General features: G+C 43.3%; 4 protein-coding genes across 5 annotated transcripts; 2 read left to right on the forward strand and 2 right to left on the reverse strand.

The window, feature by feature from the left end:
* The first annotated feature begins 1,300 nt into the window (after positions 1-1,300).
* chrm5a (cholinergic receptor, muscarinic 5a) lies at positions 1,301-10,356 on the forward strand. The gene is made up of 2 exons (XM_068721811.1): positions 1,301-1,668; positions 7,923-10,356. Exon 2 carries the CDS (start codon positions 7,994-7,996, stop codon positions 9,572-9,574), a length of 1,581 nt encoding a protein of 526 aa, XP_068577912.1. The 5' UTR covers positions 1,301-1,668; positions 7,923-7,993; the 3' UTR covers positions 9,575-10,356.
* A 91-nt stretch (positions 10,357-10,447) lies between these two features.
* Positions 10,448-12,770, reverse strand: zgc:194887 (uncharacterized protein LOC571819 homolog). The gene is made up of 3 exons (XM_068721812.1): positions 12,562-12,770; positions 12,318-12,473; positions 10,448-11,709 (listed from the first exon to the last, which is right to left on the reverse strand). Exons 2-3 carry the CDS (start codon positions 12,460-12,462, stop codon positions 11,015-11,017), a joined length of 840 nt encoding a protein of 279 aa, XP_068577913.1. The 5' UTR covers positions 12,463-12,473; positions 12,562-12,770; the 3' UTR covers positions 10,448-11,014.
* A 351-nt stretch (positions 12,771-13,121) lies between these two features.
* Positions 13,122-16,187, reverse strand: LOC137880290 (KATNB1-like protein 1). Its single transcript, XM_068721582.1, has 10 exons — positions 15,963-16,187; positions 15,207-15,319; positions 15,071-15,108; positions 14,715-14,991; positions 14,491-14,606; positions 14,355-14,405; positions 14,180-14,269; positions 13,930-14,034; positions 13,662-13,755; positions 13,122-13,583 (listed from the first exon to the last, which is right to left on the reverse strand). The coding sequence occupies exons 2-10, from the start codon at positions 15,312-15,314 to the stop codon at positions 13,551-13,553; spliced, it is 912 nt and encodes a 303-aa protein (XP_068577683.1). The 5' UTR covers positions 15,315-15,319; positions 15,963-16,187; the 3' UTR covers positions 13,122-13,550.
* Positions 15,573-30,895, forward strand: acp7 (acid phosphatase 7, tartrate resistant (putative)). 2 transcript variants are annotated; one of them, XM_068721580.1, is made up of 15 exons: positions 15,573-15,633; positions 16,383-16,515; positions 16,648-16,788; positions 17,500-17,700; positions 17,786-17,968; positions 18,993-19,018; positions 20,023-20,120; positions 24,528-24,590; positions 25,378-25,492; positions 25,660-25,773; positions 26,509-26,575; positions 26,959-27,026; positions 27,118-27,189; positions 27,612-27,749; positions 27,843-30,895. In XM_068721580.1, exons 3-15 carry the CDS (start codon positions 16,680-16,682, stop codon positions 27,906-27,908), a joined length of 1,320 nt encoding a protein of 439 aa, XP_068577681.1. In that variant the 5' UTR covers positions 15,573-15,633; positions 16,383-16,515; positions 16,648-16,679; the 3' UTR covers positions 27,909-30,895. The 2 variants fall into 2 exon arrangements, with proteins under 2 accessions (XP_068577681.1, XP_068577682.1); XM_068721581.1 differs by having other exon boundaries at positions 16,383-16,488.
* The last annotated feature ends 40,031 nt before the right edge of the window (positions 30,896-70,926 follow it).

Below are 70,926 nucleotides of genomic sequence, written 5' to 3' on the forward strand. Positions count from 1 at the left end.
TTATTGTCGTTTATTGTGAAGCACTTTTGTGACGTTTCATCCCAAATGGTGCTATAAAAACACATTTTACTTACTTTTTTTATGTACTTATTGTAATCCAGGTAGTTTGCAAGCAAATGCATTTTATTTCAATGAATTGGACCAGCGGTTCCCAACCTTTTTGGCGTGTGAAAACAATAAACAATGTGTTTTCTTATTTAATGAATCATCTCATGACCGTGTTGGGAACCACGTTATTAGACTGAACAATATATCAGCCTTACTGTATAGCCAGAGCTTAGAAATTGAGAAAACTTGATAATTCTCTGCAATTATTGTAATGTATTGGGAGCAACTGGATTTATTAATATTATTGCATCTCTCTGGTGATTTGATGGGAGCTCATGGAACGGATCAGCAACCCGTCATCTGGATTAATACATATGAGGACTTTTTTTTATCAATCCAGGTCAGTCGCCGAACGCCAAGCGAATAATTCCCCAATCAGCACAATGACATGCATGCCGTATGCACACATGCACACACACACACACACACACACACACACACACACCGACACACGCATGCAAAGGTCCCAATGAAAAACATCTGTCACTTCAGTAGTCTGCTTATCTCGCCCAGCCATGTCAGCGCTCTCCCTTGAGAGCACAAAGGCAGCGGTGGTGTTTTATGCTCCGCAGATGAGTTTGCTGATAACCACAATGCTGTTCACACACTGCCTCTTCTTGTTTTCCTGTAAAGCACACACAAAAGACATGCCATTGGATGTAATTAATGCTCTATGTGGTAAAACCACACAAAAGCAAGTCTTGGCTTCACTGCTCTGACTGAACACCACCCTGTCACCACCTCCACACTGCCCCCACACCTTCCAAAACAGACCCCTAGAAGTCACCCAGCCAACCCCCCCCCCCCCCCCCCCCACCCCCACCCCCTCCTTCCCCTGTGGTCTGAGCTGCATGCTCACTGTCCCGAAACATGATGAACCATTCAGCCCTATGGGAATTTCTCCTCCCAGCCAGCTAAAGTCAGCTACATCTGTGTCTGTCAGCCAGAGTAGATGCAGCAGCAGCAGCAGCAGCAGCAGCAGCAGCAGCAGAGACTTGGCTCAGGCGTCATGCAGCCTCTCAGTGACATTCTGCTTCGATTTGGCTGAGAGGCAGCTCATCCGGCTCAGCTCACGCTGGGAGGAAAAGTTCTCTCCTGTCCTCTTTCTTTTTCGGCTCCTGAGCCGATCGTACTAATTTATGAATGACTGAGGAAGGATGCTCTGCAACTTGAGAATACTTTTCTCGTCTGGACCCACGGCGGCCGTGTTGGATGGCCCGAGGGGGAACATGATGCTGCACTCTGCGCCTCTTGAGCGGGGATGACCGAAGCCTCCCGGCATACACACCCTCATCCCGCTCTTCGTCCTCTTTCTCCTCTGCCTCGGCGCGCTCACACTTTTTCCCTCGGACCCCTCTGGCGTGCGATGGGTTAAGCAAGCAGGATTTTCCCATCCACCTCAATCCTCTCTCCAACTGTGTTGTGAACCTGCTCCTCAGCGCCACACTTGACCCGAAGGCTTCCCAGGCAAAACAAAGGAATTAACCATGAACTTTGCTCTCGCCAGGAGACACGGTGTGCTCTTAAACAGGAGACTGTGAGATCTGAGGAAAGTTAACCGTGAGTATGTTCATCTTTTCATCCTCCCTCTTTACATCAGTGACTTGTTTCACAGCCTCCAGATCAATCACGAGTGATTGAATATGTACTTTTTGATGAATGCACAAAGGCATGACCTGGTTTTAAAGGGGCTGCAGCGTCATGCGTGCACAAGTGCATGTCTGAGAGGTCTCAGCATGTATTTTTAATGTAGCCTTTTACCGTAATGAAAGCAACGGAGGACGTGCTGCTGGAAAGCAGTGCTTCCCTTCTTCTGGAAGACTTGGTGTACAGAAAAGTGCCGTACATTAGATTGCATGTGTAGTTTTTTAGTCACATATCTGGTACGTTTTAAAGCCCACTAGTTGTTTATGAATACCTTGAGGAAATATGTGTTTCCATTGGCTGTGAGTCGGTAAATATCTTGCCTCTTCACATAGCAGCATATCTATTTTATACACACATCCATCTTCAACATATGTCTATGTCTCAGTAGTGCACCCAATTTAAAGGCACAACGCTTTTTTCTCTGTCACCCCTCTACTTCTATCTTCACACTCGTCTTTGAAATAACTGAAAATCATATCCTCATTTCAACTGTGTACAATTTAAAATTCCTGTTTTTGAAACTGCTTTTTTTTTGTATTTCTTTTCCACCCCAAACATAAACAATCAATCAATATTTTCCTCAAAAGCTGAATCCCAAGGCTCTCGCCGCCTTTCCCCCTTTTTCTCTTTGATTAAGTGGAAACGACAAAACACGAAAGGATTAAGCGGTGAAGCGTGATTTTAACGAGTCCATCCAGTCCCCACAGATCTTAGGAGGCGCTGCAACAAATGTACAAAGGTGCTTAAAGTAGTCACCATGAAATAAGTAATGCTTTGGTGGGTTATGGGGAAATCGTGACTAGATTGTAGACCCCTACTTGACTGTTTTTGTGCAGCAATTTCACCTTAAATGTGAAATTGTGTGCATGCGTTTTTGAACAATCTTATGCGTTTACCCTCAAAGTGCCAAACTTCTACCATTGAACTGAAAATGAATATTTAAACAGCATGAAGGTGATTCAAACTATCACCGTTGTTTTTGCAGAAACATCTGACATCAGCATAGAGAAATTTAGGTGTGTTACAAGTTGGGAAATATCATCAACCGAGAGGCTCAAACAGCGACTCTCATGTTTAGAAATGTCTTCACACAAGAACTCAAATGAGTCTATTGCCAGATCGTTATCCAAATGATGGGGCATTAATGAAATGTTGTTGTCGCTCATAAAAAATAACTCCTCGATACATTAAGCGTTTGCGTTTTATTCCCTTACGTACCTGCCAAAACCACTGGGGCGTCCATACGCAGATCATAATATTCATTTAATGACCATCATTTCTCTTCGGAGGAGAGATGTAGCCTAAATCATGTTTTTTTTTTTTCTTGTTTTAAACTAACAGAGGGAAAAACATGTATGCGTTGAATAAACAAAAAAGGCAGAAAAGCGCATTCTTACTTTTATTTGCCGTAAACACTGGCCCACTGATAAATAATTCAGGTTGCATGTGCAGGAGCCAGATCTTGCATTGAACATTTATAATCCTCTTTCATTCTCCTTCATTGCCCGACACAGAATAATTCAAGCATTTCTTATGTCCTCATCCAGGACGCCACATATGCAGGAATCTTAACCATGGGTCAGTGGGCTGACTACAAGATGCACCAACTATTGTGCCAAAAAGCTCTGGGCTGATTTGCATATCATACATACTCGCCACGTAGACACACTTGGTGCCCTTCGCCTCCTTTGCTTTGAGTTGCCTCTCTTTTGCTCTCTCCTTCTTCTTCTATTGGCTTCTCTCATCTTCTTTCCCTTTCTTCTTCCCTTTCTTCCACAAAAGCCACTCACACACACACACACACACACACACACACACACACACACACACGCACACATTGCTTTCGTGTTTCTGCTGTGCTGCAACCAAAGCAGAGTGTAGATAGAAAAAGGTTACGCATGACTGGGAGGCCTGGTGGGGGCCAGTGTGTGGAGCAACTGCACAGGAGCACTCATGGCCAGGTGCCAGAGGACCTGCAGGAAGCCACCCCTCATCATGTCCGCCTCTGCACTCGGTACGGAGGCCCAGGGCAAACTTTTCTGTTGTTGTCTGTCCTTACCTACAGACCACAGGCTCTGCTAATCACTGAATCAATGACCATTACTTATGCTCTCACAATATTTGAGGTGTTAGTCTAATACTAGGACTAGGATTAGGATGTATCTGTAATGAGGAGGTTTTTGTTTTCTTGGCAAGACTATCTATTTGGCACTGATTTATACTAATGGGTATCATTTCTTCATTCCCATAACCAAGTCACAATGCAGGCGGTATGCTACCAGATATTCTGCATTATTCTCCTTTGTTTTCAATAATAGCCTTTTTGCCCAGACAGCATCACAAAGCTCTCTCCTGCCTTTTTTGATACCGAGCTGCATCCATGAAAAGTTCGTAAAGAGGCCACGGCAGACCATATTCACTATTTATAGCGATGCGGAGTCCATGTTTACCACACACTCTGAGCTCTGAGTGTACCATTAAGATGCTTCCTGCTTCGATTTAGAAGCTATTAGCGAGCTTGACTTGCTCTACCTGTTGAGGTCAAGAGGTAAAACAAGTCTAATATGTGTGTGTGTGTGTGTGTGTGTGTGTGTGTGTGTGTAGGCTTAGCAACACAACAGTCCTCATTTATCAAATATATGCCTGTCATCACTAATTAATTATTTTTGTGCCATCAAACATAATCACTGATGGTTCAGTCTGTTTACTTTTTGTTCTGAAAAAGGAAACAAATTAAAAACCCTACACTCTTTTTATGCCAGCTGGTGTATTTTGGTTCAATTCCTGCTACACTGACTTGGGTCCCTACAGTATAAAATGAGTCATAGATCTCTACAAAATAGGAATAGAGTGCTGCGGGGATGACACATTTTTAAAGGCCAACCCAGGACGTTAGCATCTCACTGGTTCCCTCAACAGAAAGCCAATGGGATGTTTCCATTGGATTTAGGATTACTTCAGAAACTCTGTAGCAAACACAAGTTTATATTTTGGAAGTGTGCATGCGGCAGAATAAGCTAACGCTCTACAAATGAACTAAACCACAGTCGCAAGAGCGCAAGTATACACAGGGGCTGACTAGTCGCGTGATTGTTTTGTAGTCTCATTAGCCACTCGGTACCAATCCCCCTTTTTCAGACATAAAAGCTGTAAATCTTCATCTACTGACGTATTTTATATTGTTGAAAAAAAAACGTTAAACGCTCTTAAAGCTTGTTTTAACCACAGACCTTATCTGACTTTGAGGTGAGGGAAACAGAAGTGCTAAAACACGAATTGATTTTTGGAACTCATTCCTGCAGCACTTTATCACATTGTCAATAAGACTGGCGGGTCTGTGAGGCTGTTCTTGATGTTCAAGCTACATGCTAACGACAGTGCTAACGCGGTCACGACAATACTGCTAAGGTTGTTATGTTTAGCCGTATTGTTCACCATCATGGTTGTGTGTTGTTGTGCGAGCTAATTGCTAAGAAAAAGTTAGAAACCAATGTGCCATTAAGACCTCACTATGAGGTAAATAATAAGAACATGAGGTAAACGCTAAGAACAAAGCAACGGTTTGTTCATAGCAGAGAATTCTGTAAACGCATTCATGACACCTCCTGCACTAGACAGTGTAATGATGCGGGGATTTGAGTGATGTGATGTGAAATGCCATTCTCCAACAAGATAAGGGAAAATCCAAGTCCTGCAGGAGGACCCCCTCAGTGACTGGAATGTTATTTGTGTGGGCCTCAGGCTGCTGCTGGCACTCCTGCTAACCTGGCGCTGTCAAACGAATGCCAATGAGTGAGGAAATTATTTCTCAATTACCGGGTAGTGACTTCGTCCAAAGCATTGCATTGTGGGTTAAATTGCGAATACATTTTAGGAGGAGCTCAGCATTAGGGAGAGCTGTTAGGAGAGATCTTCTTAACGAGACACTAGAAGAACGGAGCAGAAGAATTAAGAATCCGGTTTATTTCCATTTGGTGTTCACATTCAAAGAAAATGACTTTGGTGTATTGGTGCATAACAATAAACGTAGTAAGAGAAAATTTAAAAAAAGGCGAGAAACATAGATAAAGAATTAAAAAAGAATAATTCCCGATGCAACGAGAAACTGCAGGATGAGGGCGTGTAAAGCTGTTTCTCTGTCCACATGTGTGCCAGCGCACAGACACACATTTGCCAGCTCTGGCTGATGGCCAGGAGGTTCAATTGCCACAAAGCCACATGGAGGGTTCTCTCTGTAGAGATGATCTTCCCCAAACTTCACTGTCGCTCCACACTGAGAGCATTAAATGGTCTCTGCCTGCCTGACGGTGGTTTAGACCACTGCTGATGTACCGATTCTTGAGATGACAAGGTCTTGGAAGGTAATGCACAGGGCACATACGCTGCTGGGCTGTAACACGGCACGGAAATACCCTAATTCTAAGCAGAGAGAAAGATATGGCGGAAAACCAATGGCGTATTGCCCATGTATTTCCTAAGAGAGGAGTGAGGGAGTGAGAACTTGTCTCAACGGATAGTGTGGATCAGAGACCTGGCCTCATGCTCAAACACTGTATAGTTGGAATGGACACAACAGTTTTTCCCCACAGAATATAATCATTCACATACACAAATGTACTCAAACCCAGGGGATTTGATGCTGCTTCAATACATTTGATAAAAGCTCTCAAGGCAAGAGCAAGGCCACATGGCACCCTCATGCATTTGTAGATCATGAAAGGCAAGACATCAAAGAATAGAAATTTCCCCTGGGTTCGTTCCGAACACATGTCCAGGTTGGCATTGGTAGCCCCTCAGCCACGATCGATTGGTGCGTCCAGCAGCCTGTGATGAAATGTGCATGCACGCCACCTCTCTAACCCGAGAGTGAGGGAAACGTTTGTGCTTCCATGTGTGGAGGGTGTTTGCTGCTCTCTACTGGTGCAGAGTGTGTAGTCTCTTTGATAGTGTGGACACGTGTGTTGACTAGTTGGTGACTAGTGAGTCCAAACCTTATCAAGAAAAGACCAGACAATATGACTGTATATGTACTTAGTTGGACGTAAGCTTCTATGGTTGGCTTTGGAGACAAAAAGACATTTAGGTGTTCAAGCAATGTTCTAAAGAGGGAAATGACCACACATGGGCAACTCTGCCACAGTAACAGAACATGTTTCTAGTTCTAAAGAGTAAAGTGCTGCAGAGAAGGAAGTGTATTGCAGGATGAGGGAATTGCACAGGCTCTCCTCAAAGAAACATATTTGCATTTTTGATTATTTTAGTGTCATAACTCACAAACAAATTAGTATACACTGCAGAAATAGTCATTTGTTGCATGGCTGACGAATTAGCTGGCAGTGAGTTTGAAATGTAGGCAGATTTGTATTTCACTAACCTCAAAGTTGGGCACAGACAGCATCTTCTGCATTAATTTCATGGCTCAATGCACAGTATTGACTCCATTAGAGTGCACCCAGGTTGGTTTTCACACTTAAATCCAAGTCGCATTTCTTGTCTTTATTTCGTCTTACAGTATGGACAGTAGGAACATTATGTTGACACATTTGACTGACAGAAGGAACAAATATGTTCCTCATTATTTCAGTTGATTGACTATACAATACATATTCATTTCATGCTGGGAAGTAAACCGAAAAAAAAGAACTGAAATCACGACCATCATTTGTTTGTTGAAGGATTTTTTTTGTTTTAAAATAAACCAGAATTATCTGCCACATTTTCATCAAGAAATGTCCGTCTTAGTAAGCTATAAATTGAGTTTATGCTCTAGTAAGATCACAGCAAAGATTAAGAGCAGGGAATACAATTATGTAATGACCTGGATTTTTGAAATGTGCCACAGATGTTTGCAGAGATTGCCTAAAACAGGCCATATGCGTGTACTTGCATGAACTTGATTTAATTGTGTGAGCTGCGTGATGCACAACAGCTTAATGACACTTTTCCAGGAGTCGCAACTAAAACATAACAGAGAAAACAATGCCGATACCAAATGGATGTTTTATGTATTTCTTCTGTTAAGGATGTATAAAAAAAAACAAGTAGTGTCAAGCAAAGTGTAAATATGTGACGCTCAACATGCTGAGTTGATCTCATCTAGTGGCTTCGAATAAACTAACTTTATTTTTAAGGGATAAGGAATAACATTTTGCTTCTTTTCTCACCAGGAGATCTTTCTGAAAAATGACAAATCCAAACACTCTCGTCATGGCTGGATTTGAATAAACACAAGGAGACCATGGAGGGAGACGGTGTCCTGAACTCCACTGTAAATACCAGCACAATGGATATCCACCTGGTCACCCACAGCCTGTGGGAGGTGATCACCATTGCGACCGTGTCGGCCATAGTCAGCCTCATCACCATCGTGGGGAATGTTCTGGTGATGCTCTCCTTCAAGGTCAACAGCCAGCTGAAGACAGTGAATAATTACTACCTACTGAGTCTGGCGGCCGCTGACCTCATCATAGGTGTCTTCTCCATGAATCTGTATACCTCGTATATACTGATGGGCTACTGGGCCTTAGGGAACCTCGCCTGTGACCTGTGGTTGGCGCTTGACTATGTCGCCAGTAACGCCTCGGTCATGAACCTGTTGGTGATCAGTTTTGACAGGTATTTTTCCATCACCAGGCCTCTGACCTACAGGGCCAAGCGGACTCCCAAACGGGCCGGGATCATGATCGGTTTGGCCTGGCTGGTGTCACTTATTCTGTGGGCCCCACCTATTCTCTGCTGGCAATACTTTGTAGGAAAACGGACTGTCCCTGAGAGGCAATGCCAGATCCAGTTTTTCTCTGAGCCTGTGATAACCTTTGGGACAGCCATTGCTGCTTTCTACATCCCCGTATCAGTCATGACCATCCTATACTGTCGAATCTACAAGGAGACAGAGAAGAGAACCAAAGATCTGGCGGAGCTGCAGGGGATTAGCTACCCCACTGACCCTGGGGTCCCTCAGCCTCAAAAGACCATTATCAGATCCTGTTTCAGCTGTAAATTGAGGTCGGCTTCACATGACAGGAATCAAGCCTCTTGGTCCTCCTCCAGCAGAAGCAATGCGGCCAAATCAGCAGCCGCCACCAACGACGAGTGGTCCAAAGCCGGTCAGCTGACCACCTTCAACAGTTATGCCTCGTCCGACGATGAGGACAGGCCTGTGTCTCCAGGGGGCTTCCAGCCCTCCTTCAGGAACCAGGCTTGTGAGACCATCAAGGGTGGAGTGGGCAGTGAGAGCGAGCAGCTCAGCAGCTACGAAGAGGATAGCTTCTTCCAGACGCCACCCAAAAGCAACTCCCAGAAGAGCAGCAAGTGTGTGTCCTACAAGTTCAAGCCTGTGGCCAAAGACGCTCACGTAGAGCACCACAGCAAAAACGGAGACACCAAAATGGCGACGTCGACGTTCTCCTCCGCCGAGTCCATGAGCGCCCCGTCCACCTCCTCGACGTCTAAGCCCATAGACGCCACTCTGAAGAACCAGATCACCAAGAGGAAGAGGATGGTGCTGATCAAGGAGAGGAAGGCAGCTCAGACTCTCAGCGCTATCTTGCTGGCGTTCATCCTAACATGGACGCCTTACAACATCATGGTGCTTATTTCCACCTTCTGCTCAGACTGCATTCCCCTCTCACTCTGGCATCTGGGCTACTGGCTGTGCTACGTCAACAGCACCGTCAATCCCATGTGCTACGCCCTTTGTAACAAGACTTTCCAAAAGACCTTCCGTATGCTCTTACTTTGCCAGTGGAAGAAGAAGAGGATTGAGGAGAAGCTATACTGGTATGGACAAAACCCCGTGGTTAGCTCCAAACTGACATGAACTGTTATTTTTTTTTGTATGGCTGTAAATTATATGTTTGTGCTAATAATCTTGGCTTTATGAACTTGAATTCTACACAGTATTAAAAGTAAGAATATAATATCCAGGAGCTGGTTCAATTTATAGTTTAAGTTGCTCAGTAATCAGTAGGTCTGCCACAGTATATGTTCATTACTGCTCCAACATTGGAAATGGAAAAAATATTATAAAATTGTCCATAATAATACAAAAATAAAACATAATCAGCAACACTGTAAATAGATTCTAAAATATTAAAAATACCAGTAATTTCCCCTCAAATGGACGCTCTTATGCAGAATATTCTATATTGTACTGTATTCGTATCAAGATGCTCAGTTTGATATCTTGAGCATGATAGAATTGCTCCAATCTAATCATTTAGACCATCTATTGATTTTAAGAAATGCCGGTATCCTCCCCTGAACTGATGCTCTTGCACCCAAAATGTCATAACACATTGTGTTCGTATTGAGGATGCACATTTTGGAATTCCTATTTTATTTTAAAGGGCTAATAATACATGTCGTCCTGATGTCAGAACCTGCTCGCTAAGTCAAGATTGTAACTTGATGATAATCAAAGCCTTTTCACATGTGCCATTGCAATTTGTCAGATGAGGGAATTTAGCTTCAGCGTCGTTGTTTTCACATTTCATCGTCTGCGTTTTCTGTCCTGCAAAATCTCTGCGGAAAATATTGAGTAACGATCCCATAAATTAAATTACAAATATTACTGAACGCTTCTGGTCCAGCCCACAACCCTTACAAAATAAAAGACTTATTTTACTCAAACTACATGACAAACTTCCTAAACAATGTCAGTCGTTTACAAACATTGTGGAGGATTCAAGAGTACACCTTGTTTATTATAACTTTATTAGTTTTCATCCTCAGGATATTTTCCTTTTCCATGAGAATTGAAATACAGTATTTTTTTTTTCTCTGAATATCTGTAGTTAAATCAATATGCCATCATATCTTCATTGTATTTCTGGCAAACGTGTAATGTACTGTGACAAATAAAATGCTGTTTGTGAAATGTTCTTTTGTGTCAGCATTGGATGGGAGCTATTTTACATGCGTCATAAGCTATAATGTCATGAAACACTTTTTTTTTTTGTAACTGTGATAATAAAGAAATCTGCACTTGCAATTTGGGGAATGATGAGTGGCTTTGCTTCATGTATTAACATGGTGATCGATGGAGACAAAGCTAGAGCTAAAACCCGACTGCATTTTATACTGTGTTCCAAGTTCGTGATTCATTTTCTTGTTCTCAGTATTTTGTGATCATGTCCATGCATTTCTGAATAAAACGTGGTGAATTGAGTGATGCAGCTTTCTGTGGTGTTTGTTGCAAAGAAAACTAAACGTTTGGCCGTCAGCAGTTGCCAAACCCAGTGTCACAAATCCTGTGTCCTTATAGCTCATCCTTCTTGCAGTTTTCACTTTGAATCAGTTTGACTGCGTCCGTAGGTCTAACCATCATCCATGCGTACTTGCACAGTCGCTCCTTGTTGCAGTCCTTCTGCCAGTAGATGACATTCCTGCGATTGAGGTTGGCGCCAGCACAGGCGTCGTACCACCAACCTCCTCCCGGCACCCCCTGAAACTCCAGCTTGGCACAATTTTGGAAGTAGTTGTCATTGTCTCTGTCTTTAGTGGTGAATCTCTGGTTGTCGTGCAGGTAGTTCTCTGTGTCCAGGGTCAGAGCATCTACAGCTGTGCCCTGGAACAACCCCAGCCTCAGCCTGTATGCTGACGATTCGTCCTCCACCAGGAACGGATCATACTCCCCCGTCTTCGTGACGGCGTCTCGGTCCACTAGTTTCACTCCCAGCTTGAAGCGCCCAGGGCCGCGGGTGAGTTGATGAAGGTACTCGTTCCCGAGCCAGTGATCACCGGTTACGGCCCCGAAGCCGTCTTTGTATTCAGCCCAGGTACGATCGAAATTCACGCTGCTGTTGACGGTGATGTGCTGCACCACGGTCCAGCCTCCCTCCTGCATGGCACAGTAGGCCACGATGGGGGAGTCCCCTGGTTTGATCAGGTACACGCCGTCAAGGGCCTGACCCGAAGACGTCATCAGCATTTCATGGCAGTCCCTGGGCAGCGCTGTTGGGTAAATAAACATATGAGGCAGAACTGTGGAGGAAATATGTACAGATTTCTCTGCATTCTCTGCAAGAAAACGAATAACCAAAGGTCCAACTATTGATTTGTTACCACACCGTGTAGAACATCAAACTTTGGCGCTCGCAGTGGTAGTGTCCTTGTGGTAAACAGCAATGCCAGGAATTAGTCATTACATTAATGGCAACAGCGCACCAACACTATTTCTCAATGTCTCCCAGGTAAACATGTTAAACCTTGATCAATTGCGAAACTATTACAGCTGCTTGTCTGACAAACTGTGTTACTAAGATACACTAATCACCTCACGGGAGGAACTGTAACGCGTATCATCAATGAGTTACTGAGCAGTTTTGGTCTACGGGCTGGAATTTGACCCACAGGAGAATCCACACTGATAATCTGAGATAAAGGTAATGCAAAATTTAAAAGCAATCACAGGATTGTTTCACACACAATTGAACCACAATTGCCAGCTAGAGTTTCAAGGATTCTGCACAAGTTATGGGCAAACGGAGTATTGAGATCAAACAAGCAAAGCCAGCAAAAAGAAAAGTCAAAATGAAAGTGAAAGTCACACTTAAACATACCTCTCATCCCGCAGTTCAGGACCAAGTTGTGCTCATCTGGGGGAAGGAGATTCAGGTTCTCAGCTTGGAGATGCTCCATGTCAACTCCAGTCACACTGAGCAGCAGCAGGGCCACCGCTAGCAGCCAGCGTATCACACACTTCATCCTTCACTTTCCTTTGTCGTCAAGACAACAGCAGTGTTTAGTTCATGATACAATGCTGAATTCAGTGAACATAAGGAACAACACAAAAAGCACTGTTACCTTCAGTGAAGACCCCTGTATGAGGCTGCAGTGTACAGATATGTAGTTCTCTGTACCCAGGTCCTCTCCCACGCTCCGGCTGTAGTCGTCTATACACTTACTGAATGAAAAGCACCAGAATGCAAACAGGGCTGTCTACTGCTGAGAGTACACTGAATTGCAGGTCCGTTCACACAGCCTTCTCCTGCCCAGTCACAGCTGGACTTCAGCCTCAGGTTCACATCTCAATAACAGACACCAACCAGCCACTTATCTGTGTCAAGTGAGATAAACCCTCATGTAAGCAGAGCTTTGTAAACCCATATCTGATACTTACCTAAATCACGTCAAGACTGAATGAGGCTAAAGTCCAGATGAGACTGAATTGTACGGATTCAACTGAAATGTGTTGCTGCTGATCTGGGAGTGTATTTAACCGTACTTTAATTTGAGGTGAAGCCCAGTGTTGTGTTAAAAGTACAGCATGTACAGTTTGGAATCGGCGCTGTCTTCTCCCACAGAAGAAGGTGATGACAACCTTTGTTTTGATAGCAACAAATATATAAATACCAACCGCAAACTTTAACGATGGAAATACAAACTTTATTCATCACCAGTGGTGCGGTCAAAGATAATAGCCACACATTAATCTAAGTTTATGGGCTACAACTGAAAGTGCACAATGACAAAACTCTTCTTTATGGTCATAATTACAACATCCTAGTAAATAGTTAAATGAAAAGACAATCAAAGTCAGAGTTACCACACGATTACATTTATATTGCACGTTCTCAGTATTTCAACTGTTCAAGTTCATCTGCCAGCCCCCCCCCCCAAAAAAAATACATGATGATCTACAGATATCCCCTCAGGACAGGTACAGTACAATCTAAATCCCACTCATCTGTGGAAACAACAGCAGCTCCAATCTAAGGATTTCACTAAAGATTCAATACACTTTTGGGAAGCTGCCACCAGAGAAAGACCCGTTATCTGGCTCCTTGTTGCTGTCAGGTAAGTTGAGACAGGAAGGAGTCAATGACCTATAGGGAGAAGAATGAGAACATGAAAAAAACAACAATGGCGGTGGTAATGATTGTATTCATACATGCAGCACTGACCTTTGCCATGTCTCCAGCAGGTCCGGGAACAGATTTTAGTAAAGGTTCCTGATGCCATAACTCCGCTAACTGCTGATTAAAGGCCTGGAAATTTCTGTAACAAAGTTGAAAAAACACTTTAGCACAATGGCTGTGTGATCTACACATTGGGCCAAATACTACCAAGTATTAAGCCATGCTGTATGCATTCATATTTGGACAACTTCAACTAAATGTATGCAGAATATATCTGTCTGAAGTATCACACAGCTCATACGACAACACTTACTTATCCATCGGAAGTTTAGTTGATCCACTATAGCCACTTGTTTTTAGGTCCTCCCACCAGTTTTTCAAAACTGAATGTATCCACTTCAAACCAACTATAAGATACCTGTGAGAATAAAAGGCAATACTCGTTTATTAGTATTTTTTTGTAAGTATCCTTCCACATACTGTCTGTTCCTCTATGCGCACAATGCATTTCAATTCAACTGCACTGCAAAAACGAAACACTACACTTCAGGAGGAATACTCACTCTTCATATGGATTGGTGAGGACCTTCTTAACTAAAGGAAAGAGGTCAACACAACAGCCAATGGTGACCCTGGGAGAGTCCCCATCAATGCTGCAGAGAAAAGTTAATGATATTAACACTTTCTCCGCTTGTCGACAGTGCCTGCTCAGACGTTTGCAAATTTCAAATCGCTCACCTTTTGCTAATCAGCGGGAGAAAGTCAACAAACACACCGATGTCTTGTATTCTGTACAAAAACAGTGAAGTGCTTTTGAAATTCTAGCGAAAAATACTGTGCGTCACATTTCTGAAACAGAGTGCACCGAACGTACCTCAGAAAGTAGGTCAACAGCTCTCCAACATTTCTCTGCCACAATGTTTGAGACACTTTCAGTCTCAGATGTCTTCCAAAGAGCACATCGTTCATTGTGCTATGATCCATTGTCAGCTGAGACACATTGTTTGGTTCAGATTATCAGTTATTCATAAAAAAAACAAAAAAAAAACACAACACAAGAAACAGAAATATAGTCTGAGCTGTGGTAGTGTTTCTGACCTCAGTGAGTGAACAGTAGTCGGCTTGTTCAGAACCAGTTTGCCCAGTCTCTGGGTTGTCATTGACTTTTAGTGGGAACTCCCAAGGGTCCATGTCAAATGCCTCCTGTTGCGCGTCCTGCGTGCTCTTCATCTCATTCTCCTTGTTTGCAGCATCGTACAGTTTCCCAATCCCGAGCTGCTTCCTTCGAGTCACCGTCAGATGATGGGTCTTCCTCTTACAGGACACCACCCGCTTCACTCTACCTGGGTTGTTGCCAGAGCGACTTACTGGATACCTGGGCAAGGTGAAATGTTCAAACGTTCATTTGAAAACCAACCCACATTATGGCACTTGCTGTAAATGCAATGACCTACCTCTTCATGTTGAAATCCTCATTTTTATTGTAATCCGTCTGCATATGATGGTGACAAATAACACAATGATAAGCAGCAAAAAGAGGTCCAGCGTACATAAATACATCTGTGTATTATAATGCGTCTTCCAGCTCACATCATTTGTGTCTCTCCCGCGAGGATAGGTCACTCTGTACTGGGCTGCATCCTGTTGTAAGTCATGTTCAAGATTTTGGTACTCTCCATCCTCACTGTTGGAGTCCATTATATCTACAGAACAATACGCCTTAGTCAGTTTTAATACATTTTTAGACTTAATTAAATATCTACAAGCACACACAGACTTTGTGGTCAAGCCAACCTAATAAGATAATCACAATATGGTTTATGTCTCTAAACCATTATTCACAGCAATTACATTGCTTTTTTTTTTTTGTCTTTAGTTTTAAAGACAGTTTTCATCCTCCAGCTTTCCAGGCTAAAACGTATCAAAACACAATTTCCCACAAGCCACTTGGGCACGGTGTACTTCTGTGCAATGACGTAGTCAGGAACTGCTCACGAGCCAACAGCAGACTTGTGTTGTGAGTGTTTAAAGTTAGCAATTTAACATTCAGCGTGAGGCTTACTTATTCGGGTCAGGCTGTGTTTGAGACGCATTCAGTATATTTAAACTCTACGTGTAGTTCATAGACAAAATAAAAAAGGCGTTTTATTGCGCGTAACGTTTTACGTATAGCGCTGTACTTACCGACACTGAAGGGTGTACTCGCGTGCTAACATTTAACATTAAGTTAGGTAACGTTCAATAGAAAAGCAACCAGTGGTCTATGAACCTTCACAGCAAAAATACAACTGCGTTACAACACGTGAAACAATGTACCCTGAACGCTGTAACGTGAACGTCACTCACCTTGTTTTCCATTCCTATGCAAAGACAATATAGTTAAACCTTCCCTTTGATTCTTTTAGGCTACTGCCAACTAGTTAACATCCGATTTCAACTACTAATACCGCTCTGTATGAGAGAATAAAGCACCCTATTCATTATGCGGTCTGTGCAGTGTGCACCCTCTAGCGACTATTGAGATATGAACGGTGCTAAATGTCAGTGTTTTGGCTCAAACGAGCATCTTTTCGTCGGCCATGACTCCGGCAGTGCCTTCACCCCGATCAGTGAGGCAGAGGAGCGGTTTGCCTTTTGCACTTTATTGATCGAAGTCGAGCTGTGGCTTGTGAGATAATCTCCGCTGTACTTGAGCTCACTACCCTGAATGCACAATGAAAAACATCAGCTCTTTCTAAGCTGTTTGCGCTGACTCTGCTGTTGCAGTTCTGCAATCTCATCATTCGGGTTGACTGATGCAGAGGTCATCCATCATCATCATCATCATCATCGTCGTCATCATCAGAGACCGAAACATGGCCTGTGTGTGAGTGTGAGTGTGAACTGGAGCTGAGGTCAGGTATGATGACTTTGTAAAACAGCTTTTAACATCATGTGATTACAGTCACAAGAGTGTTTTATTTCCTGGGTGTGTGTGTGTGTGTGTGTGTGTGTGTGTGTGTGTGTGTGTGTGTGTTGCTTCTTTCATCAGGTTGTTGTTCCCGCAGGCCAGCGTTAGTTAAAATGCTGTCCGTTCGTACTGCCTGTGCCTTGCTAAGCCTCGCGCCCCTGTTGGTGCTCGGCGTTCCTCCCATTTGGACCCAGCCTGAGCAAGCGCACCTCTCTTATCCAGGTAAGTGTTTGAACTGTTATCCTCAACCTTGTGTGTGTGTTTTCATTTAGGGAATCCATTTTTCCGCTTAGCAGCACAAAACCGGTATCCAAGTCAAATGAATTGCAGATTTACAGATGTTTTTTACAAATCACTCAATAATATAATGACTGAATGCGCCGGTACATTTGGGCAGCTGGACGTTTTTGTTACTGTTCTGCAGCTCTGCAGCAAGTTCACTGAAGTTCACTTTCAGTGATCTTGAAAGTCTATATGTCTCATGCAATACAGTCAATGTAAAGGCTGAAGGCCTATGGGTTTATTTAATGCGACAGCTGCATATCCTGCTGAAGTGCCCTGTTGCTCTACCTGCGCACTCAATGTAAGTCATGTAGGTTAAAGGCTCCAGGTAATTGCCTTAGCTGCCGTACATGTATAGTAGCTGATGTTGCCCTTGGTTCACACAGAGTCCATGCAGCATGCGTGTTCTTTCGTTCATTCCTCATGAAGGTGAAACGTGGTAGTCATTAAACGCGTTGATGTCTTGATGAAATGAATGCCTCTGATGGTTACATATCGCGCCAGCGGCAAGATCAGAAGCGCAACTGTTGTGCAAAGTCAGGTTTTTCATAAGCACCTCTTGGCTTTTGTAGATGCATCGGGTAAGTGAATCCAGTTGTCCCGTCGGATCACTCTGCGTCACGATTCCAACAGTTGGGCTTTTCTTCACAGGAGCGCCAGGTTCCATGGTGGTGACCTGGACCACCTTCAATGAGACAGAGAGCCGGGTGGAGTACGGTCTTCTGGGGGGTCGGCTCTTTGAGATGAGCGGCAAAGGGGACGCCACGCTGTTTGTGGACTCGGGCGAGGAGAAGAGAAAGCTGTACATCCACAGGGTCACTCTCACAGACCTCAAACCTGCCGCTACTTATGGTGGGCGGAGCTTTGATATTCCTCACTTTCTCTCACAACATAACTCATGTTATAGAAGGTTTTTCCTCCACCGGTGTAATTTCAGTCTACCACTGTGGGAGCGATGAGGGTTGGAGCGATGTGTTCTCCTTCACCGCTCTGAACGACAGCACCGGCTTCAGTCCCAGATTCGCTCTGTACGGTGACCTGGGCAATGAGAACCCTCAGTCTCTGGCTCGACTGCAAAAGGAGACGCAGCTCGGCATGTACGATGTCGTCCTGCACATCGGTAAGCTCTGCGCCGATAAACAACACTGCAGCACTGTGCACTGTTAAAGCAGCAGGGAGGCATTGTTTTATCAGCTGTTGTCTCAGGCGTCAGTAATCCACAGATACCTGGCACAGCTTGCGACAGATTACGCTAACGCAAATCAAATATATGTATTATTATGTTAATATTGATTGGATGCCGGGTCACTTGCTCGCTCCATCACTCGAGGGGAGCAGAATCTAAACAGATAATGGGTCTGGGTTGTGCCAAAATTAGTTTGATCTAAACATCGGACTGAATCTCCGGCGTTCTAGCTTGGATAATAAAAGATAATGAAAGAACGTCAGCATTTCTGTTGGCTTTTCAAATGAAACGTCCCGTTCAACACTGTTTTACAGCCGCTTTACAAGTTTACAGAGAATATAACTCTTTGATTGCCTCGTAAAGCGTAATCAGACTTCTGTTTGAGGCTGACCATAGTCCACTAGTTGTAATATTCAAGGTCCAGCTTGACATTTTTGGGAAACGTTAGACGAGAAAATCGATACCACCGTCACGGCTGCACACGAAATATAAAGTTAGAGCCAACGGCTGATTAGCTTAATTTAGCGTGAAGAAAAACAAACTGCCCACCACCATCTCTAAAGGTCACCAACTGATTAGATAAACCACAAAATGTCTTTTATCCATTTCAGATTCGACAAACACAACATAATGTGTTAAATAATGAGCTTTAAGGGTTCTGGTTCGCAGATTCATTTACCTCCGGACAGAACCAGGCTAGCTGTTTCCATTCTGAATGCTAAGCTAATTGAACTAGCTTCATATTTAGCGTACATACATGAGAGTGGAACTCTCTGCAAGGAAGCTATTAAGCGTATTTCCTTAAATGTTGAACTATTCCTTTAAATGCATTATGGTATGATAAAGATGGAATCTCATTTTGGCACAGTGCACAGATATATGTAGCTATTGTTGTTACTGGGGGAGAGTAATCGTCTTACAACACTCTTTCATTCATTGATTTGTTTATGTTTTACAGGTGACTTTGCCTACGATATGCATGAGGTATTTCACCCTTCTTGTCCTTTCAATATCATAAACTTTGATCACAATTGTGCCCGGTAAAAGTAAAATGTCTTTCATCGATAGCGTATATATTCTTAAAGCCGCTCTTCTATTCCTCTAATTCCACAACGACAGACGAGATAAGCCACTTTACCTTTTCTCCGCTAACCCCCCGCCCCCCCCCCCCCCCGTCTCAAGACTCACCACTGTTTATTATAAGTGGATATGAAGGCCCTCCGCTGTGGTTGAGACACGCAGCTTATGATTAGCATTACTCTGAAATGCCTTAAGCCTGCGGTGAAAGACGAGAGTCAGGGTCATGTCGCCCAAGTATTTCTTAAATAAAATAAGCGTCATTCAAAAGCCAGGATCTTAAGTCTCAATAACATATTTGCTCATCTGAAAACCTCCCAACTGTCATCTGTGATATTTAGCACAACCTTATCTTGGAAACCTATATAATTTTTCGAAAATGAGTTCTTGCATTATTCATGCATTTTTCTTTTAAAATAGGGAAAAATGTTTTAAATGCAATCAACAGACTACTGCACACATTAATAACCATAATTCTTCCAAGCTGTGTTTATTAGCTGGTAAATCCTGCGGCTTCACTGATATTATAAATAGAGGAACGGAGAGAAAGAGAGAGAGAGAAGTCTGAAAGGTCATGAATGTTTGTGGCAGGTGACAGCCATCATCGCAGCCATCGACCGCAATGTGTTTTTTTAAAAGCTGCATTGCCAGCGTGAGCGTATCGAAGATGCTCCATCCAGAGAAGGACGAGCTACCTAGCTACCTAGCTAACTAGCAGAGCCACACTCTATGGCCCCGCCCACGTGCGCTGTCCCCATAACCTTCTGTTCCTACAGCTTCTGTTCCCACAGGCTGTACATTCCTGCAGCTGTCTGGAAAGTAGTGCAAATCAAAGTAATCTGAAATGGACATTGTTGTCAAACAGGAAAATCTTTGGCGTCCTGTTTAACAGCTGAATGTCACCGTTTCAGGACAATGCCAGGATCGGAGATGAGTTCATGAGGCAGATTCAGTCCATAGCCGCCTACGTTCCCTACATGACCTGTCCAGGCAACCACGAATCTACATAGTAGGTGGAAGCTAATCTCAAAATGTCTATATATGTATTATGGGAACTCATGTTTAGTGAATTGTTTCCTCAAGGGCCAGTGTGTTGGATTCATCTAGTGGTGTGGTTTGCAGCCTATTGAAGCCCTCCTCCTCCTCCTCCTCCTCCTCCTCCTCCTCCTCCTCCTCCTCCTCCTCCTCCTCACCTCTCCCGTTCCAAGACTGCAGTAACGTGAGCCGGCAACCGCAAAAACCGCGGTAACGCCGTTCGCCTCGCTCAAGAGGCCGTCCTTTACGATAACGACACAGCTTTAGGAAGTCACGGCTAGTGGTGCCGCAGCTTTTGCGCTCTGTGGCTCACTTTACTGCAGATTCACGAGGGTGTTGGTAGGACTACGGCGGCCTTCAGGTTTTGTTCTGGGCTACGATAGAAACATGGCGGACTCTGAAGACGACACGCTCCCTATGAGAAAATAAAGGGCTCAGGAAAACACAGCAATTCTCAGATTCAGCTGATTTATGCTCTAATGAAAACATAATAATTATTTCTGCTAATAGATGTCCCTAAAGTTGTACACAGTGGACCTTTTAACAGTAACATGCATAGTCAGTGAGACAACTTGGAAGCTGTGTGACTCTCCTGTCTTCGGTTCGCTAATGTTTTCCTTTTTGTTTACATTTTTATGCCACATTCTGCTTTGGGGCAAAAGTATGATTAATGGGTTTTTGGGCAAAACTAGCAGTACATCCATGTTGGTGAGAGAAGCTTGCCAGACACCTCATGACAAATTGCATTCAGAACTGGCTACTGTAAATGCTGTGTATGTACGCGCGTGTGTGTGTGTGTGTGTGTGTGTGTGTGTGTGGGGGGGGGGGGGGGGGGGGGGGGGGTGAACCCCTGAAAAACAGCCTTTCTGGTGTGCCGCAGATTTTCCACTATAAAGAACACACTTTGGTCTGCTGGAAACTCCTCACTGTACAGTTTGAACAGATGGGAGCTATTTTGGTCTTTAAAGGCTGGAGAGGCGTCAGGAACCACCGACGTGTCAACAAGGCGAAGATCTCCCAAACGAACCTTTATCTGACTGCAGACCGTCAGCTCGCTGTCTGCTTTTCAGGTCCCAGAGACATTTAAAGACACTTAATGACAGCGAGGAGAGAACAATCCAGAAAGAGCTGAAACAATTAGCCGATTTATTGATTGGACAATTTAAATTAAAAAAAAACATCCTAAACATCTGCTGGTTCCAGCTTCTCAAATGTGAGAATGTGATGCTTTTTACAATACAGTGATCCAATACATTACAATAAACCGTGCACCAGGGTGGAACTTTGTCTTAAATGATAGTGAATTGAATATCTTTCTATTTTGTGTTTTGGTGGACATTTTTCACTATTTCATGACATTGTATAGATGGACCGTTTAATTGGTTGAGGTTGATCTGATCTCCAGATTTATTGGTAATAAAAATAATCATTTGTTGTAGCCGTAAACAAATTGTAACAGCCTTGTTGTACATTGATATTCTGACATATTTGTTTTATTGCGACTTTGCTCCTTTAGCATTTTTTATTATGCCCCGCAAAAATAATCGCTCAGGTCGATTTACATTTTCAACCTAATGGGGAACAAAAAAGTATTGTCTATAATTTATCCGGGAGACATTTTCAAGTTCAGTTCAATGTTGTTTTGGAGATGATACAAGATGATTAAAGATGTGTAAAAATGTAGAGAGAGAGAGAGAGAGAGCAAAACTTTCAGAAGCCACAGATACTTTTCATCCCGAGGATTAGCAGATAATGTATCCCGAAATTCCCAGCACATCTGCCGGAGTCCGCCGTGTGTGTTTATGCATTTTGAAACGTTTAGAGCTGCCTGATCTTGCACCATAATATTTACTTGCCGCTGCTGTACTGAGACGGTCCTCGCCTGGCCCTTGCCATGTGAAATGTGACTACTGCCTGGTCTTTATTAAGGAGCTGCTAACAGTAGTCTCTTTTTCTTGGCTCCGCATCCTGATATCGCTGCATTACACAACCAGAAATCCAGCTCCCGTCTCTCCCTCTCCTATACGTGAAAGTGTGTTTTGCTCTGTGGCGTTGTTAAGAATCCAAATATTCCCAGCAGCTGGCCTCTGCCTTTTTTTTTTTTTTTTCTTCCTCTCGTGCTACTTCTCTGTTCATCTCTCTTTCCAACCTCAAAACCTAATGGGTAGAAGGCATTCGAAACATCGCTGACCACAAAAGTTTTCAGTCAGCATTCCAGCAGGATGAGAGCAGTGGATCCACAGAGGATGCTAAGGCCCCAATCAAGACTAGTCTTTGTTCACCGAGCACAATAACGCTTCATCGGGGAAATGACCGTCGCTGTCCTGCGATGGGAGTCAGTGATTTCCCTTCCTCAAGACTTCAACTGGTTCCTTTCATTTCTGTAACGGCCTGGATTAAGCTCATCAGATGATGAAAGGGTATATTTGAGGTGGGGGGGGTCTTGTTGGGTCAGTTTAAGAGTCAACTTGTTCTCATTGGCCTTGGCAGCCGCCAGATGTTTATCTCAATCTTGTTTTAATGGAAAAGCAAACCCACATGGGAGTGAGCGTGCTTCTTGTTACAGATGAGGACTCGCGTGATACGTTGGACTGCCGTCGTGCAGAGCAATGAAACTAATATCAGTTTATCATGTTTGTACCCGATTTTTCCACGTCTCGGCCGCAAAACGGGAGACTTTAAAGCCTGCAGTAGACTTTACTTCTACAGGCTAAACCTTTCCCTCAGGGCGTGCCTAGACACAGAGTGTGTGTGTGTGTGTGTGTGTGTGTGTGTGTGTGTGTGTGTGTGTGTGTGTGTGTGTGTGTGTGTGTGTGTGTGTGTTATTTATACAAAATGTATTGTTTATTTCCACTAACTGTTTTCCCAGATCGCCGCACACTGTTGCCGGTACACCTCCTAGCCACAAGGTGGGAGTATGAACCCACTATTGGTTCAATACCGTGACTGAGAGCGTCAGATGATTTCTTTTTTTTTTTAGCTATTAGGTTTTAGCTATCATGGCTTTGTGTGTGTCGGGTTAGAATATACTCTACCTTTTAGTCGATTGCATTGTTGTAAATGTAATGATGCTCGTTTCAAACACTTTCAAAGTAATCGACAGTTAAAAGTGAAGTTGTAGCAACTTGATTTGGGGTTGTGATGGTGTGAGAGACACCTGAGAGATCACAGCTCACAAACTGGATTACCACACGTATTCATATTCATAAAGGTCTCTTATGATCCTCCTTTTGTGTCCCTGTCCCCTAGCCTTTGATCTCTGACCCCCCCCCCCCCCCCCGCTGGTTTCTAGTTTCCCCTAACCCTACATTAAGAAGTCCAGAACACTCCACTTTTTTTTTTTTTTCCCCTCCCTTATGTAAGGTAAGAAAACAATCATTCTCACCTCACCTCGCTTAGTTAATGGCCCATTGAGAAGATTGGCTCCTGCTTTCATGCTGAAATTAAAAACCGTGAAGAGAGACTGGCGGATTGGCATGAAGGAGAGCTTTCCATGAAAGAGTTTTTTTTTTTTTCTCTTTTTGCACGGTGCTCCCATTGTAATACTTGGGAGAGCGCTGGTTTAGTGTGCGTGATTGTGCACTCTTGGATCTTTTTTTGAGTATTTCTTGATGATTTTGTCGTCTGGTGCCGTGCAAAGAGTCTAGAAATGAGTGAAAGATAACCTTGAAAGTACCTTATTGCGTCTGCATCAAGTAGGAACTACCACATGTCAGTGCTGAAACCGCTGTGGTGCCCAAGTTAAGCTGTGAGTCCTCTAATGGCCGCTGGATCTAAAATTATTCTGGTCCTTAAAGAGGTTTTTAGAGATGTATATTTAGCGGCCTTTTTTTTTTTTCCCTTGATTGACAAGTGTAGTGAGCTCAGCCGTGATGTCTCTCGGCTCCACCCCACCCCACGTCGCCCCCCGAGTTTGATTATCTGCCCACGATCCTAAGCTTGAAAAGCTCCTATCAGAAACCTATTGGGTGAGGTCACAGAATCTACGTCCACGTTTTTCTACAGCCTTTAATTTGGATAGGCAGCCACTGATATGTTGGCGACAGAAAATTGTACGGTTTCTCAGAATAGCTGAAGTTTGAAGCAGATGTCACCACCACAGCCCGATGGTCATCTTTATCCGACGACTCACCACCCGGAGTTCTCTACGAGGTTCAAATGAATGCAGAAAAGTGACTCGAAACAGAAGAACTGCACCGAAACTGGGCAGTTTACTTCAAGAAACGCTGGTTAATTCTGTTTCATATCGAAGCTAAAAATTCTGTTTGCGCCACAAAGTAAGAGAGAAGAGTCTGTGTGTCGGTGCTGTTTTTTTACTTCGTCAAAGAACCGATTGTTTGATCGGTCCGTCTAACTTTTCTCTTACCTTCTTTGTTTGCAGTAACTTCTCCAACTACAGGAATCGCTTCAGCATGCCAGGCCAGACTGAAAGCCTGTGGTACAGGTAAGAGAGAGCAGAATATGAAGGCTTTATGGAATAACACAATATTTGACAAGGTCAGTCGTTGCTTTAGTTAACGTGCTTAACCAGCAGTTTGGGTCAGTAGATGAAAGCGAAGGCCGGCTGCGGGGACAGAGCTCGGAAAGAGAAATCATTTCTTTTCCGACATGTGAAGTACGACGGGAAGGTTTACCGAACCTCCTACTGTATTTCAGTGAGCATTAATGAGCTGTAAGAGGCAGCCCAGAGGAATTGGCAGCTTTCGGAGCGCTCTCCTATCTCAGGGACATGGGCACTATACAAAGGAGCTATACATCTCGGTGACTCATAGTCCACTACAGACCTCCTTCTCTCAGACAGTAAGATAATACCTTTGCTAGACCACAGGCCAGCTGCCCCACTGATCAGTCCATAGGCGCAGACAGGCACTGCTGGATGAGAGCCGGTTAGCAACAAGGGGAGGCAATCTGAAATCCCACAACTGCTACTGGAAACGGTTTCGGTTCATAACATGCAGCACACATGTACAGAACACATGCTTTTCCATTAACCCCCGGCAGGATGAACACGTAAGCACTCATATTACAGCGAGGAGGTTTATTCCCTAAAGTGGATCTGGCAGCGCATTCAGCAGCAAAATGTCAGAGACGAAACATTGCCCGGATTTGAGAGTACTTTTCACACTTATCTGCCGTTTAAAGCGAGGCCTGTTCTCGCTTATCCGCTGACTTTCAGCATGCGTTCTCTACCGGGCCGTACTGTGTATCATTTTAACGATGTGTGTCCGCAGCTGGAACCTGGGGTCAGCGCACATCATCTCCCTCTCCACTGAGGTTTATTTCTATCTCGAATTCGGCCAGGAGCTGATCTTCAAGCAGTACGAGTGGCTGACGAAAGACCTCGAGGTTAGTGAGCACACCAGTTACACGTGTTCTCCTTTGTTTCCCACACTTGCTCTCCGCCTCTCTTTTTCCATTATGGATATAAATCTACTGATTCCACTTTCCAACGCAACATTGTCTTCCTGTCCCAATGTGTGCATGTTTTCACCACTTCCTTCTCCCGACTCTAGGAGGCCACCAGGCCAGAGAACCGAGCAGTGCGTCCGTGGATCATCACCATGGGACACAGACCCATGTACTGCTCCGATGACGACCAGGACGACTGCACTCGGTTTGACTCCTATGTGTGTGTGAACCACAGAATCCTCATGTCTATTGTAACCAAAACTACTGATTCCTTCACACGACCATAAAGAGTATCGGTGTAAAGATGATCGGGTAAACTCTTACCGACGGGTCGTTTTTTTTTTTGATTTATAAGAAACAGGAAGTGAAGAGAAGCTGCGTAAAGCAGGAAGCTGCTGCTTGGTCTCAAGTGTGGAAATTCCCTGAGCTGCATTCCTGACGGCAGACATTTCATGACCAAAACATAACAAAAAAAATGTTTTGGTATTACGACTATGTACCAAAATATATTATATCATCACCGTAAACATTTTTGACTGCCTACGAAGCTCACATAGTTTATTTTGCAGTGTGTTCTTTAGTGAGCGGCACATCTGTGTCGGTAAAGGTTTTATTTTAAAAGTTATTTGTAGGCTTTGTTTTCTGCTGAATTGCCCAAAACTTGAATTACCCTTGAATTAGCCCCCGGTAGCAGACGTGTCGCAAGTGTTGCAGGATGGCCAGTCGTCCACATCGCAGCCCGTGAGCCAATCCACGGAATGCTGTCATAATCACTGTAATTTGGACTAAATACTTTCCGCTTAGACTTACTTCCCTCCACACTTGGCACGGTTTACACTGAGGCTGGCACATGCGTGGCGGGGCTCTGTCAGGTAGTGTTTCAGGTGGCAGGTAGTGTTTCACGAGCTAATGCCAGTTTCACGCTGACATCTTTCCTCTCTGTTATATCTCAGGTCCGACTGGGACGGAATGACACCCAACCGCCAGCTCCGGGGCTAGAGGATCTATTTTACCGCTACGGTATGGTCTCTATTTGACAACCAGCTGTGTGCTGCTAATGGGTGTTTAAGATTACAGATTTCTAAGCTCAGACAGACTAATGTCCCAACAGTTGCAGAGAGCAGAGCAATCCAAACATCCTTTATGAAAAAAGCAGGCCTTTTGGTCTGGCTGATATCCCAACAGCCCAGTCGCTAAATGTTTTTCCTGTATTATATTTCCCAGGCTTTTGTTTGTTGCGTTTAATTATTGAACTTATGGTGGTGGAACGTTGAACGTTTTAGTTTGTTAAGATTGCTGAGACATCTCAAAATGAAATGGGCAGAGGATCTGAGAAACGTCAGACCACACGGCGAAATGTGTCATTTTTTTTTTTTGCTGACTATCAAAAAAAATTTCCACAGGAGTGGATGTGGAGTTGTGGGCACATGAGCACACGTACGAGAGGCTTTGGCCTGTCTACGGTGACAAGGTCAGCACCTGCATTCTTAACTCGCCACACGCTTCCATCCACAGCCTTTTGTTTTTGGATCAGCGAAACAGACGTGTGTTTTTCTCTTTAGGTGTTCAATGGAAGCAAAGAGCGGCCTTATGTGAACCCGAAAGCTCCTGTACACATCATCACAGGCTCTGCTGTAAGTACCTTCACATCACTGCAGCACTGTTTACATCCCCCCCCCCCCCCCCCCCCAAACAGATCAATGCATAAATTGACAGCGGCATATACAAAAACAATGTTATGTATTGTTCGCAGTCCTTTCTGTGCAACAGTTGGTCTCCCACATGAGTTTGGTAGCAGCTGTTCCTCTGGTTAAGTGGGTTCTGATGTGGTGAGCGGTGCGTGCTTCGTCACCCAGCCGCAGAGGGATTAGTCATCGGCGTATATCAAAATGCGGCCGGACTCGCGCCGAAGGCTCGGCCGCAGCAGTGAGGTCTGTGCGGTGAAGCGGTCACACGGGGGGGGGGGGTGTAGGCCCTGCGTGGACAGAGCTGGAGAAATGCATGCGGCTCATCGCTAACAGATTCACTCCAACCGCTGTTTGGTGTCCATCTGCAGGGCTGCAGAGAGAAGACCGACAACTTCAACCCAAACCCCAAAGGGTGGAGCGCTTTCCGCAGCACGGACTACGGCTACACCCGCATGCAAGTAGTCAATGCCACCCACCTTTACCTGGAGCAGGTCTCCGACGACCAGGTGAGCACACGGGGGAGGAGCGTGCACGCGAGTAGAGCGAAGGTCAGAGAGTAAATTGCCTCAAGTCATAACGAGGACTTCTCTGTGTTCCAGTATGGGAAGGTGATTGACAGCGTATGGGTGGAGAAGGAGAAGCATGGCTTCTCTGCCTGGTTCTGAAGACCGCCGTGCACTTTAAACGTCAGGCAAGCACATGTTTTTGCCGCGTCACACCAATCATGCACCGATGAAGGGAAGTTTTCATTCCTAATTCATTCAGCTTTTTCAAATTACGATTTAGTGAATCCTATGTTTTAAACATTTAGAAGACCACTTTAGGATGATCATCTACTGCAAATGTCTACAATGAAACGTTTGAATAATTTGTTTGACTGGATCTCTCATTCTGTCCTTTCTCCAAAACCATCATCGCTATAGTATAACTTTGGGTTTTGTAGTTTAACTCGTCAGGTAGATGGACTGTAGGTCTGCCTGAATAATCTATTGACCGTAGACATAAGCGGCATGCGTCTGGCAGACCACCGGACCTCGTTCCCTCCAGAGCGTTTTCTTCATTTCAAAACCTGGAAACGCACTTACACAGCTCAAGTCTCCCTTCTATCGGCCCTATGAAGATTCTGCCTTGGAGAATCCTATCAGGATATTGGACCCTCATTTTAGTGTCCATCTGTGCGGCTGTCTGTGACCGTGAGTCGAAAAGACACATGGAAGTTCCACGCCTACACAGAAGGACTGTTATGTAACTCGGGGATGCTTGTGGCTTGGGCACTTGCGAAGAGAGAGAAGGTTGCTTTCCGCAAAGGGCCGTTGCTCGCGCCATGACTCTCACCACTATGTTGGTATTAATTCCTTAAAACAGCATGCTGCCTCTGATGATTATTGGCGGAACAACCAGGGCAGATCTGCGTGCATCTGTGTTTTGAGTTGTCCGTTAGCACCAGAGCGCAATCATGCCTCTGCATAATTCTATAGTCTGTACAAAAAAAACTGTGATTTTGTTAACGCTACGCACGTGAGTTAACACACAGCAAGTTATTTGGCAGACGCTTCTATCCGAAGCACATGCAGTGCTGTGAGAGGATATATGTTAATCACTCATGGAAACACTGCAGGGAAAATTCAGGTTTTTTTTTTTTTTTTTTACCCAAATGAAGGAACCAAAAAAAAAACCCAGCTCACACTTGATCATGATGTGTCACAACAAGTTAGCCGTACGAAGCCCAGAGTTCTTGTAGGAGAGAGCGCAAAAAAGTAGTCGAGGCGTCAGCGGCTCGTCTGTGAACCCAACTGAGGATTTGTTGGACTTCTCTCTGATGTCGACACCACGCAGCGCCGGGGGCTCTGGAGGACGGAGGGAGACACAAGCGCGCAGTGATCGCACCTCACGCTCGCATGCCCTTGGGCTTGCCTACCCACTGCTTGCTGCCACTCACGCACAGCCTCGTGATTGTAAAAGCATCTCGGTAGAGAAGGGGCCCCCGCGCCACTGAGTTCCTAACCCTTGACCCGCTCACGCTACACTCTGTATATTGATGTCTGGGGCCGACGCGAGGCAGAAGCAGCGCTAAGTGCAGACTGCAGAGACCGGGGGGGGGGGGGGGGTGAGAGTATGTGCTGCCAGACTGTAGCCTACATTGAATCATGGTAATTATTTACAATTGTTAGCGACCACATTTATAGTGTAATAAAAAGACGCTTGTTTTCCAGTTAACGTATGGTGCGAGAACGGATCGGATGGAAAGTTCTTTCCTTAAATAACATGCGCGTCACATCGCACCACGTTCCTCATCACTGAGTTCACGTGATTTCCTAAAAAAAAAAAAAAAAAAAAAAAAAAAATCATTGATAGCAATCCAGGAAAAAAAGAGCAAGGAGAAAATAACATGTCACTTCAGATCGCATGCCTGTTGCTGAATTATGAAGTGCTTATTAACGTCTGTGACAGAGGAACAGCAGGTTTGTGGTCGTGTGGTGAAGGGCTTTTTGTTGACAGGAATTGATTCCTGCCTTTAACGAGGCTACAGATTTTCTAGCACTTCCTCGTCTACTCCATGTTAGCCAATTTATTCCTCTGACAGAAGGGGCTTTTTGGCAGGTTAGGAGTCGGATCTTCTTTCTTTCTGTCTTCACACTTCACTACACAAGACACGAAGCAGACTGAAAACTATTCAAAATAACAGCTGCTGCTCACTGACCGTGTACATCAGTAGATTTGTTGAAACCAGCGGTGGAAAAGGTCAAGGGAGATGCGGTGTCCTCTTGTGCACTGATGGCAGTTTAATGTGCTACATTTGACTGGAATTTGCCCCCGTTGGTCCTCCTCAGGTTGGCATAACACTGCCGGTTGATGACCATACAACACCTCTCGGTAAAATTCATGGCAGCTAATTTCTAATGACACGTCAGCGGCTATTCATCCTTTCCCCAAGCTAATGGCTCAATAAACCCCTGAAAGTAATGAACTCTCTAAAGACCACATGTGAGACTGGGAAGCAGATTTCTCTTTCTCGACACCAAAGAGCCGCTAAGCCTCTCTGTAAGACTCCTCCGAATTCCCTTCGGTTAAATTCTTATCAACGCTTATCGACATTATTTATCTTTTTCCGAGAGTCGCTGGGAGCTCTCGCGCTCAACAACAAACACCCTCAGGAGACAGAAGAGGGCTTTTGTGTGGTTTTTCTCTCCCCGGGTTGAACCGGGGGAGGCTGAGGACACGTGTAATGAATTGAAGGCCCTCAGATGCTTGATCTCGGGGATATTTCATCAATCTAGAAGCTCCGCGTTCTTCCAGAACCAAAGCGCCACTATTAAGCAGCCTCAGACCGCCACCAAGACAAACAGTACAGTGTGCTCAGGAACATCACATTCTTACCAACGACAACACCACAATCACTTACAGGGCTCCGGAATATGGCAACAACAGGAACACAGCATGTGCGCTGTGAACACAATGTATCGCCAAAGTAACTCTGAGGTAAATGTAAACCAGCTGAACAAAACGGGTTAAGATATGTTGTTGTTTTACCTTTTTTTTTGTGAGTTTTTCTTATTTAGCAAAATGGGACTACAAACTGTATTTGCAACTCTGTTTTGTACAATGGCTTTAATGGAACCTTGAATAAAGTTATAAACAATTGAATGATTGACTTAAGTTTTAAGTGTGCATAGTGACTTAAGGTGATCACCAAACTAAACTTCTTTAAAGGACAATTTTCTTTATTTATAGGACCCAGTTTTTATTTTTTTTATACCCATATAAACGTGGCATTTATTTTGCTCTTCATAGGTAAACTAAAGTTGCATTGAACTGAATTCACTTGTGTCGTCGTGTTTATGGTTATTGCACTCAAAACGTAGCTCTTTCCACAACCTAGAGCGATGTGTACTTACATAAACGTGATGGCGCCCACGCTGAAACACGGTTTTGTTTTTATACTTTGCACGAAGTGTGTGAGGGAAATACAAAACAAATTTTCTCCATTAGGGGAAAAAGAAATGCATTCAAGACTGTATTGAATGTTTTGTAAGTTGAATTAAGACCAAAATGTAGCAGGTGCTGTTCATGATACGCTACATCCTACGGTTAGCCTCCCCTGTTAACCTTTAGCTTCAGCTGAAAATGAAGGCAATGATTCTTAACCAATACCCCGGGTGGTACTTTTGCAGTATTTGGAAAGTAGCAGAGTAGCTTGTAGAGTTGCTTAACTTATGAAAAAGTGAAGACTAGAATATAGACGCATTCAGTTCGCTGTAACACCTGAATCGAACATTTTGTCACAGAGAGTGCTGGAAAACTAGTTAGTAATCTAAGAAGAGAGAAAAGAGTCTAAACAGTTAACTGAAAGTAACGAAAAACAGTTGGAAGTAGAGAAAGCTAAGTAAGTAGTTTAATCATCTAAAAGTAACGGATCAGTGGTTGAAGTAGTTCCAAAAGCAGTGAAATTGGTTGAAATAGCTGAAAGTGTTGGATAAATGAATGAAACTGCTGACTAAATAGTTGAAATGTAAGCAGATGAATTGTAAAAACAAAATTAGTGAATAAATGGCTGAAACAGCTAAAAGTGATGCATAAATGACTTCGATAGATGATAGCTAAAAGTAATTAACAATAGTTGAAACATTCTCACTCCAAGTGGTAGATTACAAACTTGACCCAAACAGCCTCATTATTCACTGTTCACTTGTATGAAAAATATGGACGATATCCATTAATATATAATCATCGTTGGTGTGGAGGATCCGTCTGTATGGTAGTGTGGTTCATCATCCATCCAACAAACAATAGCGCGCAGTGTGTGATTGTTTACAGATGGAAAAGTTCTCATGCAGTTCTGGCCACAAGCACATAAACAGGCATCTCAAAAATGAAGCTTGCAAGCATCCGTGGCAGCGCTCCTGCAGTCATCCATCCCGATTAGCAATGCTGCAATTTATCAGGAAGACATTACGTTAACTACTCTTGTTTAGTCGAGCAAGAAGAACTCGGCAGCATCATCATCATCATCATCATCCTGCAATTTAACAGTGAAAGGGCTTTCCCGCTAATTTTTTATGTGTGTGTGTGTGTGTCCTCATATCTTCTCATTTCAAGTCATCAATCGCTGTTGTTCTGCATACAGACAAGGTTGCTCTCGACCTGAGACTCCTCTCAGTCTGCAGGAAGTGCTAGCTTTTTGTGCCAGGGGCAGAGATTCAGCTCATTAACTTTCGAGCCTCAACACTTGAGGAGCCTTGAGAGCCGAATGACAACGGGGGCGTGCTACCGCATCGGCTGCTGCTGGCAGCCAGAGAGCCGGCCCCCGCGTCGCTCGGTTCAACAAGTCCGCGTTCGGGTCCGTTAGATCCGAAAACAGATCTCATTCAGCAGCCTGCTCCAGCGTGGGGGAAGCTAAAAAAAAAAATCGCTGAGCCCGATCCGATGACGTGGACCTTCTTGCCAGTGACTGACTGTGAAGAAAGCCTTTGCTGGATTATGCATTGCGGAAACTATGTTGTGGGCTTTGTTATCGCCTAGCTGTCGCCGCATCAACCTGTTTCGTGATCACACCTAACCCTACTGTGGAAGCCGGAGACATTGACCCTGTTCTTTGGTCAGGCCACAAGGATCCAACTCATTTAACTCCCGCACAGGCCCTCGGGGCTCCGTCACGCCTGGTTGGTTAAGACAAATTGCACTGCAGAGCTGTCTTCTCTTACGGACTGGCACTGCCGTCCGAGTGCTCTCCCAGAATGCAGCATGCCGTTGAGAACAATGCCAGGCTCATTATGCCTATCCCGTGTCCTAAACGTTGCGCACGCCAGGCTGTCTGTCTTCTTTAACTTTGGTTGATGCTGTGTTCTCACAATTGGAGCCAGATATCGGCGAGGCTTGTCACTGTTGGCACTTCTTGTTAACGATGTAATGTTCTTGCTAACCCTTGTCTGATCTGCGTGAATGTAGAGCACAGGCTGTTTTTGTGGCGACTATGCCCACCTTCACAAAGCCATCGCTCTATCAGCGCTTGAGATCTGAGCTCCTGCGAAGGAAAAGGTCAGTGGGTGGTTTACATGTCCAGTGTTTTACAGGAATGGTAACACAAGACCTCCTTTAAAAGCTCTGGTTTTAAAACCATTTAGATAGGAATGAGGTGATTAACGGTCATAATGGATTTTGCACTCAAAACTCTAAACCCTTTACCCTCGTAAAAATGTCTCAAAGAGAGCCTGAGGAGTCTTTGAGTGTTCTCAACGATCCAGGCCCGTGTAGACGCTATACTTCACTCTGCTCAGTCTCGGAAAAAAAGGAAACCGCAACCTTTTGAACATTTCAAACACATGCCTGCTGCTACTTTTTGACACGACAGTCCCCCAGTAGCAATCCCAGCAGTGCCCAAAGGAAGTCACTTCGCTCCGTATGATATAAGAGAACCTGATTCTAGACGTAAGACAATATTTACCTTGGGGAGTTGATGCGGGATCTTGCTATAAGAACTCCAGTGGTATCCTCAGTGCTACTGGCGGGGGTGGTGAGCGCCAATGGCTCTTACAGCACTCGGTAGAAATACAGCATGTCAAAGCTATTTCTTTTCCCTATCCGCCTGAGGTAAGTTTGGCATTTAAGACTGTCCTCGCACCTTAAGTTCATGTGGGTTTGGAGGGCAGCAGTGAACACAAAAAAACACTCAGGGGTGCTCCTTGTCGCCCCTGGTTTTGGCTTAACACGTTGGTCAAGAAAATAAATGTGTGCGTGCGGGGAGGAGGGGTGCTTGGGGGAAAAAATAGGCCGATATGACGGGGAGCAATGAAAGCCGTCTCGATCCTCAAAGCCACATTTCAGGCTGTAAAGGTAATCATCCCGGGGAGACGGTATCCAGTGTTGTTTTTGAAAGAGTTGTGATCATACTAGGCTGTCCTACTGACGGTAAAGTGGTTTTCAATGTTTATGGAGAAATTTAAATGAATGGGCAAATGTAGATCTCCAGTGTACCTTGAAAAGAAAAAAAAAAAAAACCTCTTCACCAGCCTGTTGGGTCGGAACTACTGGCTTGCTACAAAAACACAGATGTCTCAGATCACTGAATAGAAAATATTCAGAGAATCTGTCCAGCAATAGCAGGCGGTTTTGTCATTAGATGACATTTATGTCCTTGGCCTGATGACATGCTACGTTTAGACAGACAGGTATGTCCCCTGTCTAGACTCGAGACGTGGATGAGTTACAATGTAAGCGAACAACAAGACGACGCAAATTCTGTGTGTTCTCTATCGAAAATATACAACAAATTTGTGGGACTGCTTTAGCCGTGGTATCAGCGGGGCACTAGGGGGTGGTGATGTCGGTCACTCCACCACTTTGGTTTAGATTGAAAGACAACGACAAATATTGGATGGATTGCCACCATCGGGTCAGGATTTTCATTAGTCCAATACTTTGGTTTTTGGCCACATGCCTGCAAAACTACTGGCATCCCTATTAGCCTCAGCTTTACTTTGGTTTGTGCTGATGGACAAAGGTTATCATGCTAACACCAACACAAATTCCCATTGTGTGAAAATACAAAGGAGCAGAAGCACATGGCGCAAAAAAATGTCATTGAACCTTACCGATGGCAATGTTTCTTCCCCCCCGACCATGGCAAAGGCATGACCTGCCTTCTGTAGCCTTGATACCTTAAACCTAGCTAGTCTCACTCCTCATGCCAAACCCAAACCAACCCAAGAGTCTAAAAGGGAGGGTGGTGGGTCGGTCCGATGACGTCATTCTACATAATAATTAGTCATGTGTCTCTGTTTGTTGCAGGGAGAGTGTGTATTTTTGGAACAATGGCCGTTTGTTTCAGGAAATTTGGACATTTTTTGGCCCGTTGGAGTAAGAACTGAGATGTTAAACATGGCGAACATTATACCTGCTACCTGTTAGCATTGCCTAAGTGCCCAAGTGTGGCCTCACGGAGGTGCTTGTGTGGCTGCAGACTCTTAGATTTGAATCAGAAATGATATGAGGATTTGAATTTTCAGTGAATCGACAAAAAAGAAATGCAAGCCACACATTGACAGCGGATTAAATTCTTCTTCGATGATAACATAAACAGGTGGTTGAAGTTTTTTGGGTTTTTTTTTTAATACCCTTTCATCACAAGCAGCCAAGGAAACTTAACAAAAACACGTCTTTGAGTGTTTGTTCTACCTAACAATAAGTATGTTTGACCACCCATTAAATGGACCAAGGCATGAATGTTGGCAGAGAGAAGCACATCATCCCGTGGCTGGGAATTGGTTTTGTGTGGCTACTGGCCGCCGGAGGAGCTTGTTTAAACAGACCCAGACTGAAAGACTTAATGACCATGCTGACAGCAGTCATTCGAGATGTCTAGTGAGGCTGGAGCGCTGTGGCTGAGAGGGAGAGAGAGAGCGAAAGGGAGAGATGTTGTGGTCGCCGTCTCTTTATGTATGCTCCAGAGAAAAGAGGCGCACGAGATTCATTTTTTAAATCTGACTTAAATATTTGTTCTCCCACCAAACCTAAACCAACAGAATATAGGATATACAGTCCCGTGGCAGCCTGCTGTGTTTTTCCTGCCACCTCAAACGTGTCCCGCTGTTTGCTCCAATGTCATCTCAATTAAACATAAGCGCGAGGACGGAGAACAGCTTCGGACTTAAAAGCAGGTTTGTGTTATTGTAAGGTAGTGGTGAGCTTGGATTACATGCTAAACATAATTGAGCATATTTTTTGGAGTAACTTTCGCTGATTTGATTGATTCCCACAAACCAATGAGCTATTTACACGTGCTTAACACGTGCTGACCAGCAGTGGATGGGCATGTGAAGAGAAGACGGTTTAGTATTCTCAAGAACTACAAGAGCTGTCCATTTTCTAAAAATAAAAGACGACGCTGTTGCAATCAAGAGTTTATATTTTTACTTGACATCCCCCAAAAATACTTTAGCGTACTAATCACGGACACCATTCTTCATATGTTTTGACCTGTGGTCCTCTGGGTGATTCTTATCTTGAGCGCTGCCATTCCCCAGTCTTAGGTCCTGCAGGAGACCACATGTACATGAAATGTCTGCTTCTACTATATTTGATCCCTTCTAACTTGGACCATGCCGAAATCTTAGAAGATGATCCCGATATCAAAAGGTCTGAGGGTCTCATCGGCTTTACTCTGTGCTAAACACAACAGTGACATATTTTTACATTTCATGTTTGTGTTGGCATTGGGCAGGTAGGGTTTAATGGGTTATCGGAGCTTTTGCACCATAAGCAGCTGTCTGCTGCCTTTGGAAACGATGCTGATAAAATCGGCGAGAGTCAACCAAAACGTAAAAACCAAAACAATGAGCTGAAAGACGCAAAAAGAAAAAGGTCCACAGAGCGGAGGGGAACCTCAAAGTAAGCTTTGAAGGTGCATAATACGAGATTGGGAGCATTTCTCAACGTGGCCGGCGGCTCGTAACCAATAGTGCTAACAATGCTAACAGTGCTAACTACAGGGAAAGTGCTGACAGAGGTAGCGGTTTTAACGGCGTTATCAGCTGTTACTGCCATAGGAGCTCAGTGCAGAGCAGCGGCCGTTAGCTCACCAGTGTTGCACACTCACATCTCAGATAACAACACAGACGGAGGGAAAGTGACTACATTCTCTTCTGAAGTAGACATTATGCTACTATATCTGTACATAGTTGTTTGCTGCTGTGGGAAGGCAGGTGACGGACAGCCTACCATTAGGACCCAGGCAACCCGGAGGGGGGGGGGGGGAGCCTATAAAAGGGGGGAGTTCACCTGGGCCTTCCCTCAGACACACCTGAGGGAGCAGCTGAGGCCAGCCTTTGTTTGGTGACTGATTTGGTAGGCTCTTCTTTCTTTTCTTTTGATTTTAAGAGTGGAATTGTAGAAACATGATGTATTCTTTTTAGGTCATGGCATTAAATCAAAGGCGTGTGAGATAATGGTTGAAAAATGTGTTATCTGCTAGATTCATGTTCGGTGAGGGACTAAAACTTGGGAGTGATTGCTTAGGCACCTCAGCCAAGAAGAAAGTCATGCTTAAGCAGAAAGGAGATGTTTTTACATTGGTTTTTAGTTTTATAAATCTGGATTCCAGTCACCAACATGTCTTCAACTAGGGAAGGGGACGGTGTCCAGTCTAGAAAAGTAGATTATTTACATTACATTACACGTTTTATCAAATGTTTGTGTAAAGGTTCCTTTTTGTATAGTAATGTATTGTCTCTTTTTTAGCTTTTAAACAAAGACACTAGAGGAGCCGACCACTGTTTTTCCCCATACTAACTATAATTAGATTTAGTGTGCCTTTTTTAACAAATCATTTGAATGGGCCATTTTCTGTTTATTTTCTTGTGGGGCTTTGTGCAGTGCTGAAGCGGGGAGTTGGATTCTTCCATGCATATCTTATTGTGTGGTTTGAGTCATCTTAGCGTGCTCCGAGTAGGTATTTGATTTTGGTTTGTGTGCAGTGGTTTATTGATAATTTGCCTACATATTTTGTGACAAATTCCTCTATTCGCTCATAACTCTTCACTGACCTCCGTGATGGTGCAGTTTAGCCCCATGCTGGTTGTTTTCTGTTGTTTGTTTTGACTTGTGTATTCATTTCATAATTTAATTCATCCCTCCTTTATCATGATCTGCATTTAGGCCTTTTTATTGAAGTCTTTTAACCCATGCATTGTCAATGCAATCCATATTTTCAGTATAGCAGTCTCTAGTTCCAGTTTATTCTGGGTCTTGTGCATTGCGTATCACCGGGTCACACTGCTATATTGATCCTCTGACTGTCTGATATTGCTCCTTTTAAGATCAGTGACATGTTTGATTTACACATGACAGAATATCAGGGCAAGGCTTGATGGGGGGGGGGGAAGAGCAGGAACAAATGCGAGATGGAGAAGAAAGCATGAATCTGCAGAATAAAAGCAAATATCTGTTGGTGATTTAAGATTTCCCAGTCTGCATAATCGTGGCTATCCTCCACATTCCAGCCTGTAAGACGACAAGATTAAATACTTTTGGACAAGAATGCTGGCTGACCTTCCTGCTTCGGTTGGTGCGATCCTCTTCAAAAGAAAGTTGTTGTGATCAAACTGTTTCTTTTGGAAATCTTTTTTTGCTTTTTCTCTAAAGTCAATGGGCATTTGTCCCTGACTCAGCAGTCTGCAACAGTACGCCCCCCCCCCCCCCGCTGTGGTAAAAATGCCATCATTGCAGAAGTTTAATAATATGACGTCTGTCTTCACTTTTAGGCATCTGGTTATCGCGGAGGAAGAAACGGGTTGATTCTTTAAGCTGCCTTTTTAAGCAACAAGGATGCAACACAACATGTGGGATGCACATGATGGATCAGACATGAAGAGGAGCGGTAAGCAGGAAGCAACTGCTTTAGGTCGCAGCTAGACTGAAACGTACAATATATCCGAAAGAGTTTACTTTCGCCAGACTCCAGGGAGTGATGGGAGAAATAAACTGTGTCAGCAGCTCATCTCAACACGGTCCTCTCACATCCCCTCAGTTTCTAATTTTAGCTAACATGAAACTCGCACGGGGTCAGCTGTGGGTTAACGTTAAGGTGAGATATTCTTCTCGTGTTTGGTTTAGTACTTCCTGTCTTTGCTCTGTGCGTCCACATAATCTGTCTCCTCTGTGGTATGTAAACTATCACAGACTGAGACAGCTCTTGCCCTCCTTCCCTTCAACAGAACGTATTTTAAATGATATAAGTAGTCATTAACAAATGCCACACGTTAATTATTTTGACGTTGAATAGATATTGTGATTAGGATTTTTCAGAATAGGAAAGATTTCATCTAAACAATATGGAAAAAATAAGCTTTTTGAGGTGCATGTGCCCGCATGTGTGACTTTTGACTTAACAAGTGTTTGGGCTCATCAGCGCGCACACACACACACACACACACACACACACACACACACACACACACACTCCTGTCAAGTATACACACTCCTGTCAAGTATACACACATGGAGTGTCTTCCCAGTTGTGGCTTAAATTTGAGGGATTTCCACGGCTGTGCGGGATCCAAACACCAGTCAGACAGTCACCCGGTCCTGCATAGAGGCCTGATTCACTCCTTTTGTGCCGTGTGACTCAATGCCCTTTCTCCTGCCTAATGTCTCACTCCCACTGTCCTCCGCTGAATTAGGCTTGCCATTTGACCCGCCGCCAATTTGGACACACTTCCCCCCTCCCCCGATTGGTCAACTGTGGGCTTGTATACAGCGTTTCTACATAGCAACAGTTTGTGGACATAGACTCTGAGGCATACACATGCAAAAATGACAAACAGATGGCTGTGGAAGTGAAGTGATTTGCATTTTTCCAAGTCAAATGATTGATTGTCCTTTTCTACATATTGATTTCATAGACTTTTAATCAATATTGAGCTAAGGAAGGCCCTAAATCAATGATACAGGCACTACGCTGTCAGCTCTAGTGAGAATCAACACGTGCAGATTATTGCTTTTGGAAAGTGAAGAATTGACTCTTTCATTAGGTGGCAGTTGAGAAAATTCCTTTAAATTGGTCCAACAATGGGGGGGGAAAAAAACCCAAAAGTTGTCAGCTGAAGTATCGTATAAAGACTGAGCCCAAGCGGGCGGATCTTCTGCCGGGTGTTAAAGAGGACCAGATGATGGGGCGAAGTGTTTGCAGCCATAGGGTTTCTGATATGTTCTGAAAAGATAGGAACAAAGGAGCCGAGCTGCAGATGTTGAGGCTTGTTCTGCTGCCCTGAGGTCTTATTTGTATTCATCACAATTCAGATTGAGCACTAACTGAAGGGGATTATGCAAGATCGGCTGCACAGTTCCGTCTTTGTCGGCTCCTTTTTATTTACAGATCTCAGTGGACTTGCCACTGCAGTAATGTTCGAGAAAGGAGTCTGAAGTGATCCGCTGGACGGAAGAAACACCCGGGTGAGACGAGGTCGAGACGAAATGACCTCAGAATCCAGAGACACGTTCTCTCCTGAGGAAGCTGTAAAAAAAAAAAAAAGCTGTTCCTATATTCATGAGATTTGAACTAATTTCTTCACTTTCTCACCAGAGCTGTGTGTCAGACTGTCACTGAAGTCAAACGAGAGGGAAACTCTGGCCGGTGTACAGAGGCATGGTGTCACGTAGGACTGGGAGCCAAACACCACAGCTCACTCACAGGGAGGGAGCGTCCAGTCTCTGCATATCACTCAAGAAAGCCCTTAAACATTTCTAATAGCCCTCATCAGGATAACAGTATCTTGATTATCTGAAACTGTCGTTAGTGGAGAACTCGACACAATCAACCATCCAGAGTCGAAAATTACGCCTAAGTGATCATTTTTGTTAATGGATCAGCGATTACATTTTGAAAACAATCATCATTCTCTCGGAGCATGGCAGAACCCAGACATTGTTATTAAATCCATTCTGAGGTCACATTTTTTTTTTTGCTTAACGTCGCTATAATTAAGTAACTTATTAAGTAACTCTCAACACATTTCTTCTTGGGCCCCCAAAAAACTGTTGATAGGACCGAAAGAGTTTAAAGAGTGTAAACTTCATAATCATAGGTAATGGAATAAATTGTATTGCTAAAAAAAAAATGCTGCTCATCAACATTATCAAAAACAGCGGGGTGTGATTTCGTGCAAATGAATTTCTTGACAGTCACAGGCGTAAACATTCCCACAGTAGTTTCCATCATAAAGAACAAAGCTACCTCTTTAGAAGATAATCGCTTCTCCTTGAATCGATGGCTATATTTACTCTGGGTTGATTCTGCAAAGCGTTCAATCATTAGAGTCTACTTCCACGGAGACAGAAACAATCTGTTGAAGTAAGCTGTGCCCAGTCATCCTCTTAAGTTATAAGTTCATGTTTTGGATCAACGGGTGTCTTTGCTTCAGGCCTAATATTGAGCTGAAAAACAATGGTGCCCTGTGCTCTGATGCTAAAACATCTTCAGCTTGCCAAAGTCAACAAAGCTAAATTTTGAGCGCTAGACCAGAGGCTCCAAGCAACAATTAATACGCAATCTAGAGATTGTATCTCCCTTCTCCAAAAAGGCAAAACACATTTTGTTCTTTCCACTGTTTTTGACTTTTTCATCAAAGACTGAGGACAGATGAGGCGGAGCAATAAACTGCCCACGAATAAGTGGAGGAAGGCCCTCGGGTAGGTCCAACGGCGCTCCACCTGGAAAACTAAACAGGTGAAAGGATGGAGAGAGAGAGACCCGCCTCTCTCCAGGAATTCAGGCTGTATTTTCCACAAAGCCTCGTGGATAAACATCGAGCAGAATGAGAGTGAGCTGTCGGTAAGCAGTGACAGATCCAGGTCCTCTCCACAGCCATGCCTTCAGAGTGACTCCCCAAATAAGCAGCACACGGCACGACACCTCCCTTCACAGGAAAGCGGGAAGGAAGATGAGATGGAGCGAGACAGAGACCTGCCTGTCCTTTCAGCCAGTGGAATGGGAAAACTAAACACCTCGGTTTAAACATTCAATAATGGAATCCACTCATCCGTAATCAACAACCCAGGCAAAAAAAATGGAGACCTCCCTTTTGTTTTTATGATTAATTTTAGTTCTATGCAGTAAAGTAAAGTATTTGCTTTGAGTTCCAACTCACAGGATAAAACGCCAAAATAACCAATCTGAGGTTAATCCACAGCCTCCATTCCAAGACTTACTACAGCTGCCTCATGGAGGCTAGCTTTTTAGCCATGCAGGCAGCGTGGCTCAAGGCATGATGATAATAGGCTCCGACTTTGGCGATTCCTATTAGAAAAATTTTAAGAACTGTTGGATGAATTGCCCTTAATTTTGTTACAGACATTCATGCTGCTACCCAGAGGGTGAATCTGGGTAGCCTTTGTATCTCCAGCACCACCACCAGCTTGAACGTTTCTTGACAACTACTTGGTAGATTGCCTTTTAAATTTGGTACAGTTGTTCATATCCCCCTCGGAGTTGTGATAACTTTGATAATCCCTTCATTTTTCCTCCTTTGTCTTAAATCTAATCTGTCTAATACTTTGCTTTATGATGCAAAACGTATAAGCCTCAGCTGTTCTCTGTTTAGTGCTAATTACCAAATGTTAGCATGGTGCTAAGTGAGTGAACACGGTACATTACATTACATTACAGTCATTTAGCAGACGCGTTTATCCAAAGCGACTTACAATAAGTCGATCTACCTGTAAACATACCTGATAAACATCAAGACGTTAGCTTTGTGTGACCACGTTTCCATGCTAGCATTAGCATTTAGCTCAAAGCGCCGCAGTGCCTACAGTAAGTACAGCCTCAGGGAGCAGCTAGCATGGCTGTAGACTCTATAGCCTTGTTTCATTGTGGCAATTCTTACCATAAACGTGATTGAAAACGACCAAAATCTCTGGTGAAAGGGAGGGTTGTTTTATATGCTTCCATGTGTTTGGCCTTTACGTGTACTTTTCCCTTATGGAACGTGAGAGTAATGTTCAATATATAATGCCATAATGTACAGTTAGGAGGTCTTAAAAGAGTCAGTGAGGCTTTCTGCTTCTTAAAAGAGTTTGTTATTTTAAACCCCTGCCTGTTCCTCGCTGATAGGTGGCCTCTGAGGAGAAAGAAAAAGCGCCGATCTCGATGATGTACACCTTCAACTGCTTCCATGGGGAAAACAAACTCTTGAGAGGAGGCAGTAAAATGAATTTGCAGCATTGTGCATTTGGAGGCAGAACACACAGCGTTTGTTTCAACAAAAATCCATTAAACAAAACATGTGAATTGCAGTTGGACTTACACGAACAAAAATCTAATCGTAGATTTAATCATTAGAGGCCTTTTTTGTCGGCAGCGAACATGTCCATAGAAGGGCAAAGGGGAAGTGATGTTGTCAGAGTGTAGCGATCCGGCAGCTGGTCTCCTGTGGAATCCTGGGCGATATTGGGGATGACGGAGACCAGCTGCTGACTCAGTGACTCATTTTTACCTCAGCGGGGAGAAGGAGGGAAGGAGAGAAGGAAACGGGAGAGCAGCAGCTCTCGCCCAGACAAAGAACAGACACAGCCAGCTCCAGCAGGGAGAGTGGCCAACGCAACACTTCACTATACAATTTTACGTCTGCTATATCAGTTTGTAGTGTCCTTTTCCTTTGGCACCAAGCTTGGATCATGTTGCAATGCAATCATTTGATGTATAAACAAGATATTATGAAAAAGTCATCGTAAAAGTATTCATCGTTTGGTTATCTCAGTAATTAGTGTGGGATAACTGGAAGCTGGAAACTTGGAAGGCAGGGTTTCGCGTGTAGCCTTTATCTTTGTGGCTAAGTGACAACGCCACAAATATCTGTTTCCCTTTCTTCCCTCTCTTTTTCTCTGTCCCCGTTTCCCTCTACAAATGATGTGTGCAGGCCTGTGTTGTGTCTGGGTATTGGCATCAGCAATAATTGTACGTTCTGACAGATGAAAATGGATCGGCGGCTCTCAGTCCTGGCTGTTTAGAGTCACGCGAGGGCGTAGGTTTCCTTTCAACATTGGTGGGGGACACATATTAGGTGGAGGTCGGTGGGGGGCGACGGTATCAAACGCTCCCATTTCTTGAACACTAATCTATGGTGGAAATGTCTTAAGTTATGCAATGGAATATGATGGAGTAAGGCTATCTGTATTGCATTCTCCTGTAGATCACCTTTTGTGGTTGAATGTTATCTCTGCTGAGTCAACACACATGTAGATATGATTGACTCTTGTGTCTTTTTGGGACACTCTTGTGTCTTTAAATGTGCAATTGGCACTTTCTGCACATTCAAATCATTTACCACATATACTGTATGTATTCTCTGATAAGTAGAAGAAAAAAAATCAACCTGCCCTATTGTCTTCTATGCGTCGCCTTAGCTTTCTGCGCTCGGCTGATATGGCTGTCCCCCCCCCCCCCCCCCCCCCTTTCAGACGGTGAATATGTGTGCTGCAGTCTGAGCAATAGGACTAAGGGAAAGGGGCCGGCTTCAGACAGGATCAGAACCGTCGTGATAAGCAGCTGTTCACACCGGAAGCGCATTTCTTTCCCCCGGTCAACAAGCTATTCTTCTCCTCTGCTCCTCTCTCTGTCGTTTTGTGTCTGTTCACGCCAAAGATAATGTGAACGCGTTTGCTCAAATACTGAAAGGGACAATTCTGTCTCAGAGACATGTCCCTACCGTCCATGTGCAAACCTACGTCCCTTTTAATTCACGGGTTGAAAGAGAGGTGGTACATACTTTATTTAAGCACAAGAGAAATTACTTGGATTTAAGCATCGTTTGAACAAAAATCTCTTATGTAGGCAATAGTAAATGAACATGTAGTGAAGCGTTTAGCTGCTGAAGAGACAGATATTTACCTCAGGAGTTGGTGGAAACCAAAACGGAGCTCAAAGAGAAGGGAATATCGGTCTTATTGTATTCACGTCAGCTGACACACGAATCCAAATGAATGCTAATGTTGCTCTGTGTCTGCTGAATGTGTAAATTGTTTCCTAACGGTTTAGCTATATCAACTTTACAAGGTGATAGTAATGTTGTGTTTATAGCTTGTTGTTCTGCGCCCCAAGCTGCCCAAATACGAATTCATGCAATTTGAATAAGGCTGTTTCTCAAAATTGAGGAAAGCCAAGTAAAAGAGAATAGACAGACAGGGCAGGCATTTTGACTTGCCATAGGCTGAAAAGAAGCACAGATGTAACCAATATTGTTACTGATGTCTCTGTTCCACAAAGGGTCCCAGTAAGCTGTTCCAATGAGCCAGCATGGACAATACCAGGAACCTGAAACTGGCTCACCTTAATGGAATGCAGCCACAATCAATGTTTTCACCTATAGCTATGCTTTTCCTGACGTGTCAAAGGTCTCTAGCCTCCTGACTGGATGATAACAGCAAGTTACTCTGTATTTCTTACTGTAAGTACATGGGGAAAAAAACTACTCAATTATAGTAACAAATGTACTTTTATGTAACTAGTATTGTACCCAGGTTTACCTATGGCTTTTATGAGGTAGTTCCCATTTCCAATTTTAATGAAATCCACCGGTACGACCGCATTGTTGACAGCAGCTGAACCCAATTTAATGCATGAACTCTGGCACACCTCTCTCACACACACACACACACACACACACACACACACACACACTTACTGTTCGACTCCACAATTTTGTCACAGATCTCTCTCACTTTTAAATCCGGGAAAAGAACGTCTTCTCCTGTAAGACCTCAGATTGGGATCACACAGCTTTAAGATATGATTGTGCATTCCACTCTGATAATGTTTGTCGCAGATGTTTTAATTTTGCAGCTCTAAAGTGGCATCCTCACCGCAGAGCGCCTGGGTGGTGTGTGAGTGTGTGCGCGTCGGCGTGTTTGAAGATGAATGCAAATGAAAACAGTCTTGACTTTGTGGCCTCTCTGCACTATTTGCCACCCCATAAATAAAGAGACTGTGATTACAGACATTTTTTTTTTTTTTTTTTTCTCACTCCTACGGGTAGATCTTTCTGAAACCCTCTGCCTTAATCATCGTTCGACGATACAATGTCGCCGTGGCTCAGCAGCACATCTCCGGCTCCACGGTGAATATGACTCTACTTGAGCAGCGATCAATCAATGCATTCAGCGAGCAAACATGACGTCAGCCGTGACTGCATTGGAAAGAACCTCCTAAGATAAACACATTTCAGGCTCTCACAGTCTCAGACAAAACAGAACAGACAGAGATGGAACTGCTCTTCCAGGAAACTAATGCAAAAACAAAAATGGACAAACAACAAACACACACACACACACACACACACACACACACACACACCAGCACAGATAATAGCCGGCTGAAACGTGGAATAAAGCACATACCATTTCTGTCTGGGAGAGTGTTTTCTGGAGATGACACAGTATAGCCGTGCCCTTATATGGCAGCTGCTGTCCGCGTCCTGTGTCCCGCTGAGAGGGACAGCCGCTGTGAAAGTCCCAGAAACAGCATACTTCAATTACATAAGCGACTCAGCGGTGACTAAGAGTGTATGCTGAAAGCTTAAACTTTCATCCAGGCTGGATTTGTCAATGGAGGTGGCTGGAATGTCTGGTATGGCTGGTGGCACCACCGGCGCACTAAACGGAACAATCTGCTGTTTGTTAATCCGGCACGAGAACAAACAAGCTTTTATTGTTTTCCGAAGTGAGCTGGTGAAACCAAATGAAAGACAAAGAGGCATAAATGAACACGCCAGACTGCGGGTCCTGACACTGATACCGATGATTATTCTGTGAAGACGTGACGTCTGCAGTTGAGATTCAGTGAATGGACTTCTCGAAAATAAGTCAAATCAAGGTTTTCCGCTCTGCCTGTAACGTCTGAAGGATCTTTGGATCTTGATTATCTGATGGTTAGTTTACCGAAATCGCCATGAGTCAGAGTTTTTTTTTTTATAAAACCAACGGCCGGTTTCGATTATGTGTTATTGGTTGACCATTTGGACAACACGTGTAGAGTTTCACTGTGATTTGTCATTTTTACGATAAATGATGTAACGTAAAAACTACAATCACGTTTAATTCCAAAAATGAAAAGTGATGCGGCTAACATTTATTTTTTCAACATAGTTTATTTATTTTTGTATCACACATCAGCAACAAGTTTGCCATATTAGCACACAGCCAAAAAGAGATTGCTTGTTGCAGCATTTGGGAGTCTGTGTTGACGGGTAAACATTGTTGCTATGCAGTGAGGGAAACTGAAGAAAATCTTCTTAACATAGCAGATGCTGTTCAGGTATCTATGTAAACTACTATTATATTAGAGACTTCCATCAGCATCAGATTTAGCTTGTTTACATCGTTCGCTGACCTGTGCTCTCTGAATACCAACTAATTTGGATTTTGCTGTACAATTAGTGAGAAATATATTTTTGGAAATAAGGACATACGAACAAACGAAAGAAAGTCTGTCGATATTTGTGTGTATAGACACGCAGTATGAAATGCTTCCAACGACTCGTATGTAGCCAAGGAACATATGGAAAATAAAGTTGCCCGGTCAGCATGCAGTGTTTCCAAACAGTATGTTTTTAGTAAAAAAAAAAAAAAAAATCTTCTTTTTATTGGACAAGTCGCTGCAGGAATTTTCTGCAGGAAGTGCAAATGACTGATGGGAAAGAGAGTGCAGCTGGGCTTTTGGCATTATTTGACTAATTACTGGAACTGCTTCTCTTCAAGTCCAGTCACTTGTACTAAAACCATCGTGCGAGGAATCACCAAAGTTCACAGTGTTCCTCCGCAGGAGCGTTAACAATATTGTTGTCATTGGATGGTGGACAAGGGTTAAGAGTAAGAATAATGAAAAAAATAAAAAATCTGCATGCTTGATGTGATGAATGGACAACCGATGATCCATCAAATCATATGTGCCACTATTCATTTGAAAACACTAGCTAGTTGGCTTCAAATGCTACCAAGAAAAAGAGAATGTATCTGATTTATTTCTAAAGAGCCTATAATCAATAGTTTTATATTACAAAATGCAAAATGACATGGCTGCTTGTATGTCAAAGGAGTCGCTTTTGGCGATGAACCCGTAGCGAATGATGACTTTGCAGTTCCCCTCAGTTCTTTTAGTTTTCTCACCTGCAACTTTACTTTTCTTTTTTTTTGGTTGACTCTCACAGCTCTCTTCTGCTTTGTTTCCAGCAGCAGAAGTCAGCCATTTTAAGCAACAAAGCTCTTAAAACCCACTTTACACTATCTGCACAGAGCCAAACAACACAAAAAAAAAAAGAAGTTAGCGACCAGCTAGCGAACATATTGTGACGTGAAGCAGAGCCAGATATTTCTCTCAGGACATGATGGAGCTGAAAAAACAGTGAGTGAATACTGGACTTATATCTGCAAGGTGGCCAGACACTCAAGACTAATATTTCCTTATGAATAATAACATATTCTGTTGTTGCTCAGTGGAAATCTTTTAATATAATATGCTTAGATTAGAAGTAGCAAATGCCTGCCACACATGTCACAAACGTGTGGTTTGACATGCAGTTTATTACACTGGAAGCAAATTAGTGTAAATTGATACGACTTCATGCTGTAGGTAAACGCTAAGCAGGTAAAGCTGTCAGTGGGGGGGGGGGGGGGGGGGTGACATTGAACATTAGGTCTGAAGAGGCAACTGCTGAACTAGGTGGAAGTATATACAGCGAAATGTTACTGCAGAGCCTTTCATGATGAAGAAAGAGGCTTTATAATCCTCTCCAGCCGCGGCTGTTCTTGTTGGCAGCGCGTTTCTTCTTGAGAAGTATCCCGGCTGAAGTTTGAACCCTGGGCCGTGATGAATGTAGCGAGAAGCGCTGTAATTCACCGCTATGCTCTCCGGTGGGTCTCTAAAGACTGGTGGTGCTATTTTCACACAGACAATTTGCATGGATGTTCAGCTAAGGATGATTTGAGTAGAACAATTATGTAAAAAAAAATGAAATCCAAAGAAATAAAAAAAGGCAGTGATTTATTTCTCAGGCTGAAGAAAAAACGGTTACTGTTAGTGAATCATTGGAGAGTCTTCCTGTAAACCTTGGCAAGTCAGACGTCTGACGTGATATATATATATACAGTGTCAAAGCGCTCTTGTTTAAATTATATAAAGTTGGATTAAAACAAGGCAACTGTGTTTATGTGTAGCTTCTCTCCATTCGTAGCTGTGGTTAGCCGCAGCATTCCTGCCACAGATAGCGTTGTAGTCATACCTGCTTCTATGCTCAAACCACAGGAGCAGACAGACACCCAAGTAATGATTCCACTTGTCCAGATGACTATAGCATTCAGCCACCCAAGAAATGGTGCAAAGTTGAAAACTGCTCATATTTGAGTGAAGAAAGTCCGATATTTCATCCCAATGAATAAATCAAAAGCTGATGAACTATTAGTAATGATGTCATCACCGATTCATCACGGTGGAGGTCAGACGACGACGCTTTTTTTTGCTCCACGTGGAAGTCGAGCTTGGTTTTTTACGATGGATTTATGGAAGTAAGAATTCAATAATAGCTCCATAAAAGGAGCATTTGTGGGGGGAAAAGTGAATGGTGGTGGTGTGATACGCCTTGGCTTTAAAGACGGTGCGGTTTTTAATTCTTTTGTGTGTGGCGCGCTAATAAATGTCAAGGAGCATTTGGGAGCAAGTTAAAGTGATTTCCAAGTTATTTTACACAATGTGAACTATATAGAAACATTCCTCTTTTCATTTTATACATTTAAATAAAGTGAATAAGTGAGGGGCCTGAAGAGAGAGGTACTGAACGAGTGATCATCCTAATGGACACTTTGATTATTGAGAATTATTATCATCATTTTGCGTCACCACTGGCTGCTGTAACGTCGCACAACTGTAATTTTCGCGTCTATGAAATGCAGCTCATTGCTATTTGCATTGAAAGCAAAAAAAGCTGGTGCTCATGCCATGGACGCTGCTATTTTGTGGAGACATTTACGCACATTGTAGCGTGTGCAAATAGCACATTAGCTAGTTAAGACTGCACGAAAAAAACAACAACCACGGCTGGTGGGAATGTCATTCATTTTGCGGGTATTATGCAGGAAAAGCCGCAATTAACCATTCCACCCGAAGGGAACATGAATGTTTGTACTAAGTTTCATGGCAATCCACCCAGAAGATGTTGAGATATTTCAGTCTGGACCAAAGTGGTGGACTGAACAACTGACTGACATAGCTATGCCTGGAGCGTGCCTCTCTATACATTTGATATCTATGATATCACTACTGCATTGTGTGCTATAATGCAGATCAGCTTTGTATGAGTCATTCGTCCCTTTGGGTGGCAGTATTCACCTTCGCAGCTGAAGTCATTTCCTTTTTCACAGAATACAAGTTGTTCTGAATGTCATGCGAGTGAGGTAATGACCAAAGACTTCTCAACAATCTGGAAAACCTATTGAAGTAGATGAATCAATGTCTATGATTAGTATCAAAATGCAGTTTGTGGTCCTTTTGAGGATCACGTCTTCTGCTACTGAATAGACTGTTATTCCAAAAGGTATTACAGACTTTGTTTTGGCTTTAAAAGGTCAATATTTCATGTGGAGTATTGAGTAACACGTGCCGCGAAGACATTTTTATTTCTTGTAACGCAACACTTTTATTTTATGTGCGTAAAAAAAAAAAATATCTTCCAGGAAAGTCACTGTGGCAGGTTGTAAGGTCTGAATGAATTTATTCCTTTTACTCGTGGTCAGTGTCACATGAGGGCGAACTCCAGGGACACGGTTCATTATTGTAACATTAGCTTTAGCACTTATTTCATTCACTTGCTGTGTGATTGATGTGAATATTTGAATAAAATACTCCTTTTCACAGACACTGCTGTGCTTCTGTCGCCAGGCAGTAAAAGGATATTACAATAAGTTCTTTTATTGCTGCTATTATCTGTCTGTTGTTCATGACTTTTTGTGCATAGACTACTCAAACACTCTGTGTGTCTGACTGATAGAAGAAGCTGATACCTGTACAAATGTAAGACATTTTTGTTTATCTGAAGATGTATTTTGGGAGATGTTTCTTTCCTTTATTAAAGATTAATCAGTAAAGGGTTGATATGTGGAGGGAAGCAGAACAAATACACAGAAAGGTCCCTGGCCATATTTGCACTAGTGAGATTATATGTTACACATTTAGGACTGGCACCACTGTTCACCTCGCTTGCTTCCCTAATTATTGTGTTATATCCTGTTTGTTTAATACGGCTTCTGGCTGCAGCTTCATGTTTACGAGACAGTTATCCATCTTTAAAACTATTGCTTTAAGGCCTCTAAATTAAGTTTCATTAAATTCATCACAGGAGCAAATTAAGGTTTATCTAGGTGTTTTAAAAATAAGTACTTATTGTTTCCTGACGTGCAAAAATGCTCTTTCTGCTACTATTAATCTCACCAGCTGCTAATCTGTGCCAGTTCCTGCACCTAGAACACCGAACTACAGCGTCTGCAACATGTTGCTCCAGACATCTAATGAGATCCATTTCAGAAGTCATTGTTTACGACTCTTGAAAAGTGAAATCTGTGCCAGGAGCATTTACATGATATAGCAAAGAACAAGTTCATGGTGAAAGGGAAAGTGGAAAAGTGGAAAGTCTCCTTGTTAAGGAGGATAAGTGAGCTTCTGTGGTCGTCTCATATTTACTTCCCCTGTTGTGTCTGTTTACAATGAGGCCTTCTTAGCAGTGAATTATTTTGGTGTTGATGAGTGGAACATTTGATCAAATTCGTACGTGTTTATGGCCGCTCTCTTCCTCTTATTGTTATATATAATAAATGCAGTCATCCTCTGGAGGGAAAGGGGCAAACCACAGGTCTGTTCATACATACACCCTCTGGTTCCACTCCACAAGATATCCAATGACTTCATCGAGTCGTTAATTATTATATTATGCTAAGATGACGGAGAGCAATATTTTGCTGTTGCAATGTCATTTTTCTCCCGGAAGCGTACGCGCCCTGAATAAGTTCTGTCAAGAAAAAATACTTTGGTAATTCATTTGGTAGGAATATATTTAAAAGCACATCATGAATAAAATAATATATCATCTTTTATGAATTATTAATCAACCATCAACTATTTTTTAACCTTTAATAAAGAAGCACTTTAACCAGAAACCTCAAAGCTGAACATCACATGCATGTTTTGTGTAAAATATAATAATATAATATATATAAAATAATATAATTATAAGGCTAAAGGGCGCCCACAGCAGGTCAGCGGTGAAACCAACACAAGGAATGCTGGGCTCACGAATGGGACTAATTATTGAAGATGCACAGTTTTATTAGGCTGATGATATTGCTGTCATTGATATCTGCGGTGGTTTAGCTAAAAAAAAAAAAAAAGAAATTCTCTGCTAAACAGAACCAGACACAAGGCAACATGTTGTCCTCTTTGAATGGGCTGATCAGTAAAGCATGTGTTGGTTTGTTTTTTTGCAAGGAATGGAACAACTGATAATAAGCCATCAATCTGTGATCTGTACCTGTACATCAGTTGGAATGTTCTTTTTCTCCCTTTTTGTCTCGTGATATTATTGAGACAACAGATGAGAACGTTGTATAGATTCCTGATCTGGCACACTTAGTCCACATGTGGTGTCTTTTTTTTTTTCAAGATCCTGTTATAGGAATTGCAAAATGAAAGAAAAAAAAAACAAAAAACCCATCAGGCCGCAATTGTTTTGAATGAGGCTGAGCAGGCGACTGCAAGCAAACTCGCAAAAAAAAAAACACTGTGAGGTCTTCTGCGAACCTCAGACATGACGTGTTTTGAGACAACCTCGCCACTGACAAGGCTTCAAATGTTTATTAATGAGCTCCTCAGACTCACCACAGTTATGCTGCTGGATGCTTATAAAGACATGATCTAATCTGTAAACTTCTCAAACCCGTCAGATTACAGCGTTCCTCTTTGCCGCACAGCCTGCAGATCGCTTTATAATGTCATCTCAGATGGTATTGTCACAGATGTTAGCAGTTGTATTAGATAGAGATTGTTTGAGAGCGAGGCGGCGGTCACATTCGCTTGAGTTTTTCTTGCCTGCCGAGGAAGTTGTGTTGGAAATATTAACACGGCGGTGAGGCCAAACGCAAGTCAGAATCATTAACGGGCCGATACCCAGCATTTGTGGTTATGGATATCTCTTTTCTCCGCGTCTCAAGAGCGAAATCAACACAGAGGCAGCAAAGCTATCGGAGCACTAAGTGATTCGGCAGAAGGAAATCGGTTGTCTAATGTCTACGGAGAGGTTTGTGCAGAGGTATGCTCACAAGTTTTCCATGATTGCATGTTCAAATCACAATAAATATCCCTCTCTACTGAGTCCGAAGGTAAAATGTTCTGTTGCCCCGCCAGATGCAACTGACGTTTAGAGAGCCTGGCAAGGTGCTTACAGAGTAAAATACCTGCTTTGGTGCTTACTGCTAGCAAAGCCAGAGGGGGGGGGGGGGGGGGGGGGGGGTCTGGGTCTTCTGGCTGCAGAGCTGAGAGATTCAGTATGTGTCATCATCACACCAAAGTGTTTGGCACTTCCTTGACACACGTGCTCACTACATGCGTATTTAAATTATATGTGCTGTGTATATATATATATATATATATATATATATATATATCCAGTGTGTAGGAAAGTTCACAAACAGTGCAGTCGTGTTTCCATGAATCTAAAAGGAACGTTTTGGCCTCTTCAAGAAATAGGTGCGTTCTTCTCGGGTTTACATTTCTATTTATTGCCCCTGATGTCTCCATGACAGAAAGACAGAAGATTTATTTATTTTTTTTCCCTCACCATATAAGAACCGTGTCATAAACTCAGCCGTACGGTAAATGATATCACTGGAAATAAAGAGAGAAACGAGGTGCAAAGAACGCCTCATAGCCGTCCTGAAATTCTTCGAGCTGTAGATAATTTGCAGTGCAGACAGACACCATATGGAATTGTATATGCGGGGGGGGGGGGGATATAATCCCAACGCAGATACGGCGGCAAAATGGGAATATCCTCGCTGTTTCGTGCTCTGACTTTGTATGTAACACATAAAAAAAAAACCACTTTTCCCCAATGGTAAAAATCATACTTAGACGACCCACGGGGTCAACAAAACCGCAAAAAAGGAGCTTAACGCAGGAGACTGCTCTCACTGTGTTCATCCCACAACTTTCCATACGTTTTTTTTTTTTTTTTCAGTTTAGTTGAGTAGAAATTTGGCTGTTAGGTCCTCTATTACTGTTGTAGGTATAGGCACAATCAGCTTTTCCATGTGGTGGACATTCCGGGCCACATCTGTTTTCAATACAGCCGAATGTCCAGCTGTTTCAGACCTATAGGCTACCAGTCTTTTCCCAGTCACTCCACTGAAGCTCTACATGTGAATGGCATCAACAGTGTATGAATTCATGCTGCGTTGTCAGAATAGCGTTAGTGTATAATATAATATTGTTGGAGCATTTGCAGTAGAATATCTGGTCAGAATAATGAGAAAGGTGTTGTTTTGTTGCAAGAGATTAACGCTAAAGATATTCTCAACATCTGAACCCACTTTTAATGACGCCGTAAGCACATTTATTATTGGAGCAGCATCCAGGAGGTTGTCATTTGCTTCTAGACGTTGGAGAAATTACAGCTCTCTTTGGAAAGAAGTGAGCATACATCGTTGTGAGACATCTGCTTTTGATGTACAATTTAAATCAAAAAGAAACAGCCCATGTCGTTTCTTGTCTAGCCACAGCCGCGTGATGAGCATCACATCCCCCCCCGATGTGTTTATTTCCCGTCATCCTTTATGCACTTCCACACTGGGGCCAAGTTGAGGTGAGAGCTGATAAAAAAAAAAAATCTGCATCAGATATCAGCTGCTACCGCCTGGCTTCTGTCCAAAATTGAGCTAGATGGAGACAAAAGCAAAGACGGTGTACAGTGTCTTAATCGCTTTAGAACTTCACAGGCCTTCAGTCACATTAGATGCTATTTCCTCTTTGCATAGAAAAGGTCAGGGGAGGTTTTTGCTCTTCATCAGACGTCGAGAACTTGACTATATGTACACATTTGCCAAACCCAACAAGTTTGTCACGATCAGATTCCTCCTTTATTGTCCTCTGTAGAGTCAGTCTGTACACAATCAAACACTCACAACAAGTAAAACATCGTGCTTGAAGCCCCTCCCCTTGTAACATCTAGATATGCTGTTTTGAAGAAGCTTAAATCTCACCTTTGTGTCACTTTGACTGTGAAATGGACTCATTGTTGCCCCTTGTGGCTTGTAGGAGGAAAAAACTATCCCACTATGAAAGGTGTTTCTCATTAACCATCACGAGATGAGTGGGTGTGTTTTCCGGCCTCTGGGGGGCGGTAATGAGCTCGACCTCCCCCACAGTGAGGCGGAGAAGACGCTGCACTAGAAAACTTGCTTTCTCCTAACGAAACTGAGCCCTAAATGAGGCTGTGCTCACCTCCGACTTTGTGACAGGTTTACAGTCAGTTTTAAGCGTCAAAAGGTGTTTTTAACACATCGGATCAACAGAGTCTGGTTTCAGTCTCTCATCAGCAGCATTCTGACAGGACAGAGGAACATATGTGAAGATTCCCCACACACTGAAGATAAACACCATAATCACACATTATATTTTAAGCACCCAGCTCATTGAATGCCTCGTCAGTACTAAGGGCAAACGGTGCATTGAGAAATAAAATAAAATTGGCACATTTATCTCTGTTATCCTCCACATGATTCTGTTATCTAGCAGACATTTCCTTCTTGGCTTGTTACTGTGCACCATCATTTATTGTCTCTGTTCATTACCACGGTTATCTTTGTTCTGGCTGTCAAGGAACTATTCCCTCCCCTCATCAACCCAAAATAAACCCGTTGCCCATCAACTCGCTATCACCGACTCAAGACTTCATGTGGTGACAGAGTCTGGACTCGTCTGACCCTGGTCCTCATCTGGACTTTGGACCTGTGTCAAGCTGTCCTGGAAGGGAGCTAGTCTGACTGGAAAGATCCTTTACAGGGGGAACTGTTCATTTATCTTTTTCCACGTTCCTCGACTTTTTCCATGTTTTTGGTAGTTTAAATATTAGACTAATCAATACATGTTCCTGCCTACTGGACAAATGGCTGTTTTTAATCACCTGGTGGTCAAACTAAATCACACAACTCTCAGTCCAGGGACTCAAGTCCTGATTTATAGTAGTTGACAAGCTCTGCAAGTATACATCCAACTGCTTAGTCAATAACGCCTTGATCTGCTTCCAGCACAGCCTCCCCAACGCTGAACTGTTTTACAGATGAGGAGCACAATGCTTGCTTCTCAGCAGATAAATTCACCCTCTGGAGCAGTGTCAGCATTTTTTAAGTTGACAGTCGACGCTCACAGGTCAAGCTCTCTTTGTGTGTTTAAGTCGTCTCCTTTGATCTCAGGGGTCAGTCTTCTCGCTGATCCCTCAGGCCCGAAACATTCAGCAGCAGCTTCCACCGGTCAGCGCAGATGGTGAGGAGTCGCATCATGGAATCATATTTCATCTGAGAAGATTGATTTTTGGCAAGCACGATGCATTTACTTTTAACTTTTAACTGTCAATTTAAGAAAATAAAGTTGCAAAGACAAAAACACCTCATCTTTGTCAAGTCTCAACCTTGAGTTTGTATGATTTAAAAAACGTACCCAGTTAGGTGGAACCATAAAATAAAATGTTTCTAGAAATGCATTTCAAAACAAGACACAACTATGAGGAAGCATATAAAACTGCTGCGTCAGCAGTTTAAAAGCCAAATTCCAGATACAGAGTCCAATTGGGGAGGGAATTTCCAGCTTGGAAACTACTTGTTTTTGGCTTGTTAAATTGAGCTTTTCTTTTTTTTTTTTATTCCTGTCAGTTTCTGCAGTGCACAGATAAAAACAGCCCCGAAACATCTTTAAAGCAGGAGCGAGCTTACACAACATAGTGAGAAGTGTACGTTAAAATTATATAAAAGCTATACAGCGGTGCTGCATAAAGGAAAATGAGTGTGGTTGACACTTCCATATGCCATGGCCAAAATATTATTTTATTATAGGTTGAAGCATTCTTGCACTTCATGCCCCAGATATGCCATCCAAGCTCTTCTTCTCCCTCACTCCAAATATAGTACTCATAATATCCTACACTGTATTTGATTCGATCCTTTTGTCATAATTTGCACTGTTCTATGTGTTTCATACATATCATTTATTTTTTGTGTTTCTTAATTACTCAGCTCTCTTCTCGTTTCAGATCCCTTCACTTCCTGCTTTTGTGTGTTTTCGTCCCAGTGTTAGAGATCGGCCCCGTCTCAATTAGTGTCACCTGTCCCCCGTTAGCCCTGCAGGCACCAGACCTCCTGCTCACCTGTTCCCCAATCAGTCATTCGCTGCATACAGCATACCGTCCCAGCTCTTTGTCAGTTTGTCTTCGTAACATTGTTGCTGCTTGAAACTTGTGTTAGCGGTTCGGCCTTCCTGCCTGCTTGTTACCTGCTCTCAGACTCTAAGTCTATATTCGTTATTATAGAGTCTTCATTGCATTTGCCTGCCTCCAAGTCTGCGTTTGTGTTCTTGCTGCCTGTTTTTAATAGGTTTTTTTTCACAGAGAGGATTAATATTTCAGATTTTGGCTGCACTGTGCTTTGTTGATGGGATCACGTTTGTGATGAATCTGTTCTCTTCATGAGATGTTTTTTGAAAGTAAGAAAAATACTGAATATTGCCAGCCATATCGTTTTTAAACGATGAGCGTGGGCTGAAGGTAGCACAGTCCGTTCTATCTTTCCTGTCCGTTTCTGTCTGTAATACATAATGTGTGATCGCTATCCTGAGTGGCACTTAGGCAGCAGCTTGTCCAGCTATCATTTATGATCATCAAGTCTGGAATGTCCAAAACTCCAATAAATGCTACTCTGGAAAACTGAAGGACTAAAGCCACATTTGATCACATCATATTTCTGCAGTTGTGTAGAAATATCACTCGTACTTGACTACAGTCCTTCATCGGGTTTAAACATGTTTGTGATTAAAACTGCGCAACATTGCGTTCTAAATCTGAGACTTCAAATGTTATGACATTTTCCTAGCAATAGTTATTTAAGAGTTTATTTTTCTACACCATCAGTTGTTGTTTATTATTTTTGGTGGATTGCTAGCGCGGCTTCATTTGCCAAAGAAGACCTCGTCAAACTCTGCCATTCAAACGTCGCACATCTGTCGGCTGGTGTTGAAAGAAACTTGGTCAGAAGTTGGAATAAGAGGGACATTTATTTGCCCTCTGTAACCGTTTGCAGTTTGATGCCTTCATCAGGCCTCGGTGCTGCTGACATTCCTGACCATCTTCCCGATCCAGGATCAGTCGGACAAGAGCCGCACACACAACGTTCCTCTGCCTTAGAAAGACCAAAAAGGCTGTTTGTGTTAAGAACTCTTATTTTACAAAGTGCTGGTGGTGAGAGGTTTCTCCTTCTCTGAGGTTGTCAATGATACAAAATCCTCTTGTCTTCTATGGAAAACTTTGTTATGTGGAGATTAAAACACACAAATAGTGAGTGCCGCTTGAGTACTTTTAAACAAACCTAGCATGTTTATTTAGAGATGGACTCCACTGTATACTGAGATTTTAATCAAGTCAGACAACCCACAGGGTCTACTTGCATGCTTCCACTAGTTTAAAAGTTTCACTGTTTGGCTGACAAAGTATGTAAAACTCTCAAACTGGAAAAAAAACCCTGTACAACATGTTTAAAGTATTTAAACTTGTGTCACTTTTACGCAGACGACACAATCTTGTATTCTCTTGACTAAAGCTGCTGTTTGTCTAGATAATTTTGCCTGAAATGTTTTTCGGACATCTTTGCGTTAACCTCAAACATGTTTCGCCTTTTTTTTTTTAGTTCTTCTATCTTGGACTGCTACAACTGTGTATCGGCACTCTACTGTCAATACAGGTTCTCTGGATTAGGATCAAACTGAATAATGGGCTGGCAAGGTGAGTCAATGTGTGAACACTTAAAAAGCTACGTACTGTGATGGCTTTGATCCGTCATAAAATCAGAACTGTTTAATAAGACTTTATTTTGGCTAGCTAATGTGAAGGAAAGCTAAAGATGCTTCATCGTTAAATTACATCAAACTGGGCCTGGTAGGCCTCACTGGGAGACCTCACGTTACCTTTGCCCATCAGACACCCGTTAGCCAGAGGGTCTTTCAAGCGTGCAAGTTCTACAACACACACTGCATTTAATGACTAGTCAACAAAGAAGATAAGTGTACCTTTTGCACAAATTCTCTTTTACAATCATTGAAACAGCATTACACAGAGGTGACTCAATGAAAGTTTGCCACAGAGGAGGTGTTGGCGCCAATTCTGCTGGAATACTCGGTGTGTTAGTCAGACCACAGCTGCAGAGATTAATCTTCACTTTCCAAAGTGTTTTAGAAGCATGTTGAAAATATTGTTATAATGCATGTAATTATACAACAGTTTATACTTTTTAAAATCATAACGATTCTGTGAATTATTACAATTTCTGTCAATGCAATCACTATTCTATCGATGCAAAGGGTAAAATATCAACATATCCTAATTCTTTCAGATATTTCATAGAAATCTTTGCCCAAAAGGTCAAACTTTATTGACTAGTTAAACACAACAGGTTCACATTTTACAAGGACTGGCTGTGAATCCTCACCTTCCCAACTCTGACCCCAGCAACTGAAAAACACTACCACACACACACACACACACACACACACACACACACACACACACACACACACACACACACACACACACACACACTCTCTCTCTCAAGGTAGTTGTTTGCATTTCTGCGGTGTGCAGTACTAGCGCTCCTGTGCAGACAACAGAGCAGCAGCAGCGCTGGCTGGGACACACGAGAGCCCCTCAGGAGGAAAATGGGATTCTAATAAATCCTTCAGCCGGGAGACGGGGAGCTCTATAAAAACTGCCCGCTTTTAAAAACACTCGGCTGTCATGGCTTTGTCCTCAACGCTGAGTGATTTTTGTAGTCGACCTCTTAACTGCTGGTGCTTATCTCAAAGTGAATGGGGCAATTAAAGGTTATATTTGTTTAGGTACTACAAATGCAGTTTTTGGTAAAGACAGCAGTTTTATAATGTCCTGTGATAACATGGGGGAAGTCTTTGTCGTTTGAAGTAGAACATTTATATGGGAAGGGATTTGGACAAATTCAGCTTTTTAGCCATGCAAGTATAGGAATGACTGTTGCCGAGTTGTTCTGTCTGCCACTTCGGACTGGACTGACTAATGTCTTATTTCGTGGCTCCAAACGGATGGATTCTATTGACTTCCCCTGACTTTTCCTCTAATTTCTCAACAACTATTGGATGGATTACCATGAAATAAAGTACATAAATAAATGTCCACCTTGAAATTTTAATTTGGTTTATGACTAAATCTCAGCAAATGAATGACATTCCCATCAGCTTCTGCTGTTCCGTGTGTTAAGTGTGAATTAGCAAACGTTAGCATGCTAACCGGCTATACCATGGTTAACATTCAGCCGCCTCAACATCAACATTTGGTGTAATCTAACGATGAGTTTGCAGATTGCAACCGGCTGAAACTTCTCCAGGGAGCCTTGTGTGTAGCAGAACTCCGGTGGCCGACATGAAAAACGCAAATGGCGTGAATGGTGTTTGGTTTGTCCATTCAGGGCTACTGTAGAAACATGGCGGCCGGCTCTGTAAAGAGGACCTGCTGCATATGTAGAAAGATTTTGAATGCTGCGCTGCAGGCCATTACTCTCCTTTTCTAGATTTCAGACTAATGAGCTGTGAGTGCTATGATCTTGGTTTGTTTGGAAAAAGAAAAGAGTGGAACATAAGCATTATACCTTTCAATTGTCTTGAGGCTCAAAAGAGACATCATAGATGCTGCTGACAAAGCTGCAAGTAATCCTTTTGATTTTTGTTTTAGACGGGTCTGCCAGAGCTTTATCTAGAGCTTAAGCTGTTTTGGGTTTTCCAACACTTCAAATGTCAACGTCTCCATTTGAAGTGCTGTGATCAAATTACAGCATCATAGCCCTTAATCCACGAAAGGAAGATTTCTCTTTGGTGCTGTTTGCGTTTGTTTGTGTTGATTGTCATCTCTTTGCATCCTGTTGTCAACTTTCTGAACTGCTGTGTCAGTATTTTTTCATGTTCGTGACATAAAACCGCAATTTAATGAGCTTTAGAGGCTGGAAAGTAACCGCATGGCCCTGCTCTTTGTTTTCTATGACGGACAATTTTAAAGTTCATATTTTATTTTTTTTTTAGGACACAGCTAACTGCTTTGTTGTAGCTGTGGTAACCCATTCCCCAGTAGCACTCGCATGGTCAGTTTTCATTATAATACATACTGGTACATCAGCCAAATGTTGTTCAAATATTATGAAAGGTAATAATGAGATTACAGTGATTTATGAGAACTAATGGGCTCTGTCATTACTACGATTACTGTTAGGAAGGGCTAAAACGTTATGATGCTCATGTGTATGACTTTATTGTTCATTTAGGATGGACCCTGTTCAAATAATTACAACCTTTAGTAAAAAAGAAAATATATATATATCATGTAATTCTCATCCCTAGATACTGTAGAATTGAAAACAAATTCATGAAAAGTGAACAATATATGGGGCCTTTGGCTTTTTCTGCGGGGCCCCTGAGTCCTACCAGCAGCTTTTCTTGGCTGAGTTTCTGCTGTCTGATGGGGTCTGGAAAACATATATCCCTGCAAGGGGGCTCCAGTAGATGCTGCTGCTCATTGCTGCGGCCCAGCAGGCAACGCACCCCCTTTATTCCCCCCCCCAATGGGAGCGCCACCGGAAGGTGTCAGTCACAAGACTTCGACATCTGCAACCTGAGGGAAGCAAAACACTTAGCTTCTGTTGCTCCCCTTTCCCTGACGCAGCACATCGCCTGGGCACGTGCGCACCGGGCAGGACCTCCAACGGAGTATCGCATGCGATGTGTAGAGTAACGGCGTCTTGGCTTGAATAAATTCAGCATGAGAGTAGCTCCATTGGAGAAACCGCTCTGTCGTCTCTTATTCAAAGTCTCATCTATCAGCAGCCTCGGTTGGCTCGTGCCACATCTCCTTTTCAGCAGATGACAAACTACCATAGGATATGGACGTCACCCAGGTTTTTGGAGGAACCCTTGTGAAGCTCAAAGTGGGTGGCTCTCTGGCTGTCACCGTCTTGGCAGTGATGAAAATGCCTGGGTGACGTAGCAGGGGACAGTTACCAGATAGCGAGATTTGCAGCCAGCCCTGAGCGGCCATTTAAAGAACTGCAGTTTTGACTTCACTTCTCAGCACCGGAGGTTGCCGCTTGCAAAATACCCTCACAGGGCCGATACTCTCAGGCCCAGATGTCTGTGAACACAAGAGTGTTTACTTGAACCACACAGAGCTTGGTACCTCGTATCTCTGACTTCTCCTGGAGCCGTGATGTTAGTTCTGGCGTGTAGTGAAGAAAGCCTCTGAGCCGTTCTGATGTGAATATCAAAATTAACTAGACATTTTAGAGAAAATATCCCCAATAAGTGACACGGGGGTTAAAGATATTTCCTGGCACGCTTCTTGTCCAATCAGTGCTGTCTGAATAAAGTAGTCAGGGAAACAAAAGGGCTTCAGTGCAGCAGTGCTGCGCGGTGCAATCTCTGATTGATTCACCAGTTCGTTTTCATCAGCGTTTAGAGGAGTTCGATGAAAGAGGCTTTGACCTTTCTGATGATTTGGAACGTTGCTCATCCCTTGATATTTTTTTTTTTTAACTCTCTAGATGGAGTTTTCTTTTCTCTTCCGCCTGGAGTCATCTGCTAAAGAAATCTCTCTTTTAGACTTTTGGAAATGGACTTGGACCATGAAGCTGCACCGAGGACCTGCGCTGCAGAGTGGAATGAAACTGGTAGAGTTCACCGAAACATAAAAACCTATATATTCGCTAATGGTGGTCTGACAGGGCGCCATAAACCAGAGAGGTACAGTAACGTATACTGTAGCCTAATAAGCCTGAATAATCACATGGAATAAGCTTTTAAAACAAGCACCAAGTCAGGGGGGGGCAAATGCAGGAATGTGTCCAGCATGTGTTTTTGTTTAGTAGCTCTATCCGTTACCTTTTCACACAAAAAAAAGAAGGGATTACACTGATCCCTGTGCTGCTGTAATGTCCGACGTCAACATGCGTCAAGATCTAATGGAATAAATGCCCATGCGACTCTCGGATCTGTTCGTGACACAAAAGTGGTTCCGTGTTTATATTGTACAAGCAGCCAAAGCTCCCAATGGGGAAAATGTTGCATGCAGCTGTGTGTTTAGTCGTAGTGTTTTTCCCATGTGCCGAACAAATCACAACTAAATTAGGTTCCGAACATTTGTTGTTGGCGGTTCATCAGAGATAGTCTGATTGCCTGTAGGAACTGTTGTCCTCCAAGTTGAGCTCTTCGCTGATAAATTGTCGTATGGAAGAAAGACAGTGTCTACATTTCCATTGTGTGGGCTGTACTTTCTGTGAGCTGTATTTATTTTCATGGTATAGTCTCTTATGTTGCAACCTCACAGCAGAGAGAATAAGTCTCCCCCTCCTTTTCCATTTTTTGTTGGGGGAGGCCTTTTTTTGGGTCTGGAGGCATCCAACCTCACCTCACTTCAACACAGCCATGCAAAAAAATGTGGAGTCTCCATTCGGCCCCCAGAGACGTGGCTTGAGCATGCTTCTGCTTTACCGTAAATGCTCAGACATGACGGCAAGAGTTATAACTCCGGGGAACCTCCGATTTGAGGGGCATGGAAAGATCCGAACAAGAGGAAGAGGGGGGGGGGGGGGGGGAGGGTTTCCCGGTAGTCTTTTAAGGGCGATGAGCCAATATTTCAGCCCCTTTTTCTGAGAAATCGTCAGTTTTAGGTCAGAGAGTGGAGAAACCCTAAAAACGTATGGAAAATTCCTCAGATTCTTACCAGTTCTAGAAAGTCTGCTTGGGTGTTCAGCACGTTCTTCTATGCTCTTCTCTTGGACGGGGACACACACACACACACACACACACACACACACGATTATGATCCAAAAGCTTGAGTAATCTCTTGACGGTATCTATTGACTGATTATTGGGGAATACGTACCACACATGTGGCGAACACATGGCGTGAGAGTTTAACACCTAAACCTCTTGATGCAAATATTCATTTACAAATCCCCTTTCAGAATAAATGCATTGTAGTTATGATTCAAGGAAATCTTTAATAAAAGCCTTAAAGTATCACAATATGTCTTTGGTGCTGTGTAAACTGATCGATTCACTGTTTCAGTGGGGAACCTGGAAGTGTTGTGAACATCAGTCTAATATTTAGACGTATTAAGCCACGCTGTCGTGAACATGATGCACGTCACTCAGAGCGGCGAGTCTTCCAGTGAACGTCTGCGCGTTCTGGCCTGTCCCACATTGCGACTGACTGGAAGTGATGCATCGTTCCGCTGAGAGCTGCAAAAAAAAAAAAAGTTGTTGGACTTTGGAGTTTTCGCAACATGCATGTTGCCCAGATTGCGGCCAGAACACGAGTCATCCTCTGTGGCTCAACAAGAACAGCAAGAACCCGCTACTCTTTTGGACATGGAGTTGAGATCAATCAGAGAACAGTGATCCAGTGAGACTCTCCTGGGGAAAAGTAATACAGTGTCAAGGTCACGGGTAACACCTGCCGTTAGTGCCGGGAATCTCAGAAAATATTTACCTCGCTGAATGGATTTCTTGTGTGCCACGAGTTTAAATACAAGTCATAAGTATTTTAGCAACAGTGTGGCACTGACGGAAATCTGTTAAAAGACCTCAAAGAAATATCATTTTTATATTCTCCATTCTTGTTCTGTAGAAAATGAACATTTTTAACATGATTAATTACCCAATAGCCGTGCACAGCTCTATATTTATTGCACTGCTGTATTCTAGACACTTCCACTGATGTTAAACCACAAGATGCTTTAGTGCCCTCCTGAGCAACCAAGACAACACACGGCTGAGCTCGTACCCCCCCCCCCCCCCCCCCCCCCCCCAGTCCCCCAACCCATGTTTGGATGAGTTACTATATGTGAGCTGTTCAGCAGTTGTACCTGGCATTACAGCAAATCGCACGCATATTGACTTGGCCTTGTGACGTTGATTGTAAGAAAGTGAGATTTTGTTATTACTCCAAAGTAAACGTGGTCTTTGAGTCATGTTGCCTGCAAAGTGTGTCGTCCCCCCCCCCCCCCCTCATCGGTGTTGCAGTACACCCCCCCGAAATGACTAAAGTGACACCTTTCCAGTGAGCCGCAATAACTCATCTTAATGTAAACGTTATGCACACGGATGACGAACCCCGGCTCTCAACAACCCCCTGCAGCTGCGGTGATGCGTTTTCAAGATGTAGGGACTACAAACGGTAGTCAGCACTTCCTTTTTTTTTTTTTTAAGTGCTCTCCAGGCTGCTACAGGCATTCACAGGCCCAACGGTAACGGACTCAATTGGAGGAAAGGGAGAAAAGGAAAAAAAAAAAAAAAAAAAAAGCCAGGACAATAGTGTCGGGTACATTCTTAGGCAGCAGTCCCAGACACCGACAGTGACTTCATTGAGGCTCTGAGACTTTGCTGTTTACTCAAAATACAGGGACAATTGAAAGGTTGTCCAAGTAGGTGACTGATGGAAAGAATGAGAGGAGATAGGAACATCTTTATTCATGTTACGCACACTTTTGAGTGAGTGGGGGGGGGCTGAGAATAATCCATTTGTATATGTTGTGTGCATCCATGTCACATGGCAGAAGTAACATTTTTTTTTTTTTTTTTTAGTTGAGTTAAAGTTTGATACTTTTCCTGTGCCGCTGACTTGAAGAAGCAGCACAGACGGCAGTAAATAACGACGCGAAGACAATAAAATAAACTGCTGCCATTAATTAGCTTCTTCAATGTGACCCTGACAGACTCTGTTGATTAGTTTCCAGGAGAAGAGCAGTGGAATGGCTGTAGATGGCACACTCCCCAGAACACCGTGGACACTTACTCTGCGCAGTCAACTGTTTTGAATCAGCGGTAAATACCGCATGGTACAATTACAGACCTTTTTTTTTTTTGTTTTTTTTGTTTTTAAAGTTATGCCAAATAGGAAAAACCCTCAAAGTACATGCCGCAGAATTGCAAAAGTCAAATCTTCGCATGCAAATGTCTGGACAGGCACTATACATGTAAACAAATAGGAAAGGTTTGCATTTCTGTAAAGGGAAGAAGAAAAAAAAAAAAGCACTGAAATCCATATGTTTTATAGAGTTTTAAAGTCGTACACGTCTCCAATCGGGTCATGCAGCGAGAGACAGACTGGTCTCATGTGCAGTACGAGCTGAGGGAACCTCGTGCAGAAGTGTATAACCTATAGCTTAAGGCAAATCTGTACAATAAAGCTACTGGAAAAAAAATGTTTAAAAATGTCCACCTGGTTCTGCTCAGCAAAAACATCTGTAAGAATGTAAGGAATTCCACAGATAGGGCAGCTTTTTGCATCAAAAAAAAAGAAAAAAGATTTGAATCAATGCCTAGTGTACACAAAGAATGACTGTCTGCGGTGTGGCTCTTGAAACGCGCCCCGCATATTGATGGGATCTGTTATCTTTGAAGTAGGCCAGTCGTGTAAAAGGAACGTGAATGACACCTCAAAAAGTCCCCCCAGCGCACACCGAGGGGTGAAGTGAAGGAGTCTCGTGTCCCAAACCTGCTGCCTCGGTGGGGGATCGTCACTGATGATCTCACCCAAAGGGCAAAGAATGTTCATCCTTTACATGAGCAATGATGGTCTTCAAGGAGGCTCTCTGTTTGATCTTCACACCATGTTATCTCCAAGCACACGTGAGGAAGTGCCACTGACACGACTCAAAATGAATGGTGATGTTGTTTTTTTTTGTGTCTGCTGGTTGTGTAAGTTCTGCTTGCTGCCTAGTTTGCCATTTAACGGTTTGCTAACACGCTCGCGTTACAAGGTGATAATAAGCAAATGCTGGGTTTACGGCTTGTTGTTCTGCCCCCTAATTTTTCTAAAGCTGAAGCAAAGGCTTTCTATATCCGCTTGTTCCAGCTTTATATTAAAGCTACCTCATGTTTACGTTGAGTGAAATATTCAAACCGTAGACTCGGAATGTTTTATGGCTGCAGACGTCCAAGGAAAATATTCCACTTGTCGACTTCCAGATACTTTAATACACACACTTCCCATATATTGTATTTTTGGAAACTTTGGGATCTCCGCTCCACTAGAGTTTCAAATAAATTTCTGAGGGTTTAAATAGTTTATAAGCACGGCATGACTTTGTACCGGCTGACACACCCTCGTTTTCAGATGTGAAGAAATATGTCTTGTTTTTCTACATTGTCGCATTTAGAAAATCTAAAATTAATATAGGAGTAAATAGTTTGCCCAAGCCCAGCAGTCCTGTAAAGATCTAAATAACAAGTGCTGTAGGTGTTTAAAGTTACAACACAGCAGGGCTCCCCGTGGGCTCATATCTGACTCCATGAAGTTATTTTGATAGAACTTGACACACCTATGATGCCATGGGAAAGATGCAAAGCGGCCCACTGTAAGGACTGTGGAGCACTGTAATAAGCGGCTGTTTAGCGTCTGAAGAGGTGGCGGCGTGGAGAGGTTTGGCCTCACCTGGCTTCCGTTGCTGAAGGCTGTGACTTTAATATCCTTCAGGGTCGAAATGGCGTGAGCACACTTCCTAAAATCGGTGTGGAATTTTAAGAGAAGGCCAAGAAAAACAGGGTGGAAGTGCAAACTAAACTGTAAATGTATGTGTGTGTGTGGGAGGATGAAATAGTGCCATTCCCTTTTTTTAGTTTGTTCTAAAACAACCCAATGCACAATGTCACCGTGAGCTGTTTTCTTTATAAAGCTACTGTTTCCTACTGAGGAATTGTGGGAGAGACGGGCTGCGATGGTGCTCTGTGAGAAGGGTTTGCATGGGATCCTGTCCCTCCAAAGAACCCATTCCCATGCAGTAGGAGTGTTGAAAGTATTCACAATTCTCCGGTGGTCCTCCAGGAAAACAAAAAATACATACAAGACATTGCCATATTTAGTGAAGTCTTGTGTTCTGCAATAGAACCGGATGTCTTCCGAAGAACTGATGATTCCAGATGAAAGAATCTCAGTGGCCAAACTTTACTGTACGAAGCTGAAGAAGCTGACTTGCAACTGAATATTTCCGTTTTTGCATCAGAATATTTAGCTGTGAATATTGCGACACCCGCTTCCTGTGACTGAACCTTCATGACTCCTCCTGACTGCAGTTTTATTGAGAGAGGAGCTGCTTTTAGTTTTCACCGGAGTGAAGCGTTTTGCCACTTCACAGCCGGGTATCTGTTCTTCTATTGGCCAGGTGGTCAGAAACGCGACTCCAAACGAACGCTAATGCTGTCCCATGCCTGCGTGAATATAGCTATAACGTTTTCCTCAAATGAAGTCGTGCACCAAAGACTTTGTCGAACCATTTAGATACGCTTTCCAGAAAGTCGTTATCCACTTGTGTGGTCATCGGGATGAGGAGCCTCCAGCTATTTAACAAACCAAACACTCGCTCGCGCCGCTTTCAGAAAGACCTTTAAACATTCCTGCGTACAGTTTTCCCTCTTACAGCCGAGTGGCGTGTGGTCTGTCAGCTCGTTAGTCAAAGGTGTGCATTGAGCAGGAGAAATGTCACAGAACGGCAGAGAGCCTTTACCGGGCCGTCACTCACCGGGCCCGAAGCCCTTGTGTGCTTTTGTACGACTGGCACGCGAGGAGCACCACGGGTGACTTGGTGTCGGCCCGTAGACGAGCTCTCGGAGCGTCCGTCCAACATAATCAGACTCTGACATCACTTGCCGGAATCAAGCGGACTCACTGCAACCAATTAATCATTTTCTTCCATGCATGGCGTCCCGAGAGGAGGAGCTACAGCTTAATGCCGCCACGAAACCCTTTTGGCTCTTCACAGTGTGCCGGTGTTCAGCAAAAACAGATTTCCCTGAAACTGGAATCCAATGTATTTTTTTTTTGCGTATGCGGCTGAACGTCTAAACATCAAGCATAATTGATTAATGGTGCGTAAATGCAAAACATTGGAAAGCATTTACGCACGGGAGTATTTTTTCTTTAAGATTTTACCGCAGACGGAGCAGGTTCTTATAATCCTGTTTCACAGAACATCATTTTCGCCACGCCAGCTCCAAAGCCACTGGTAATATCCATATTTCCTTCTTTTATCCCTCCGAGGCCAAGCGTGGATTACGATCGATGATTTACAACGGCCACCAGGTCCAGGTCATTGGAGTGTTCTGGCATCTGCCAAAGACAAAACAGCTGAAAGACTTTAAAAAAAAAAAAAAAGTTGTTTAGTCTGGCAACAAACAGCCTTTAGTTCCTTTCATACAATGATATCTTACGATTCCCAAATTTACTTGGAAGAGCATTCAGCCACCCTGTTAGATATGAGTTATTACAATATGTTTTGCACAAAGTTCAATATAGAGCCGACCAGACCGGATTGATGGATTATTGTCAGTGCTTAAACAGTTGTTCTAAAAATAAAAGATGACCAGTGATCAAAGATGACCTTGCTGGGGACCCTCTGATAGTCTTATCAGTGACTCGTGTTGTTCTGTCTGGCTATAGCAGGCCTCTTACTCACACTTCCCACTTTAACTCTCAAGCCGTTGTCATTTTTATTCCCCCGAAAACATGACTAACACAAGCTTGCTTCCCCTCGGCCCCCCGGGGCATGTTTTTGTGGCAGATAAGAATGATGCGTTGAAGCAAGGCCCACTTGCCAAATAAAAGTTGTTAATACACGCTAGTCCTTCATACACACCTTTCTTTTGTGCTAAACGCACATGCTTTTCTGCTGTTTTAAAAAAAAAAAGAAAAAAAAAAAAAAAAAAAACTGCAGCTGCAGGGGACATTACCATGGAGCCGATCCCAATTAATGGTGGCACGGACCTCAAATGTCTGACGAATTAGTCATTGCGAATGATGGTAAATGTCAGGAGAGAGTCTTAACCTGTCTGTTCGATAACGCCGACGTGCTGCTTCATATCACCCTATAAACTGCCCATCCTCAGATGTTGCTCCACTTCAGCATGGTCTTGCCATGCTGTCATAAACACACAACTGATGAAGCTTTTAAAGATGGAAAAAAACACTTTGGCACGATTTGCTCGGAGTAAATAAAAAAAAAATTTTAAAAAAGGTTTTTAATTGACCACAAAATAGATTCTAAATGATAAATCTCTGCTATCATTACATTCATTACATACTGAGTGTAATGCTCTCATTTTCTATTATTTTATTGAAATATTTTTTTTAAAAAATGGGATTTTTTTTTCTTTACACTTATGCACATCACAATTGTAATATGCTTGATTATAATCCAACAAAAAAAAAAGCAAACAAGTGTTTATCACTGGAATGCAAAGACAAATCCCCTTAACTACAGACCCATATGTTGGGGATTGTCCCACTAATACCTTACAGTTGTCTTTCAAGGAGCTGGTTAAGCCTGAAGCGACGTGCGAACGGCAGTGTTAAATACAAGTGCAGTAATTACTTTTAAATCTTTTCACCTGCCTGCTCAGATTCATGCCAGCCCATTAGTCATCACTTCACCAATGTGTGTGTGTGTGTGTGTGTGTGTGTGTGTGTGTGTGTGTATGTATATAAGGTGAAGCTCTCACTGTTGTTTGTGTGGTCGTCCACGTTGCCATGGAGTTCTTCCCTTTCGTTGATGCCCTGACTGTCTGCGTCATTCCTTTTTGGATTTGTTTTGACTGTATACCTGTTGCCAGTTTCAAGTCCACTTGACCTCTCGTTCCATCGGTCGGCATTATAGAAACGGTTTCTCGAGCACATTATCTCTCGGATGTGTCCCGAGGTGCCCCGCTTTTGTTTGAGCTCTCGAGTCGCTCGAATGCGTTTGTAAAAAGACTCGGCCCGAGCATGTTCAAGATCGCCGGAAGATCTGCCGCTCGGGGGAATAGTCTGACATCTTGGGAAATGTGTTTATTCG

Source organism: Cebidichthys violaceus, unplaced genomic scaffold, assembly GCF_023349555.1.
Source record: "Cebidichthys violaceus isolate CVI_PGR_0920_01 unplaced genomic scaffold, fCebVio1.0.p SCAF_28, whole genome shotgun sequence".
Lineage (NCBI taxonomy): Eukaryota > Metazoa > Chordata > Actinopteri > Perciformes > Stichaeidae > Cebidichthys > Cebidichthys violaceus.

What these genes read in the sequence shown, in the direction of transcription:
- LOC137880290 (XM_068721582.1), bottom strand. Translation starts at nt 15,314, where the DNA reads ATGGACTCCAACAGTGAGGATGGAGAGTACCAAAATCTTGAACATGAC. An exon ending in GAGGATTTCAACATGAAGAG is followed by an intron (nt 14,992 to 15,070) that starts GTAGGTCATTGC and finishes CACCTTGCCCAG; the next exon opens with GTATCCAGTAAGTCGCTCTG. An exon ending in CTCACCAATCCATATGAAGA is followed by an intron (nt 14,035 to 14,179) that starts GTGAGTATTCCT and finishes TTATTCTCACAG; the next exon opens with GTATCTTATAGTTGGTTTGA.
- zgc:194887 (XM_068721812.1), bottom strand. Translation starts at nt 12,462, where the DNA reads ATGAAGTGTGTGATACGCTGGCTGCTAGCGGTGGCCCTGCTGCTGCTC. An exon ending in CCTGAACTGCGGGATGAGAG is followed by an intron (nt 11,710 to 12,317) that starts GTATGTTTAAGT and finishes TTTACCCAACAG; the next exon opens with CGCTGCCCAGGGACTGCCAT.
- acp7 (XM_068721580.1), top strand. Translation starts at nt 16,680, where the DNA reads ATGCTGTCCGTTCGTACTGCCTGTGCCTTGCTAAGCCTCGCGCCCCTG. An exon ending in GGCAACCACGAATCTACATA is followed by an intron (nt 20,121 to 24,527) that starts GTAGGTGGAAGC and finishes CTTTGTTTGCAG; the next exon opens with TAACTTCTCCAACTACAGGA. An exon ending in AGCAGGTCTCCGACGACCAG is followed by an intron (nt 27,750 to 27,842) that starts GTGAGCACACGG and finishes TCTGTGTTCCAG; the next exon opens with TATGGGAAGGTGATTGACAG.
- chrm5a (XM_068721811.1), top strand. Translation starts at nt 7,994, where the DNA reads ATGGAGGGAGACGGTGTCCTGAACTCCACTGTAAATACCAGCACAATG.